We start from the raw sequence: 70,542 nt of genomic DNA, 5'->3' as shown, positions 1-70,542 counted from the left end.
TAAACCACAAAGGCAGACCCGAGTGGTCAGCAATCAACAGGAGGACGATGGGAGGGCAAGGAATTTGACCAGATACCATCAAGGGTGATCAGATATCCAGGGTACAGGATTCTGTCTACACTGCCTTAACAAGATTCTTCCTAAAACTGGGTGATGCAGGATGGGACAAGGATGGGCGACAAGGATGGGGTCTAGCTGAGAAAAGGATTCAGAGGAGCCTGAGTCAAGTCTGCTCAAGGAGGCTTTTGTCAGGGTTTCTTTGTAACCTGGCTGAGCATGTCTTCAGACAAGGAGGCCCACACATGACAAGTTCTGCTCATCACCCTCCACCTCCCGTGCCGTGTTTCAACATGTGTGTGAGCCTCTCAGATAGGACTGGTGATTATCAGACATTAGAGGGAAGCTGGACGCATGACAGAGTTGTATATCTTTCAATTAAAAAAACAAAACAGGGAGAAAGGAACTCAAGGAGCAGAGCAGTGCATGAAACTGGGAAAAAAAAAAAAAAAAAAACCCTTTTAGAAACAACTATAATTATAAAACTCTAAAGATTCCACAAAAAAACCTTGGGATAAACAAATTCAGCAAAATAATCAGGTATAAAATCAACATACAAAAATCTGTTACATTCCTGGCCAAGAACAATTTCTAAAAAGAAAATTAATAAAAAATTCCATGTACAAGAATAAACTGCTTAGGAATAAACTTCACCAAGGAAGTAAAAACTACAAAATATTTCTAAAAAAAATTAAAGACAACACAAATACATGGCAGTGAAGACACCCGTCTTCATGGATTGGAAGTTAAGCTGCCAATGCTACCCAAAGCGATTTATAGATTTAATGCAAACCCTATCAGAATCTCAATGGCATTTTTCTTCCAGAAAAAGGAAAATCCATTCTAAAATTCACATAGAATCTAAAGGGACCCTGAAAAAGAGCAAAGTTGGAGGTCTCATACTTCCTTATTTCAAAACTTATTACAAAGCTATAGTAACCCAAACAATGTGGTACTGGCATAAAGACAGACAGACAGACCAAGAATAGAATAGAGATGGAAACAAATGCTTGCACGGACGGTCAAATGATTTTCAATAAGGGTGCCAAAGCCAATCAATGGGAAAAGGATGGTCTTTTCCACAAACGGATTTGGGAAAACTAGATATCAACATGTAAAGGAATGATGTTGGATCCTTACCTTATACCATATACCAAAACTGACACAAAAATGGATCGAAGACTTAAAAACAAGACCCCAAACTATAAACTCAAAGGGGTTAATATCCAAAATCTATAAAGAACTCCTATGATTCAACAACAATAACAAAAGAATAATCCAATTTTTAAACGGGCAAAAGATTTGAACAGCCATCTCTCTAAAGAAAATATACAAATGGCTAATGAGTACATGAAAAGTGCTCATCATCACTAATTAGGGCACTGCAAATCAAAACCACGATGAGATGCCACCTCATAGCCATCAGGATGGCTCCTATAAAAAAGAGACAGAAAGAGCGAGTTGAGAGAGGAAGGAAGAAAACAACAACTGTTGGTTAGGCTATGGGAAATTAGAGCCCTTGTGCAATGTAAATTGGCACAGCCATTATGGAAAACAGTATGGTAATTCTTCAAAATATTAAAAATAGAATTATCATATGATCCAGCAATTTCACGTCCCATTATACATCCCAAAGAGTTGAAAGCATGGTCTCTAAGAGATATTTATACACCCATGTTCATGGCAACATTATTCACACTAGGCAAAAGGTGGAAGCAACCCAAGTCTCCATCAGTGGATGAATGGATACACAAAATGCATGTGTACAATGGACACTGTTCAGCCTTAAAAAGGATGTAAATACTGACACATGCCACATCGTGGATGAGCATTAAGGACATCATACTAAGTGAAATAAACTACTCACAAAAAGACAAATGCTCTATGATTCCACTTATATGAGGTATCTAGAGCAGTCAGATTCATAGAGACAGAGGGTTAAATGATGCTTGCCAGGGGCTGGGGATGGGGGGATTGGGGAAGAAATGGAGTATAGGGTTTTGATTTTACAAGATGAAAAAGTTCTGAAGATCAATTGCATGACAATGTGAATATACTTAACAATACTGAACTGTACACTAAAGAATGGTTAAGATGGTAAATGTTATCTTATGTGTCTTTTATCACAGTTAAAAGTTTTAAAGCAATTATAATTCATATTTTGAGAGACACGAGACAATATTACATCCATGAATAAGAATAGGCTGTTATTTAAAATAAAAAGAATAAGAAATTGCTCTTAAAATGAAAAATTATGAGAAGAGACATAAAAATCCAACTACAAAATTTGGAAAATAAAGTTGAGGCAATGTGCCCGAAAACAGGACATTTTTCAAAATGGAAAATTGAAAGAATATTTTGAAAAAACAGAGGATCAACCCAAGAGGTCCAACATCCAACCAAAACAGAAAAAACAAAAAACAGAAATGGAATGGAGGAGATTAGCACACAGAAATGTCCCCCAAATTGATTTTTAGATTAAGAGATTGATTTCCACATTGACAGGTTCACCCAGTGCCCGTGACAAATGCACATTTGAAACTTTAGAGCTCTGAGAGATCTAAAAACTCCCAGAGAGAAAAATCAAGTCACACACACACACACACACACACAGGATCAGATGTCAGAATGTCATCTGACTTTTCAACAGCAACAATGGATCATCTACCCCAAATTCTGGGGGCAATGTATTTCTAGCCTAGCAAAAATATCAGTCAAAGCTATTGGAACACATGTTCTGCCAAAAAAAAGGAAATAAATTCTGGCTGGGGGGAAGCAAAATTTATTCTTCACTGTGGCATGCTGGGTCTTTAGTTGGAGCATACAAACTGTTTATTGCAGCACGTGGGATCTAGTTCCTTGGCCAGGGATGGAGCCTGGGCCCCCTGCATGGGGAGCTTGGAGTCTTGGCCACTGAACCACCAGGGAAATCCCTGTTTGTCTGTTTGTTTTTAATGAGGTGATTAAATGCCTCCAGAAAAGCAAAAATGTTGTCCAATAAGAGAAAATGAAATCATAACACACTTCAAGGCTCAGCTAGGAACAATAGTTCCATAGTTATTAATATTATACTTAAACACTGAATGCTGATGCAACAGCAATAAAATGCTACAACTAAACGGAGAGGCAGGGAGGGAAAATACTGTGCGGGATGAGATGGATGAAGGGAATTACATCTTCATCTTCCATAGGAGGAAGGCAATAGACACAGCGTCAAAAAGTGGAAAATCTGGATTAGGTGTGTTATTTAAAAATAAGAAGGCATATGACGGAAGTGCCATCTAAAATGTGTAAAACAGGGGCTGTCTTTGGAAGTGAGAACTGAGACTGGGGAAAGGATGGGGCAAACGACTGATTCTTTAATTATACGCCTACAATAAGTCAGTTACCTGACTTCTTCAACTAATAAAAGTGTAAATATAATAGATGGGCTTTCCTGGTAGCTCAGGGATAAAGAATCCACCTGCCAGTGCAGGAGACATAGAATGGTTCTTCTGATTTGGAAAGATCCCCCATGCGGCTGAGCAACCAAGCCTGTGGACCACAACACCTGAGCCTGTGCCCTGGAGCCCTGGGGTGGCAACAACTGAGGTTGGGCGCCCAGAGAAGCCACCGCTATGAGCAGCCCATGCAAGCAACTAGAGAGGAGCCCCCACTGGCCACAGGTAGACAAAAAGCCCATGCAGCAGTGAAGACCCAGCACAGCCCCAAATAAATCAGTTATAGAAATAAATTGAAGATAGAGATTGCTTTGTAAAAAGTTTAAATGCTCAAGCAGCAGACGGCTGTAAAAACAATTACTTTTCCTATAAACAATTAGATTATCACTGTTATCTGTAAATCCATTTACAAAAAAAAGCACACATTACTTTTTTATTGCTTAGAAAATAAAATTATGCTCTATTAAGTACAAAAAATTAAACTGAAAAAAGAAAAAAAAATTCCAACTACATGCAAGTCTATGAAGCAGTGATGATACTGCTTTGAAACCTGTATGCAGGACAAGAAGCAACAGTTAGAACCAGACAAGGACAATAGACTGGTTCCAAATCAGGAAAGGAATATGTCAAGGCTCTACATTGTCACCCTGCTTACTTAACTTCTATGCAGAGTACATCAAGAGAAATGCCGGGCTGGATATAGCACAAGCTGGAATCAAGAAATATCAAAGACCTCAGATATGCAGATGACACCACCCTAATGGCACAAAGCAAAGAGGAACTAAAGAGCCTCTTGATGAAGGCGAAAGAGGAAAGTAATAAAAATTGGCTTAAAACTCAACATTCAAAAAACTAAGATTATGGCATCCAGTCGCATCACTTCAAGGCAAATAGATGGGGAAATAATGGAAACAGTGACAGGCTTTATTTTCTTGGGCTCCAAAATCACTTTGGACTGTGACTGCAGCCACAAAATTAAAAGATGCTTGCTCCTTGGGAGAAAAGCTATGACAAACCTAGACAACATATTAAAAGCAGAGACATAACTTTGATGACAAAGATCCATAATTGAAGCCATGGTTTTTCCAGTGGTCATGTATGGATGTGAGAGTTGGACCATAAAGAAGGCTGTTGTTCTTCAGTCCCTTAGTCATGTCCAACTTTTTGCAACCCCATGGACTGCAGCACATCAGGCTTCCCTGTCCTTCACTATCTTCTGGAGTTTGCTCAAACTCATGTCCATTGAGTTGGTGATGCCACCCAACCATCTCATCCTCTGTCGTCTCCTTCTCCTCCTGCCTTCAATCTTTCCCATCATCAGGATCTTTTCAGATGAGTCAGCTCTTTGCATCAGGTGGCCAAAGTGTTGGAGTTTCAGCTTCAACATCAGTCCTTCCAATGAACACTCAGGATTGATCTCCCTTAGGATGGACTGGTTGGATCTCCTTGCAGACCAAGGGACTCTCAAGAGTCTTCTCCAGCTCCACAGTTCAAAAACACCACTGGAAGGGTAACAGGAGGGAAAGGGGCAGGGCACAACTTTTGGAAGAATGACATAGCCCAAGGATACAACATAAACTACTGCTAAGTCACTTCAGTTGTGTTCGACTCTGTGCGACCCCATAGATGGCAGCCCACCAGGCCCCTCTGTCCCTGGGATTCTCCAGGCAAGAGTACTGGAGTGGGTTGCCACTGCCTTCTCCAATGCATGAAAGTGAAAGTGAAGTCGCTCAGTCATGCCCAACTCTTAGCGACCCCATGGACTGCAGCCCACCAGGCTCCTCTATCCATTGGATTTTCCAGGCAAGAGTACTGGAGTGGGGTGCCATTGCCTTCTCCGACACACCTGATGCTAAAGAAATGGTTGGTTAGCAGAGATCTAAACTGAACTGGGCTTCCTGTGTCACAATAGGGGAACTCCAGCCACCCCAGGAGGCTCTGCCTTCCCCAAAGCCTGTGGAGACACAACATAAACTGAGTAGGGTCAAATGGGACCAAGATGGCAGATAAGACTAGACCTTGATCCTCAATCAGCAAGTGAAATGACACACCCAGAGGTGCCCTGACAGTTCCAAGGCACTGTCAAAAGACCAAGGAGTGGGCGGTGGCCCAAATCCTGGAAATCTCCACCCCTTCCCCAGAATAGTTGGACTAATCCTTCCACTCACTTGCATATGAAATTACCCAGCCTATTAGAAAAAAAAAAAACTGTGGTGTTGGAGAAGATTCTTGAGAGTCCCTTGGACTGCAAGGAAATCCAACCAGTCCATCTTAAAGGCAATCAGTCCTGAATATTCATTGGAAGGACTGATGTTGAAGCTGAAACTCCAATACTTTGGCCACCTGATGCAAAGAACCGACTCATTCAAAAAGACTCTGATGATGGGAATGATTGGAGGCAGGAGGAGAAGGGGACCACAGAGGATGAGATGGTTAGATGGCATCACCAACTCTATGGACATGAGTTTGAGTAAGCTCCAGGAGTTGGTGATGGACAGGGAGGCCTGGTGTGCTGCAGTCCATGGGGTCGCAAAGAATTGGACACGACTGAGCGACTGAACTGAACTGAACTGAACTGATAAAAACTAACCACACTGTGTCTGTGGAGTGTACTTCTCTCTGAATCTGAATAAATCCGCATCTTACCTATCACTTTGTCTCTCACTGAATTCTTTCTGTGATGAGATATAGAACCTGAGCTTCATTAAGACCTGAAACCAGGTACTGTGGCTTTTGGCTGGGTTCGAGTCCCAGCCAGGTGGGTTCAAGTCCCAAACTGGGTTTTGGCTGGGTTCGAGTCCCAGCCAGGTGGGCTCAAGTCCCAAACTGGGTTTTGGCTGGGTTTGAGTCTCAGCCACGTGGGTTCAAGTCTCAAGCAGGGTTTTGTCTTCTGAATCAGTCCTGAATATTCATTGGAAGGACTGATGCTGAAGCTGAAGCTCCAACACTTTGGCCACCCAATGCGAAAAGTCGACTCACTGGAAAAAACTCTGATGCTGAGAAAGACTGAGGGCAGGATCAGAAGAGGACAACAGAGGATGAGATGGCTGGATGGCATCACTGACTCAGTGGACATGAGTTGGAACAAACTCCCGAGAGATGGTGAAGGACAGGGTAGCCTGACATGCTGCAGTCCATGGGGTGGCAAAGAGTCAGACACAACTTAGTGACTAAAGAACAACAGCCAGGGATGGGAGAGAAGGGAGGAAGGAAGACTTAAGGGCAGAGAGACAGCCTTGAACTCTGCCTGGATGAATGGGACCAGGCTGGCCTCTCCAGCCTTCTGAATACAAAGAACAGTGGAAGTTCTTGGGCAACTGGGCCCTTCCAAGGAACAAGTTTAGAGGCGGAAGAGCTGAAGGGGGGAGGCAGCGGGGACACCAAGCCCAAGGGTGTAAGAAGGCCCCTGAAGGGAGGAGAGGTCCCAAGGAGGCTGTGGGAGGAAGGAATCCCAGCCATGGAGGCCAGGGTGAGTGGTCCACAAGGTAACAGAGTGGCTAGCGATGTCAAATGCTGCTTTGTGGCCCGAGGACTTAACACAGAGACACAGCACTGCCTCTGTGATCTCACACCATCCCGGGTGACTCCCCACCACCACCACCCACATAAGGCTGTTCCAAAAGCAACGAGAAGGGACAGAAGCAGAGCTAGGTGAGGGCGTCTACGCTAGGCTCCCCAGTGCAGCACACTCCCACCCGCAGCACCCCGTCCCTTCTCTGGGAGGCAGGGCACTCAGTTACTGGATCAGAGGCAGGCCATGCTTGGGACACACCTGACGCTGAAGAAATGGTTGGTTAGCAGAGATCTAAACTGAACTGGGCTTCCCGTGTCACGACAGGGGAACTCCAGCCACGCCAGGAGGCTCTGCCTTCCCCAAAGCCTGTGGAGACACAAGCCTCCCCGCACAAGTGGAGACTTTGCTGCTGGCTGCTCCCACCTGCCTCATGATGCTCGTGGGGAAGAGGACCCCAGAGGCAGCGAGGTTCACGGGGTGGCTCCTCTTGCCTCCCAGAGCCTGTTCTCTCACGGAGAAAGGACAGAGCGGGACAGTAGGAGGCTTCCATGTCCTTCTTCAGTGATTTTTTTTTTTTAACCACAAGCACATATTACTTTTATAATGAGGAACAAAGAATAAAGATATTTCCAAGTTGAAAATAAAACGAGGCTGCAGGAGACCTGCCCATCTCTGAGGCCCCCTCCAAAGCTAAGATGCTGCAATTCCAAGTAATTTCCTGTTCTTTATTTGCATGTCCTGTGAGGAGCATTTGGTGAAGCAGTCTTGTGTGAGGGGGTGGTGGGTACGCTTGTATTCCCCCTGAGGATGCTGAGCCCAGCCGGCTGGCCCCGGATGTATGTTGCCAGGCTGTTGGACATATCATCTTCCCAATGTCCCCACTCTGGGAGGTCACCTGGTGTGACCGGGCCTAGCCCAAAGCTCTGGGCTCATTCCTGGCCTGGAAGACTCCCCAAATGACCTGTTCTAAAGCCACAGAAAGGGCTTGGGGGTGGGCTCCTTGGGGGTGTGGGAGACTCCTGGACCCCCATCGGAGCAGTCCTGGGGTTCTAGGGAGTTTGTTGTGGTTTAACAAATCTTGGAAAGGGGGAGATGTGGCCCCACGCCCAGGGACCACTGCCTCTTTCCCAGTGCAGGAGAGCCCCCTCCCTAGTAAGAGCCCCCACTGGAGGGTCTCAGGGCAGGATAGAACACCCCCCATCCATACCCAGTATATGATGAACTCAAAGAAGAGTGAGGACCCCCACAAGGGTCAGTCAAGCCTGAGCGGAACTCTAGTTCCACCTCCTATCAACCCTGTGACCTTGGGCAAGTTGCTTAGCTGAGGCTAGGCTATCCTGAGATAAAGAGGTCATGAATGCAACGTCCCCCGCCCCGCCCAGGTGGTGGGAGCAGGAGAGGTGTCACAAACCGCAGTGTAATCTGTTCAATCCTGGGAGGGTCCAGAGGCTGCCCTTTGGCCAAAGGAGCTTTTAATCTGCAATTCCCCCACAGATCCCGGTCGGCTCTGGAAGGTTCCCCACCCGCAAAGCGTACCCTCCGGCGTTAGTCCGGGCGAGGGCCACTACCAGCCGCTGCAGCGGGGGGGGACTGGTCTCCCAGCTCCGGCGCGCCGGGCTGGCCCACGACCTTGGAGGAACCCGGGAGAGAAAGCTTCACCGAGAGACAGTACTTTTCCACTGCACTGCTCGGCCACCTCGGCTGGCTTTCTGCTGTGCAGATAGAAGATGAAGGGAGCCAGGCCGGCCCCGGGAGGAACCCCCCCAACTCACGGTCAGAGATGCAGGGAGGCAGGAGCTGAGGGTGAGGGGCAGTGGGCATCCGAGAAAGCGGAGGGGGGTACCGAACCCTCCCGGAGGGGCTGAGAGACCACCAGGGCGACCTGGGAAACTTGCACTGGCAAAGCCCTTGGGTCGATTTCAAGAGCTTCCTGCTCCTTGATCTCCGACAATAATGATTAAACCCGATCCACCGCGCCTGTGCTGGGTCTCGGGCGAAGAGCCCCGCTAGCTGGCGCGGGGGGAGGAGACAGAGGAGGGGACGAGAGATCTAGCGGTCCCGCCCGGTGATGTAGGCAGCCGGGGGAGGTGGAGCCGCGAAGCCTGGAGGAGTCCCCACCGCAGTCGCGGCTCTCGGTCTACCCCTCTGAGCAGCCAGCCTCCAGCCCCGGCTCCGGCGACCTCCCTGCCGCCGCAGGGGTGGCAGGAACCGCGGGGTGCCCCCCTATTCGGATCTGGAGGGGCGCGTCTCCACCCCGCCCAGCCCCTGCCCCTCCTGGCTTCCCGGACGGCTTGGAGCGACTCCCGGGGGAAGCTGTTCCCGGACGCTCGGGGCCGTCGCCCGGGCATCTCGGCTGTCAGCCCGGCTGAGCACCGGGCATCTGCGAAGCCAGCCAGCCCTGCCTGGCACTGGGCATCTGCGGGCACCGATTGTCCCCGGCGCCGCCCTGGGCCGCGGGCTTCTGGGCGCGCTCCCCTCCCCCGGCCGCTGGGCCGGCCGCCCGCGAGCTCCCGGCGCCCCCAGCCCCTCGGGCCGCCGCCGCCGCCGCGATGCTGCCCTGGAGGCGTAACAAATTCGTGCTGGTGGAGGACGACGCCAAGCGCAAGGCCAAGAGCCTGAGTCCGGGCCTCGCCTACACGTCGCTGCTCTCCAGCTTCCTGCGCTCCTGCCCGGATCTGCTGCCCGACTGGCCGCTGGAGCGCCTGGGCCGCGTGTTCCGCAGCCGGCGCCAGAAAGTGGAACTCAACAAGGAGGACCCGACCTACACCGTGTGGTACCTGGGCAACGCCGTCACCCTGCACGCCAAGGGCGACGGCTGCACCGACGACGCCGTGGGCAAGATCTGGGCGCGCTGCGGGCCGGGCGGGGGCACCAAGATGAAGCTGACGCTGGGGCCGCACGGCCTCCGCATGCAGCCGTGCGAGCGCAGCAGCTCAGGGGGCCCCGGGGGCCGCCGGCCGGCGCACGCCTACCTGCTGCCGCGCATCACCTACTGCGCGGCGGACGCGCGCCACCCGCGCGTCTTCGCCTGGGTCTACCGCCACCAGGCGCGCCACAAGGCCGTGGTGCTGCGCTGCCACGCCGTGCTGCTGGCGCGGGCGCACAAGGCGCGCGCCCTGGCCCGCCTGCTCCGCCAGACCGCTCTGGCGGCCTTCACCGACTTCAAGCGCCTGCAGCGCCAGAGCGACGCGCGCCACGTGCGCCAGCAGCACCTCCGCGCCGGGGGCGCCCCCGCCGCCTCGCTGCCCCGCGCCCCGCTGCGCCGGCTCCTCAACGCCAAGTGCGCCTACCGGCCGCCCCCCGCCGCCGAGCGCGGCCGCGGGGCGCCGCGCCTCAGCAGCATCCAGGAGGAGGACGAGGACCAGGACGAGGACGCGGGGACGCGCGAGCGGCCGGAGGTGCTCAGCCTGGCCCGCGAGCTGAGGACGTGCAGCCTGCGGGCCGCCCCGGCGCCTCCGCCGCCCTCGCAGCCCCGCCGGTGGAAGGCCGGCCCCCGGGAGCGAGCGGGCCAGGCGCGCTGAGAGCCGGAGGCGAGGTGGGGGGGGCGCGGGCGGGGGTGATGGACAGGCCTCGCGGCCCCAGACCCGGCCGGCCTGATGTAGAGCCTCCGGCCTCGGCCCTGCCCGCTACGGCTCCCCCGTGGTCCCCCCACCCCGCCCTTGCCTCCCTCGTGGTCTCTGTGGCTGTCCGCCCCGCGCCTCATCCTGGCTCAGGGTGACGCCTGACATGCCCTTGAGTATGCGGGGCGGCGAGCTGGGGGAGCAGCAGTATTCCGTGTTCGCCCCCCACCCCCAGAGCCTGCCGGCGCCCTCCACTGTGGAATTGCCCCCGATGCTTAACACCAAGTTGCTTTGCCCATAGGCCACGCCCTACCTCCCCAAACATCCTCTCTAGAGAAGGGGGCTTGGGGAGGAGACTCTTCCAGAAAACCAGGAGGGTGGCCTTGGATCTTGGCCCCCAGGGGAGACAGTGGGTCTGCCTGTAGCCAAGCTAGCCTTCCTGGGGAGACCAGCCCTAGGCAGGCATTCTTACAGCGGGAAGAATAGTGGCCCCGGAGAGCTGAGGCCAGGCCCCAGGTGGCATCTGAGTCTACTGCCAATCCACACAAGGAAGAGTGCCCAGCCTATACGCCTGGCCTCTCCACCCCTTGGAGGACTTCTGGGACTTTGCTGCTCTGCCTGTGGAGAAAACGGGGATGTTCCTACCACCCCCAACAACAGACGGCCCAGGAACAGCTCTTTGCATCAGGCCGCTGCCCAAGCCTGTGTCCTGGCACCCGCAGGACTCCTTACCCACCCTGTCTTTCTGCATACAAATGTGTGTGGGTCCCCGCTCGGTGCCCCACACTAGGACCAAGACATGGCCTCCAAGGGAGGTAAGAGGGCATCTGGCAGGTGTTTGAGGCACTGACCACCCAGCAAATGGACAGGGGAGAGATGTCCCCAAGCCAAGGCTTGTCAGAGCTGGAGGGTCCTGACAGCACCTGGGTTCTCACAGCAAGATGAGGCCAGAGAGTGCGGTGACCCCACCGGGGGAGCGGGCCCCTGCCCACGTGTCTTTTAACAAGGTCACTAAAAGCCCAAAGATCTATGTGTCACCAAATCATCATTGTAAATAAACCATTCCTGCTTTTTCAGCCTGTCACCACTCGTATTGTGCTTGATGCCAGGGCCTGCTGACGGTGAAAAGATGATCATCAGACCCTTGAAGGGCAGGAGAGGTCCCAGAAAGCATTCCCTGTAGCACTGGAGCCAACTCTCAGGAGTGCGGGGGACAAGGGAGTTGCTGCCAGGACACTGTTCCCTTCATGTCAGGAGAGGAGACAGTAGCAGGTGCCTTGGCCTGCAAATCACATGGGCTAAGCCTGGGAGGGGTGTCAGCTGTCTGTCTCGGCCTCCCAGAATGTCTGTCTGCCTGGGCACCAAACGCAAGTGTCTCTGGAGCATTTGGGCAGGGAGGGGGCAGGGGGCTGGGGCCTTCTCATGAGGCATGTATCTTTGAGAAGATTCGTGTGTGTGTGTGTGTGTGTGTGTGTGTCTAGGCAAATGGTATTTGCTGGGTCTCCTTGGGGATGTAAAAGGGAGGGGTGAGCAATTCCGTTTGCTTTCAGAGGAGCTGGAGAGGTCTAGCCAGACCTCTAGGACAGCCTGAGTCCTGAGCTTGGATATCTTCTTTATTTCTGTGCTGAGCTGGGCACTGATCCCAGGCTTGTCCAGAGCCGAGACAAGCGGCCTCTGCAGTCACCCGCCGTCAGGACAGTACTGTGTCCCGCTGCTGCTGGGACAGAGGGCACCCCTGTCACTTCAGCTTGGCGGGGCGCAGGCAGGGTCAGGGGACTTTGAAGGGGCAAGCTGGGCTTGACTTCATCACACGTTTGGGGAGAGACAGGGGCCCGCTGCCACTCACTGCATGTTCATTGCTTCCCTCTTATCCATACAGCTGAGGATTTGCTGGGGTTTCTCCCCATAAGGAGAAAAAGGAAGATGAGGGAGCGGAGGATGGGCTGCAAGGCAGCCTCTGGTGTTGGAGGCAATCTCACCCAGAAACAAGGTCGTATGCACACCCTCTTTAATCAGATGTGTGCAGCAGAAATTTACTGAACGCCTGCCTTGGGACAGACACTGAGCTAAGTCCTAGCAGTCCCGGAGTCCCTCCCCCGTACATTCTCAAGTGAAATGCACATAATTAAAGGAACAGTTGCAAGGTAATAATTCACAAGCAGGCTCCCAACCTTAGCCTCTGCTCCTCCTTTTGTCTCTGGCAGCCTCCCAAAATATAGACAGACACACACACACACAAACACACACACACACGACTGCCTTCGTTCCCTCGCTCATGCTGTGTTCTCTAGATCTGGAGTTACAGGACCAGACTGAAAGGACCGTCTTTGCCTCCTTCCAGCTGTGTGATGCTGGGTAACTCATTCAGCCTCTCTGGGCCCCGCCTTTATCAATGGTAAAGCAGGAGGGGGCTGATTCCTACTTCACAGTCTGATTGTAAGAATGAAACAGAATCACGTCTGTGGAAAAGCTTTGGCAAATAAGACAATGCCCATGTGAAGAAGCACCATTGTACCTGTTGGCTGCTGTTCAGTCACTAAGTCATGTCTGAGTCTCTGAGACCCCAAGGCCCCCCAGCACGCCAGGCCTCCCTGTCCTTCACCGTCTCCCGGAGTCTGCTCCACCTCACATCTGTTGAGTGGGTGATGCCATCCAACCATCTCATTCCCTGTCTCCCCTTCTCCTCCTGCCCTTAATCTTTCCCAGCATTAGGATCTTTTCCTATTTCCCCCACAGGATTCTTCTGTTTAGGTTAGGATGTTTAGTCCCATCCCCCGACCCCTACTCCACTCATCCCTGGCAATGGTGATTATAAGCTGTTTTTATTTCTCTCTCTCTCTTTGCCACACTGCATGGCTTGTGACGTCTCAGCTCCCCTCAACCAGGGATTGAACCCGGGCCAAGGCAGTGAAAGCACGGAATCCTAACCACTAGACCACCAGGGAGCTCCCACACCTCCATTCTCATTGTGTGTGACGGAGGAAGGCCCTGGTCCACCTTCCCTCTCCCAGCTGAGGATGAGATAAGCTACAAGCTGGCCAGTACAGTGTCAACGGCCACCAGCCCACAGAGGGGGTGTTGGGGGCAGCTCTAGCCCCCCAGGCCCCAGGCCCCATTGCTCCCAAGGGAGGGAGATCCAGCCTGGGAAACACCCCCTCCTTCTCTGCATTGACTTTGCCTTTATCCCCTGAGCTTAGACGCAAGCTCAAGAAGATCCCTGAACCGTTGAGCAAGCCATCCAGCGCCCCTGTGTCTCGTTTCCGGCATCTTTTTCCCCACCTGTAAAATAAAAATGGGAGCATTCTCTGAGTTCTGGGTTTCCCAGGTGTGCCCCAGAAGCTGCTGTGGGGAGTGATGGGGAGATGGAATGAGGAGGGCGCCCCAACCTGCTGTAACTGGAACGTCTTCTCTGTTTTCCCTTTGGGGTTTATGGGGTTCCAGTTGAATAATGGGAGCCTACGTCACCACATCATGTCCGACTCTTTGCTGCCCCGTGGACTGTAGCACGTCAGGTTTCCCTGTCTCTCACCATCTCCCAGAGTTTGCCCAAGTTCATGGAACCCTACAGATTTTTCTTTTTTGGGGGGTGGGGATGGAGGTTGGCCATAGCACACAGCATGTGGGATCTTAGTTCCTCAACCAGGGATGGAACCTGTGTCCGCTGCATTGGAAGCATGGAGTCTTAACCACCTGGGCCTGAGAAGTAATGCTGGGATGTGAACATGGCTATGGAGGGCTTTCCAGAAACAACACACAGCCAGGGACAACTCAGGCAGCATGTCCCAGAGGGCCCAGCCTCTCCCCGGGACCTCTGGGGCCTTACCTCCTGCTCTCCTGACCCCACTCGGGAGGGGCTGGGCCATGACTGGAGTGACTGGGCCCAGCTCAAAGCTCCAGCCACCCATGCTGTCCTGACTCCTGTTCCTCCCCTTCTTACACAGACGTGCTCCCAGGTCCCCAGACCTCGCCGTGTGCACCAACGTCCAGGCCCAGGCCCTGCCATTCTCACCACCTTGAATGTCCTTTCCTTTGGCCGCATGTGTTCAGTCCTACCCTCTCACAGGCCCAATCCCACCTCCTCGGAACTTTTCCTAATGCACAGCCCTGCTCCATTCCTGCCAGATCCAGGGCCACCTCTCCTCTCGGCCTCACGCAAAACAGGGCCTGTGCTGTTCTCATGGTCCTCATCAGGTAACACCTCGGGTTCCTGTTTGTATGGAAGCGTCTCACCTCTCATACTGCTTCCTAGATTTGTATTCGTTTCTCCACCCCCTTCAGTACTCCTTGGCAGGAAAGTTATGATCAACCCAGACAGCATATTGAAAAGCAGAGACATTACTTTGCCAACAAAGATCCATCTAGTCAAGGCTATGGTTTTCCCAGTGGTCATGTATGGATGTGAGAGTTGGACTGTAAAGAAAGTTGAACCCTGAAGAATTGATGCTTTTGAACTGTGGTGTTGGAGAAGACTCTTAAGAGTCCCTTGGACTGCAAGGAGATCCAACCAGTTCATCCTAAAGGAGATCAGTTCTGAATATTCATTGGAAGGACTGGTGTTGAAGCTGAAATTCCAATAGTTTGGCCACCTGATGTGAAGAGCTGACTCATTTGAAAAGACCCTGATGCTGGGAAAGATTGAAGGCAGGAGGAGAAGGGGATGACAGAGGATGAGATGGGTGGATGGCATCACCGACTCAATGGACATGAGTTTGGGTGAACTCCGGGAGTTGGTGATGGACAGGGAGGCCTGCCTTGCTGCAGTCCATGGGGTTGCAAAGAGTCAGACACGACTGAGCGACCGAACTGAACTGAACTTCAGTACCTTGACCACCACAGAGCAGAGAGTGAGGCTCAATATTAACTTGTTGAATGAATACGTGAATGAATAAGCCAGACGGAAGAGCCATCACGGGATAGGAAACCAAGTGGGTGGAGGAGCGTTCCTTCTGCCAGGCTTCTGCCTGGGGAGGCTGAAGGGGAGCTATCCTCAGATGCCCTGCTCAGAGGGATGGCTATTCTTGGGGAGGAAAACCGTGGCCCAAGAGATGAGGCCAGTGGAAGAGACTGCAGCCCCTGTCCCTGGGGTCCGCTCTGAGCTCCAAAGCCCCAAGTTGGGGCCTTCTCGCTCTCGGGTCTAGTCCAGCCCTGGCAGAGGGCTGCCACTCACAATACAGAGCGGCTCCTGGCAGACACCAGCCACCCTCCGGCTTCGCAGTCTGGGCAGCCGGAAGATCATCCAGACAGATGCCGTCTCCAATTTAACACAGGCGGTCGGACCGGGCTTCCGCGTAGGATGGACCCGACTGCCGGTCCAAGAGCTGCCACTTGATGCTGGCTTTATAACCTGGAGCAGGTTTCCGAAAGCTTTCGGCGCCTTGATTTTCCATCTGCAAAAACAGGGGTGGGTGAGTTCTAGATTTTATACAGTTGTTGGGAGAATGAAAGCTTTGCACGTTTGAATAATTTAGCACAGTGCCCAATGCACACAAAAGGTTGTAACTACTGCTCTTGTGTTGACTATTATCATTTTCACCTGACGCTGTCCTTACTGACAACCCTGGGATGAGGAGATCAGGTCCCTGAAGCCCTAAATATGCCGCTTGTTCGTGCCCTGGGGTGGCATCATCTCTAAATCAAGGTAGAAGATTCAGCTTCAGCTTGTCTTATTTTCATCTCCAGTTGTTCAGCCACATGAGCGTGACTGCCTTAATGCTAGATTAGATCTAATATCTTATGCTTTTGCATCTCCTTCTTGCCTGAGCGCCCGGCACAATGCCAGGTGCAAGTGAGCACGTCAGAGGTCAAAGAATGAATGAATGAATGATTAGCTGCTGCCAGGGGCAGTGTTTGCACATAGTCTTCCCAGTTAAGGTCTTCAGAAAGCTGGGAAGCCAGTCCTTTGTGATGATGGGTCAACTTCCCTCCAGCTCCTATCTGCCCTTAGCTATGGGCTGTGGGGCAGAGGAGGGCTTCCCAGGTGGCAGCTAGTGGTAAAGAGCCCACCTACCAATGCAGGAGGCATTGAGACATGGGTTCGAGCCCTGGGTCAGAAAGATCCCCTGGAGGAAGGCACAGCAACCCGCTCCAGTATTCTTGCCTGGAGAACCCCATGGCGGGTTATACAGCCCACGGGGTCACAAAGAGTCGGACATGACTGAAGTGAGTTCGCACACCTGCAATCATGGAGCAGAGGATGGTGCTGCTGGCTTAGGGGACCAGTAAAGGTAGCTGAAAAGGATTGAAGGGGCCGACATGTGGATCTGAGGAGTCTCTAAATCAAAACCGTTCTCTCTGTCCCTTTGTTCTACTGCCCGCCTGTCCGCAGAGAATCTATGGGTTTGGCAGCTGATCCAGGATAAAAAAGCCTCCTCACCACGCAATTTAAGAGCGCAAAGGAGGTTGGATAGGCGAGGGATGAAGGGGGCAGGTGGATCCAGCCTTCATAAAGGAGACCTCAGCCGGGAAGATTGGGCCGGTCCTGCTGCATGCTGGGGACAAAGGCTGAAGGACTTGGACTGTGCCAGAAAGCACAGGTGGGTCTTGTTTTTGCCTGCCCGGGATTCACTCACGCCTCTGAAAAGTTGTTGTTGAATCACGCGAATACACCGGGATTCTTGGCCCCCGGAGGAGAAGAATTTAATCCGGGGCCAGAGACGAGGCTTGATCGCTCAGAGCTTTTGTGTAATAAAGTTTTATTAAAGTGTAAAGGAGATAGAGAAAGCTTCTGACATAGGCATCAGAAGGGGGCAGAAAGAGTACCCCCCTGCTAGTCTTCAGCTGGATGTTATATAGTCACTAGCAGTCTGTTAATGAAAGAAAGGAATGTCTTAAAATTCAGAATGGCACCAGGCCCCTCGCCCATAAGATGCATTTTGGGATAATCTTGGCACCAAATGGTTTATCCTGGGCCATAAAATGATTAACTTGAATCTTAAAGAAGGGCAGACCACTATACAAATAGTTTCATTTACATAGATTAGGGGAACAATATCTGAGTATAACATACTGGTTTGTCAAGTAGGTTCTGGGCCAAGAGGTGGAACCGACTTGGAGACAGAGTTTGGGGTAAAGGCATAGTACATTAGCATAGCTTAAGACAAACGTTTCCATAAGAAAAAGGCATTGGTTATCTCTAGGCTCAAGAATAGCTAACATCAGGTGAAACCAGGTGTCATTATGGCAACACAGTATTTTAAGAGAAATCTCCCTTTAAATTTGTATAGAGAAGGAAAAAAATATTGCTAGTTTGTTTCCTCCTGCCGCTTAAGAGAGATAAAAATGTCTGACACTTGCAGGCTATTTTCTCCATTTGGAGACCCCTCTCTCCTTGGGGACGCCTAGATTTCCTATCAACCTGTCTAGGAAATGACTCTCTCACCTCTTTTAAGGTACAGACTGCTCCCCTTTCTCCCCGGCGCTGAGATGTGGTTATGTGACTAAGCTGTGGCCAGTACAATAGATGAGCACCTCTCCTGGGGCCTGGACCAAACAAAATGCTTTATTCTCCGGCCAACCTGTTGGATATCATCAACCCAGGCTGTCCTTGGAAGCTAAGTGTTGAAGATGACAGAGCCTCCACCAGCCTGGGTCCCTGGATGAGCATAAAAAGCAGAGCCCCAGCCCTGACACCAATGGGAGCAAGAAATGAAATTGTATTGTGTTAGCTGCCGGCATGTTGGAGTGTTTATTGCAGCACATGGCTTACCTGGACTAACGTGCTCTTGAGACCCACTGCCCTGATGCTTCTGGTAAAACCATCATTCTCTGCTTCTGGTCCCTGGGATTCAGGTGGAGTTTGACTTCACACACGTGGGCTCCAGAGAAGGATGTGTGATCCAGGCCTGACCCATCAGAATGTCCCGTATCCTTAGCCCCAGAGATTGGTCCTGGGATGAGCATATGACATGGTCAGAGCCACCAGAACTTCGTCCTGGGACTTCCGTTGGAAACTCGTGGGAAGAGAAATGCTCACTTTCTGCTGGAGCTGCTGAGAGGTAGGGAGAATGTCTGGTGGTCCTGGCAGCTATCTTGCCACCATGAGGAGAGAGAGAGAGGCAGAGAGGCCAGCAGGGAAAAGCAGAGTGGGCCACAAGCCCCTCGGCATTTGTTTGAGGCCCTGGATCTCACCAGACCCGCCCAGGTCTGCCCCTGGAGTTTCAGTGCCTTGAGCCAATTGTTGTCGATGTTATTCAGTCGCCAAGTCATGTCTGAGTCTCTGCGACGCCGTGGACTACAGCACTCACGGTTCCTGCCTTTCCCTGTCTCCGGGAGTGTGCTCAGACTCAAGTCCATTGAGTCAGTGATGCCATCAAGCCACCTCGTCCTCTGTCGCCCTCTTCTGCTTTTGCCTTCAGTCTTCCCCATCATCAGGGTCTTTCCCAACAAGCCTGGAGCCACTGAGGTTTACTTTTCGCCTAAGCCAGCGTGAGCTGGGCCTTCGGCTGTTGCATCTGAGATGGCTCTGGCCCTGACAGCTGTTCTCAGTTCTCATCAGGTCAGCAGCTCTGGAAACGGGATTGTTGAAGAGCTGCAGGGTCCGCCATGATGCCCGACTGAGAGACATCCAGCCGGCTCACAGGATCCAAATGGTCCCGGCTCTTTCCCTCTCAGGTCACCGGGTCGTCCATCCGGACTGCCCCGCGCGCACCTTCCCAGGCCCCTCTCCCTGGAGCAGCCGCCTTCCCTGCTCACAGCACCTGTCCCTCCACACCTCCAATCAGCACGTGTCTGACCCTGACTCCACGTGCCGCTGCTCTCAGTCTCACCAGTCTCTGGCTTTCATTCAAACACTGGAGCTCAAGGCTAATCAGTACAGCCCAGGATGGTCACCCCAGATCACGAACAAACCCTGGGCTGCTCTCTTGAAACTGGGGAGTTGGCTCATCAGACTGGCTGATTAACCCAGTCTCCCAGGGGACTTTCAATGGTGGAAGTTCCTTTCCTATTTTTTTTGGCCACACTGTGCGGTTTGTGAGATTGTGAGATCTTAGTCGCCCTATGAGGGATCGAACCTGCATTCCCTGCAGTGGAAGCTTGGAGCCTTAACCACTGGACCACCGGGGAGGGGGCATCTCTGACGATAGCGTGAGGTCTCAGCAGGTTGATCTTTGGAGTCAAAGGCCTGGAAATGCCTGTTACTCATTGTGGGACACAGACAAGTCACTTGACTGCACCCCCATTTTCTCTGTAACACAGAGGCAACACTCCCAGCCGTTCCTGCCGCAGAGGACTATTGTAAGGGGCCATTCAAGTGGGATATGGCATGAGAGGGCTTTGAAAAGCATCAAGCGCCCCACAAGCGGCAGGGTGCTTCCTTCCTGACGCCAGGACGAGCAAGTTGGAGGGAGGCCACTCCGCAACATCCAGGCTGAAGGGCTCCTATGTGGGGAGAGAAGCCCACAGCCAAGGAGATGGACACAGACCACAGCAAAGGAGGTTTAAAGTAGACATCTGCAGGGATTCCCTGAAGGGGAGAGTGACGTGACACGGAAGCAGCTTCTAGAGCCCAGAAAATAAGCTACACACGCACCTCCCCCCAGAGAAACCTTGAGGGATGGCTGGTTTCAATCAGTCTGCAACTAGAGGGGTGGCCGGGGAGGCCCCGGAAGACCCTTACAGCCCAAGCTGCCTCTGAAGCCCTAAAGCAGGGGCAGGAAGGAGCAGGAAAGAGCGGGCTGGAGGCATCCGCTTCTCGTGGTATTATCACACCTGTGCTCTCAGATCCCACAGGCCCTGGGCAGCTCCCGTGCATCTCTGGGCACCAAAACCAGCCTCAGATTGTGAGTGATCAGCAGCCTTTGAAATAGAGGCCCAGGTGCCAGGAGGGGAGAGGGACATTCCAAGGTCCAAGTGGATACAGCCCACACCTGTCCCTCCCTACCTGCCTCAGTCTCCAAAGGACATAAGCTCAGAGACTGGCATCACAGCACCCCTCGGGCAGAATCACAGTGATACACAGGCTCAGATGATGGGCTGGGTCCTGGGAGGTGTGCTGCGGTCTTTAGGGAAAGTGTGATCACACACACACACTAGATAACTGATGTTACAGACTGCAGCTTATTCTCTCCCACCTCTCTCCTGACTTGTGAGCACAAACAAACCCACATATGTACATACAGAGATCTTTGTTGTTTGGTTTTCACAAAAACAGAGTCTTTCTCTAACACGTCCTGCTTTATCACTTACATCACGCGCCTCCCTCCAGCTCAGTGGCTCTCGGCTTAACTCATTCGTCTTTTAATAGCTGCACGATGTATCTGACCATCCCCTGCTAATGTCTGCGCAAGTTGTCTCCTGTTTTCAGAAAACATCTAATATATGTCTGCCGTGTGCAGATCCTGGATGAAGGAGCAGATGTGTGCTGAGAAGATCCATAAGTGAGCTGAAAACAGGATCAAGGAGAGTTAACATGAATTCCCAGAGCTGGGCTCTCTAAGCCAGAAAGGCCTTTAGAGCTTGTGGTCCAATCTCCTGGTTTAAAGATGAGAAAGGGGATTTGTCCAAAGTCACACCGCTCACTACTGAAAAATCTGGGGCCACAATTTAGGTCTTCTGGCTTCCAGACTAATAATATCCTGTCTTCTGTACAAAAGCCATTAAAATAAAAATTTGACATAGGGCCAAGAAAGGTTTGTTTAAGCTTCTTGGTGGACACTCTAAGTCGTGTCCTACTCTTTGTGACCCCCATGGACTATAGCCCACCAGGCCATCTCTCCATGGGATTTCCCAGGCAAGAATACTGAAGTGGGTTCCATTTCCTTCTCCAGGGGATCTTCCAATCCCAGGGATCGAACCTGCATCTCCTGAGTTGGCAGGCGGATTCTTTACCACTGAACCACAAAGTTACAGATGCCTAAAATTTAAAGTTTGAATAAGGACATAAGATGTTCTCAAATCCCTTAGAGATAATGACAAAGTGCCAGAGCCTCTTTTTATACTCTTCCTCTTGCCCTTCTCTCCAGGCAAATTTCCCCAAACACAAGCTCATTTCTGCCTCAGGGCCTTTGCACTTGCCACTGCCCAGGGAGGGACCACACTTCCCTCAGATTTTTGCTTGGCTGCCGCCTTCTCACACACAGATCTCAGCTCCACCGTCTTCTCTTCAGGGAGGCCCTCCTTGTTTCCATCCTCCCCACAACTAACCAACCTGTTCAGCCATCGTGTATCCCATTATCCTGCTTGTTGTCATCATCTGTAAAGACCTCGGGCATGCGTGTACTTGTCTGCTCATTAACAGTCTCCTATTAGAAGAGAAGCCCCATTAGGCAGAGAACTTGCCTGCAGAGGACAATGCCTGGCACGTGGCTGTTGATTCGTAACGATTTGAATTAATGGAGCCCAAGTCTCCTGGTTGCTTGTGCACGGATGCTCCCACTGCACCCAGAGGTGTCTGGGCTACACTGTGGCTGCAGAGGCTACTGGCCCTGGCTCCTGGAGAGAGTGCTGGCTACCAGCTTCCATGAGGAAGGGCACAGTGATCCTATAAGGATTCAGTTCAGTTCAGTTCAGTCACTAAGTTATATCCGACTCTTTGCGACCCCAGGGACTGTAGCATGCCAGGCCTCCCTGTCCATCACCAACTCCTGGAGCTTGCTCAAACTTATGTCCATAGAGTCGGTGATGCCATCCAACCACTACATCCTCTATCGCCCCCTTCTCCTCCTGCCTTCAATCTTTCCCAGCATCAGGATCTTTTCAAATGAGTCAGCTCTTCGCATGAGGTGGCCAAAGGATTGGAGTTTCAGCTTCAACATCAGTCCTTCAAATGAACACCCAGGACTGATGTCCTTTAGGATGGACTGGTTGGCTCTCCTTGCAGTCCAGGGACTCTCAAGAGTCTTCTCCAATACCACAGTTCAAAAGCATCAATTCTTCAGTGCTCAACTTTCTTTACAGTCCAACTCTCACATCCATACATGACCACTGGAAAAACCATAGCCTTGACTAGATGGACTTTTGTTGGCAAAGTAATGTCTCTGCTTTTGAATATGCTGTCTACTTTGGTCATAACTTTTCTTCCAAGGAGTAAGCTTCTTTCAACCTCATGGCTGCAGTCACCATCTGCAGTGATTTTGGAGCCCCCAAAAATAAAGCCTGTCACTGTTTCCACTGTTTCCCCATCTATTTGCCAGGAAGTGATGGGACCAGATGCCATGATCTTTGTTTGCTGAATGTTGAGTTTAAGCCAACTTTTTCACTCTCCTCTTTCACTTTCATTAAGAGGCTCTTTAGTTCTTCTTTGCTTTCTGCCATAGGGTCATGTCATCTGTATATTTGAGGTTATTGATATTTCTCCCAGCAATCTTGATTCCAGCTTGTGCTTCATCCAGCCCAGAGTTTCTCATGATGTACTCTGCATATAAGTTAAATAAGCAGGGTGACAACATACAGCCTTGACATACTCCTTTCCCTATTTGGAACCAGTCTGTTGTTCCATGTCCAGTTCTAACAGTTGCTTCTTGACCTGCATACAGATTTCCCAAGAGGCAGGTCAGGTGGTCTGGTATTCCCATCTCTTTCAGAATTTTCCACAGTTTGTGGTGATCCACACAGTCAAAGGCTTTGGCAGAGTCGATAAAGCAGAAGTAGATGTTTTTCTGGAACTCTTTTGCTTTTTCAATGATCCAGCGGATGTTGGCAATTTGATCTCTGGTTCCTCTGCCTTTTCTAAAACCAGCTTGAACATCTGAATATGGTTCACATATTGTTGAAGCCTGGCTTGGAGAATTTTGAGCATTACTTTACTAGCGTGTGAGATGAGTGCAACTGTGCAGTAGTTTGAGCATTCTTTGGCATTGCCTTTCTTCAATCCTGCAAGGATTAAAAGGTGACAGATCTGGATGACTTCTCCACTTCCAAAGCCAAGACCAGAGCCCCTCTCTGCTTCCTCCACCCTCCTCTCTGCTTGGTCGCTGACCCCACCACATGCTTCCAACTAGAGCTCAGAGTGGCCCCTTCCCAAGCCACCTCTTTTTGTCTCCTGTGCCCTGGCTCCCCATTCTCCTGCTCACGGATATTCCTGGTGTTGTCCCCAGGGAAAGGGGAAGGTCAGAAGAGGGACCTGGACACCTTGGCCTCTGGGAGTCCTCAGTCCCCAGAACACTAGGCAACCTTGGCCAGGTCTCTTCACCTCTCTGGGCTTTGTGTCCTCCTCTCAAAAATGAGGCATAGGAAGGCTCCCAAAGCTGGACGGCTCTATCGCCCGGGTGCTCTGAAGTTACCACCCGAGGGACATGTTTGTCCCTCATAATTGGAGAAGAAGAACCAGGCTCCCTTTTGTGGTTTACATTTTTAAAATTCAGGCTCTAGAGAATTCCCTGGCTGTCCAGTGGTGAAGACACTGCAATTTCACTGCAGAGGGTGCAGGCTCAACCCCTGGTCGGGGATTTAACATCCCACAAGCCGTGCGGCATGGTCAAAAAAATTCAGAATTTAAAGTAAAATACATTTTTTTTAATTAAAAAAAAAATCAAACCTTCCCTGGTGGCTCAGTGCTAAAGAATCCACCTGCAAATACAGGAGACAGGGGTCCGATCTCTGGTCTGGGAAGATCCCATGTGCCAAGGGGGAATCTCAGCTAAGCCCTGAGCCCACGTCCCTGGAGCCTGTGCTCCACAGCAAAGGCAGCCCCCACAATGAGAAGCCCACGCATGGAAACTCGAGAGCTACCCCACTCACAGCGACCAGAGAAAAGCCAAAGATAAATAAATAGGGAAATTTGATTTTCTAAAAATCAGGTTCTGGCTGGGGCAACGGACAGGTACAGACCGCCCTGTGCATGAGGACTGCATGACAAGTGACTCAGCCCCACGGCCTCTTCTTCAGAGAAGTAAGCCTCTTGACCTGAATGGACTCAAAGGTCCGGCATCCTGGGCGTGGACCGTGTCAGGGAACAGGGCCGCTGGCCTGCACAGGCCACCTGCCATGACCCTGGCAAAGTTCAAGCACAGCGCCCTTTCCCAGCCAGGCCTGGCCACTCCCCACCCCCCAGCACAGGCTTCCCAGTAGGCAGAGGAGAAACTGACCATCGGTCTAGGGCTGACCATGCGCTCACCACCAGGCTGCAAGCCAAGGACCCACATCATTCAATGTTCTTCTGATAAATGTCAAGTGCCTTCTGCAGGCCAGGCCCCGTCCAGGATCCCAAGGAGAGAGTGGTGAACAGAACACCAAAGCTCTGTGCCAGTGAGGAGAGGCCAACAAGAAATAAGAAACAGGAAATGAATAAATCTCTGTTAGAAGGAGATATTTGTATGGACAAAAAAAAAGTAGAGTGGTATAAGGAAAGTGGGTGCCATGAAATGGAAAATTCCAAGGTTATAAAATCTCTGGGCTGGACATGGTCCTGGCAGATTGGCAAGATGCTCCCCAAAGCCGTCCCCTCTCCCTGCAGGGAAGGGGCTGCACCTTTCCCAGCTCCCCTTGCTGCTGGGTGCAGCCATGTGACTGTGTTCTAGCCAGTGGCACGAGAGCCTCTTTACCATTCCTGCCCTGAGCAAGCCCTGTTTCTGCTTTCCCCATCTGCCAGCTGAATGCAGAGGCCACTGAGCACTGCAGAGGGCAGAGCCACAAACCTGGGCATTCCGGAAGAGAGGCAAGCTCCTGCCTCACCTGCTTAGCCTTTCCATGAGGGGCTTCTCCGCAGGGCTTAAAGACCAAGGAGGTGGTTTGCAAAAGCTTCCAAGCAGAGAAGCGAATACAGTGGCTTTTCGGTCTTACTTTTTCAAGCTTTCTTAAAGCCATGGTTCTATTCTTTCCTCATATTCTCCTACCTATCCTTCTTTGAATCCCCCATTCATCCATCCATCCACTTATTCGCTCAACAAAGATTTATTGGGAAGCTACTATATTCCAGGGCTTCCTGGGTGGCGGCAGTGGTAAAGAACCCACCCGCCAATGTAGGAAACATAAGAGATGCCAGTTCGATCCCCAGGCCAGGAAGATCCCCTGGAAGAGGCCATGGCAACTCACTCCAGTATTCTTGCTTAAAGAATCCCCATGGACAGAAGAGCCTGGTGGGCTACAGTACATGGGGTCAAAAAGAGTCAGACATGACTGAAGCAACTTTCAGTTCAGTTCAGTTCAGTCACTCAGTCGTGTCCGACTCTTTGCGACCCCATGAATCGCAGCACCCCAGGCCTCCCTGTCCATCACCAACTCCCAGAGTTCACTCAGACTCACGTCCATCGAGTCAGTGATGCCATCCAGCCATCTCATCCTCTGTCGTCCCCTTCTCCTCCTGCCCCCAATCCCTCCCAGCATCAGAGTCTTTTCCAATGAGTCAACTCTTCGCATGAGGTGGCCAAAGTACTGGAGTTTCAGCTTTAGCATCAGTCCTTCCAAAGAAATCCCAGGGCTAATCTCCTTCAGAATGGACTGGTTGCATCTCCTTGCAGTTCAAGGGACTCTCAAGAGTCTTCTCCAACACCACAGTTCAAAAGCATCAATTCTTCAGCGCTTAGCCTTCTTCACAGTCCAACTCTCACATCCATACATGACCATAGGAAAAACCATAGCCTTGACTAGACGGACCTTTGTTGGAAAAGTAATGTCTCTGCTTTTGAATATGCTATCTAGGTTGGTCATAACTTTCCTTCCAAGGAGTAAGCGTCTTTTAATTTCATGGCTGCAGTCACCATCTCCAGTGATTTTGGAGCCCAAAAAAATAAAGTCTGACACTGTTTCCACTGTTTCTCCGTCTATTTCCCATGAAGTGATGGGACCAGATGCCATGATCTTAGTTTTCTGAATGTTGAGCTTTAAGCCAACTTTTTCACTCTCCACTTTCACTTTCATCAAGAGGCTTTTTAGTTCCTCTTCACTTTCTGCCATAAGGGTGGTTTCATCTGTATATCTGAGGTTATTGATATTTCTCCCGGCAATCTTGATTCCAGCCTGTGCTTCTTCCAGCCCAGCATTTCTCATGATGTACTCTGCATATAAGTTAAATAAGCAGGGTGACAATATACAGCCTTGACGTACTCCTTTTCCTATTTGGAACCAGTCTGTTGTTCCATGTCCAGTTCTAACTGTTGCTTCCTGACCTTCATACAGATTTCTCAAGAAACAGGTCAGGTGGTCTGGTATTCCCATCTCTTTCAGAATTTTCCACAGTTGATTGTGATCCACACAGTCAAAGGCTTTGGCATAGTCAATAAAGCAGAAATAGATGTTTTTCTGGAACGCTCTTGCTTTTCCCATGATCCAGCGGATGTTGGTAATTTGATCTCTGGTTCCTCTGCCTTTTCTAAAACCAGCTTGAACATCAGGAAGTTCACGGTTCACGTACTGCTGAAGCCTGGCTTGGAGAATTTTGAGCATTACTTTACTAGCGTGTGAGATGGGAATATTGAGTGCAGCACTTTCACAGCATCATCTTTCAGGATTTGAAATAGCTCAACTGGAATTCCATCACCTCCACTAGCTTTGTTTGTAGTGATGCTTCCTAAAGTATTGCCAGCAAATTTGGGAAATTCAGCAGTGGCCACAGGACTGGAAAAGGTCAGTTTTCATTCCAATCCCAAAGAAAGGCAATGCCAAAGAATGTTCAAACTACCACACAACTGCACTCATCTCACACACTAGCAAAGTAATACTCAAAATTCTCCAAGCCAGGCTTCACAATACATGAACCACGAACTTCCAGATGTTCAAGCTGGTTTTAGAAAAGGCAGAGGAACCAGAGATCAAATTGCCTACATCCATTGGATTATCAAAAAAGCAAGAGATTTCCAGAAAAACATCTATTTCTGCTTTATTGACTATGCCAAAGCCTTTGACTGCATGGATCTCCACAAACTGTGGAAAATTCTGAAAGAGATGGGAATACCAGACCACCTGACCTCCCTCTTGAGAAACCTGTGTGCAGGTCAGGAAGTGACAGTTAGAACTGGACATGGAACAACAGACTGGTTCCAAATAGGAAAAGGAGTATGTCAAGGCTGTATATTGTCACCCTGCTTATTTAACTTATATGCAGAGTACATCATGAGAAATGCTGGGCTGGAAGAAGCACAAGCTGAAATCAAGATTGCTGGTAGAAATATCAACAACTTCAGACATGCAGATGACACCACTCTTATGGCAGAAAGCGAAGAAGAACTAAAGAGCCTCTTGATGAAAGTGAAAGAGGAGAGTGAAAAAGTTGGCTTAAACTCAACATTCAGAAAACTAAGATCATGGCATCTGGTCCCATCACTTCCTGGCAAATAGATGGGGAAACAGTGGAATCAGTGGCTGACTTTACGTTTTTGGGCTCCAAGATCACTGCAGATGATGACTGCAGTCGTGAAATTAAAAGACACTTGCTCCTTAGAAGAAAAGGTATGATCAACCTAGACAGCATATTCAAAAGCAGAGACATTACTTTGCCAACAAAAGTCCATCTAGTCAAGGCTATGGTTTTTCCAGTAGTGATGTATGGATGTGAGAGTTGGCCTATAAAAAAAGCTGAGTGCCAAAGAATTGATACTTTTGAACTGTGGTATTGGAGAAGACTCTTGAGAGTCCCTTGGACTGCAAGGAGATCCATCCAGTCCATTCTAAAGGAAATCAGTCCTGAATACTCATTGGAAGGACTGATGTTGAAGCTGAAACTCCAATACTTTGGCCACCTGATTCAAAGAGCTGACTCAATGGAAAAGACCCTGATGGTGGGAGGGATTGAAGGCAGGAGAAAAAGGGGACAACAAAGGATGAGATGGTTGGATGGCATCCCCAACTCAATGGACAATGAGTTTGGGTAAACTCCAGGAGTTGGTGATGGACAGGGAGGCCTGGCATGCTGTAGTCCATGGCAGTCACAAAAAGTCAGACACAACTGAGCGACTGAACTGAATATTCCAGGCACTATTCTAGGTGCTGGGGTTAGAACAGTGAAGAGCACAGACAAAGATCCCACCCCTCTGGCCTCTCTCGCTTTCTGAGATGGCCAAACTCTATCTGTGAAGTGTATTTCTTTCTAAATAAATCTGCTTCTTAGCTATCAAACAACAACAACAACCCCACCTCTCAAGGGGCTTACATTCTAGCAAGGCAAGAACAGAAAATAAAACAGAAAGAAAAGGGAGTTGTGTTACTAGACCCATTTTACAGCTGAGTAGCCTGAGGATCAGAGGCTAAATAACTTAAGCTGGCTTGATTCTGACTGATGATATTAAAAGGAGTATATCTGAGAGCCTGGTGAAGATGAACTTGACATCATTTTCCTTGGTGGGAACTTGGATCCTCACAGTGGGAACTTAACTGGCTTTTGCAAAAAGAACTCTGAGGCTTGTGAGCCAAGGATTTATGTTCCACCCTGCCTCTTTGTAGCTGTGTGATCTGGAGCATGTTTCTTACCCTTTCTGAACCTCGGTCTCCTCCCCTGAAAAACATGGGTAAGAACACACTAACCTCTCTGATGGATGGTTCAGTAATGGCCTCTGATGAATTCTCTCTCCTTGGGTAAGTCCCCTCTCACCTTGACTCTGGGCCTGGCTGTGTGACTTCCTCTGGCAATGGCAAATGTGAGTCAAGCAAAGGCTCAAAAAATGCTGCACTCTGCGGCTTGGTGTCCTGGAGCTCTGCCAGCCCCGGAAAGAAGCCCAAGCTGGGCTGCTGGAGACACGTGGCCCGGCCGACTGTTCAGCCTTTAGACATGTGAGCAAGGCTGCTGTAATCCTCTTGAACCCATTTGTTCCCTTGGATGATTGCACGTGAGTGACCCCAGGCAAGACCAGTAAATGAACTGCCTGGCCGAGTCCAGTTCAAATTGCTGGCCTGCAGAATTGTGAGCAAATAAAATGGTTGTTCCCTTAAAGCACTCCGTGTTAAGGTGGATGGTTACACGCCAATAGGGAACTACTCATGCAACGGCCTCAAACTGTGTCTCTGAGGACTGAATGAGAAAATGTCTGGAAAGCATGTGAAAGTGTGTTTGGCACAAAATGATAGCTCAGTCAAATGCAGTCCTTGTTATTATCAAACGATGGAGCCATGTTTCTTGGTTCGTGGAACCCTCTCTGTTGGCCTTTCTAGTTACCTAAGCGTAGAGTGCGTGGACACTGGACGACTCTGTGAGGTCACCTTGAACCTGCCTGTGGTGGCAGCAGATGGCGAGGTTAAGGGCTACCTTGGGTGGACTTCAGCCTGACCACTCTTGAACGGGGACAGAAAGGGATTTCGGTTGGGTGGCCCCAACCGGCACTTATTTAAGGTTAAGTAACCGAGCCTGACAAATCTATTATGGACTCTGGGGTCCTTCCTGGAGCTTCAGAGTTTGCCCTGACCTGTACTTTGGGCAGGAGCGGGTGGTGATGCCCAGGTGGCTCAGTGGTAGAGAATCCACCAGCCAATGCAGGAGCCACAGGAGGTGTGGGTTCGACCCCTGGGTCCAGAAGATCCCCTGGAGGAGGAAAAGGCAATCCACTTGAGTATCTTTACTGGGATAATCCCACGGATAGAGGAGGCTGGCCGGCTACAGTCCATAGGGTTGCAAAGAGTCAGACGCAAATGAGTGACTGAGCATACATGCAGCTGCTTTGGGGGATTCCTCCTCCCTTTCACATATATATATTTAAACCTCTACTGTGTACCAGGCGCTGGGTGCCCAGGAAGCAAGATAGACATTCATCTGTCATTCTAGACAGACGGACAATCAACTCATAACAGATGCTATCAGATAGCGATAGGCTCTATGAAGGGAAGGAGGGTAACAAGAGGGTGAAGGGGAGATGCAGTCAGGACAAGCTGTCAAAGCAGATGCTGTTTGAAGACCCCCAGGAAGAGACATTGAGGAGAGAGGACAACCTGGGCAAAGGTCTTATGATGAGAACATGGCTCTCGTGTTGGATGTGACAAGCCTGTGATAGAGACTTGCTGGGCAGGAGGCCAGAGAGTGGGGCGGACTGCCTAAGTCATGGAGAAGGCTTTGGGTTCCATTCCAAGCAGCGGAAACTAGTGGGTGGTTTGTGTTTTCAAAAGCTCACTCGGACCACTATTTAAAGGATGGAATTGGGAGAGGGAGTGAGAGAGGAAGCAGGAGAACTGATCAGAGGTCTAGCTGTGAACTGGTGATGCCTTAGACCAGGGCTGCAGCGGTGAAGATGGGGAGGCACGGCTGGATTCAAAACAGATTTTGAAGACAGAGCCAGAGCCTGGTGAGTGAATGGGGGATGAAGGAAAGCGAGGCTTCAAGGGTCGCTTCTAGGTTTGTGATCTGAGCCACTGATCAGACCTTTAACTGAGGCACAGACCAGGGCTAAGGCAGGGACAGGTTGGGGGTCGGTTGAGGATAGAGGTTTTATTTCAGATCTCCTCGAATCACGAGGCTAAACTTCCAAGTGGAGAGGCTAAGTGGGCAGCTGGATGTACAAGACTGTTTCCAAGAACAAGGCAGGTAAGTTCGGAAGTGATGACTCTCATGGGAATTTCAAGCCATAATCCTGGGTGCATGATCTGGGAGAGGAAAGGAGTCAATGTAGACAGGCGGAGACCACTGTGCTTGTTAAATGAGCAGGAAAGAAGCCAGGAATGGGGACAGCAAAGTAGGGGGGAAACCAGGAGAATGTGGTCTCCCTGAGCGTGGAGGCTGCAGGCAGTTTGCTTCCTGGGCCCCCTAGCTGGTGTAGCAGGAGGACCCTCTGCACCCCAGAGCCCACCTCAGGGAGAGCAGGAAGCCCCTCCCTTTGAAGAATCAGCCCTGCTATGGAAACGGCCCAAGCTCCACTGAGCTGCCCAGGAGCAGGAGCAAAATGCATCTGCATTTTTGCCAGATGTTTTGTTTTCCTCTCCTGTTCTCCTCTCCCTGGATGTCATTTAGAGTCATAAAAATCTTGGGTCAAATCTTGGTTCTGCCATTGTGTTGCTCACAATGGACCCCGCACCACTGATTTCACCTCTCAGAGCCTCAGTGTCCTCATCTGTACCATGGGCAGCCCTCTTTCCTTGTGGGGTGGCTGTGAAGATGGTCAATTATCACAGCAGGCAGAGCAGGACCTCACACTTGACGGGCACCCGTCAAACTGGGACAGTTTCCTTTCACAGTTGCCTGTTTCAATCAATCATTTGGGGTGTGTTTGATCTTCAGCTGGCCAGGGCTTAGAATACCCTCCCCAGCATCCTCTTCTGCCGTCCCCAGAACAAAGCCACACACGTGACACTTTAGAGATCTTACCATTAAGGAATTCCCTAGCAGTCCAGTGGTTAGGGCTCCAAGCTTCCACTGCAGGAGACATGGTTTCCACCCCTGGTCAAGGAACTAAGATCCCACATGCTCGGCAGCATTGCCAAAAACAGAAACAGAAGATTTTACCATTAATCGCTGTAGGGAAACAGAAGCGGACACCATCTTTGAGCCACTGTTCAAGCTGTTCCCTCTTCTCAGAGACAGAGTTTTGGGTGAAGTAGGAAAAGATAGTTTTATTGCTTTGCCGAGAAGAGGGAGACAGAGCAGGCTAAAACCCTCAAAACCATGGCCCAACTTGGGGAAGATAGTGACAAGTTTTATTATAAAGGAGGGTGTGATCAGCTCGTGGACAGTCTTCTGATGGGGTGGCAGTGAGGTTCGCAGGAGTCAACCTCAGGTTTAACTGGTCTGCGGTCTACGTGCTCGTGGGCAGCAGACCACAACTTCTGCCACGTGGACGGGCTTTCAGTGTCTGAAAAGCAGCTCAAAAATGCTGTTGTGTGTGTCCATTGGCAGGGAAACAGGACCTTGCCCCAAGGCTGCTCTTGACTCTTTCTCCCTGGTCTCGCATCCCCTTCCTTCCCTCAGTAACAGCTGCTTGCATCTGCCCATCGGAACTCAGGGAGGTTCACGGAGGCTGAATGAAAGCTGTTTCCTATAACCAAAGAAATGGGGGCACAGCAGCCTTGAGCTCAGGGCCCTGCACGGTGTCAGCCTCCTACAAGATCCGGCCGCAGTGTTGGGTCCTCTCTGGGGTTTTACCTGGTGGCCCTCCCAGGGAAGATAGACTCCTCCTCCCCTTGGGCTCACGGCTGTGACTGGTGAGGGCAGGCAGATACCGCAGAAGCCATCTGGCACATCTTGGGGGGTCCTGCCCTCCTGCCGCCTCCCCCGCAGGCCAGCCTCGGCCCCTCCCAGAGACCCCTGAAGGGAATGGGATCTCATGATCTCAGGGGCAGGAACTCAGCCCTTTGGACTCCCCTGGGCCATGTTAAAAATTAATCTGCAAGTGCCTGGTGCTACCCAGAGTAGGCCACTGCAGAGCGTTCCAGAGGAGTTGTCCCTCCTGCACCAGCGCCGCCCTCAACCCCCCTGTCCCTGGGCTCCCAATGGGGAAAGGCCTGGCCTGGGAGCTCCCCTGGGATGTTTGGAGCTTGGGGTCTGTTGTCCGGGGGCCCCAGGAAGATAGGATAGGAAGATTAGGAAGGATAGGGACTCAAGAAAGGATCAGATGGGGGCTTCCCTGGTGGCTCAGCGGTAAAGAATCCACTGCCAGTGCAGGAGACACAAGTTCGATCCCTGGTCCTGGAAGATCCCACACGCCAAGCCCACATATGGTAACTACTGAGCATGAGATCTAGAGCCTGGGCTCTGCAACGAGAGAAGCACTGAACTGTGAACTTTCCCACCAACAACCACGCCTTACAAAATGGTCCCAGTGAACGTCCCTGATGGTACAGTGGATAAGAGTCCACCTGCCAGTGCAGGGGACACGGGTTCAATCCCTGGTCCAGGAAGATCCCACATGCCTTGGTGCAACTAAGCCCGTGCACCCCAACTACTGAAGCCTGCATGCCTAGAGCCTGCGCTCCTAAACAAGAGAAGCCACTTCAGTGAGAAGGCTGCACACCGCAGCAGAGAGTAGACCCCTCTCACCACAACCAGAGAAAGCCTGTGCCAATAACAAAGACGCAGGACAGCCAAAAATAAACAAAGTAAACGGTAGAAGGAGAAAGACAGTTCGCACCATCACTAACTATACGCATGGCGTAGCAAGGAAGGAAGAATATGTAGATAAGCGATATCCTTCTCATCTCTGCTATGGGTCATGAGGCATTTATAACATCCTTCCTCTGCTATCCATTCCATTCTTCCTTTGCCTTCAGCAAGTACCTCATGTGGTCAAAGGTGTTTACCTGGTGGGATCACTTGAGCTTCATTCAGGAGGAAACTGAGCCCACGTTGTCCTACTCATCCTGAGTTGCTGGCATCTCCCGTTACTTTTGACCACTGACCATGGAATTAGAAGGCAGCCCCAGAGGGTTTCACAGAACCCAGGGACACACTTCTCCCTGTTCCTCCTGTGCAACAGCAAATGTATTTCCCCCTTGATAACTAGAATCAATCACTCCAGTCAACACAAATCCTCACCCACCCACCTTTCCCTCCCTGCTCATCCAGGGCATGACGAATCTGAAACTGCCAGATGTCAGTCTCAATTTCTGGGCTTCCCAGGTGTTGCTAGTGGTAAAGAACCTCCCTGCCAATGCAGACGCTGGTTCGATTCCTGGATTGGAAAGATCCCCTGGAGGAGGAGATGGCAACCCACTCCAGTATTCTTGTTTGGAGAATCCCATGGACAGAGGACCCCATGGCAGTCCATGGGGTCACAAACAGTCGGACACAGCTGAAGTGACTTGGCACTCACAGTCTCAATTTCCAAATCAATGGGACTTCGGTGATATCCTGATAGAAACACTCTTCCTTTGCATACCAAGACCTCTAAACTAGCAGAGTCCACACTCTTGGGAAAAGGGAGCGAAAAATTTTTAAGTCATCCAGCCCAAGATTCCCTGACCCATGGATTCTGGGAAAGAAAGAAACATCAGCTTGTATTGACTGCTGAATCAGAGCATATGCCAACTTGGGCCAGCACTTCAGATTCACACAGGTTGCCTTCCGGTCAGTACTAACCACGTCACCCACTCATAAAGCCGGATGATTCTGGTGATAAGGGTGTGTGATAACACCAGTGAATTTCACATTCATTTGCCAATTTCTTTATTTCTCTTGCTGAAAAATGAGGTCTCTAGTCAAAAGCAATGTTATTTGGACTACCGTAGTTATTTTTTAATATTAATTAATTTATTTTAATTGGAGGATAATTACTTTACAATATTGTAGTTATTTTTGCCATACACTGACCTGAATCAGCCATGGGTGTACATGTGTCCCCCATCCTGAACCCCCCTCCCACCTACCTCCCCATCCCATCCCTCAGGGTCATCCCAGTGCACCAGCCCTGAGAACCCTGTCTCATGCATCAAACCTGGACTGGAGATCTATTTCACATATGGTAATATCCATGTTTCAATGCTATTCTCTTAAATCATCCCACCCTCGCCTTCTCCCACAGAGTCCAAAAGTCTGTTCTTTACATCTGTGTCTCTTTTGCTGTCTCACATATAGGATCATCGTTACCATCTTTCTAAATTCCATTATATATGCGTTAATATACTGTACCAGTGTTTTTCTTTTTGACTTACTTCACTCTGTATAATAGTACCATGGTTATTAAAAAGACATTCAGTAAATCTACTAATGAAGTTGCTAGCAGAAGCACGGCCAGCAGAGAATGTAAAACCTTAGCTGGAATAAATGTCTATTGTACTGAGGGCAAGTCTATGCTACTCGTGTGATGAAAGGAATCCAGTGTAACCAACCTGCCACCAGATGGCAGGCCGGGCGTCTATGGGTCAAGGACCATATGTGAAGGTTCACAGCCACTGCTCTTGACAGCTGGACACACCTGTGGTTGGGAGACTAAAGTAGAGACTGCTGATAGCTGCTCAATGTCCACCATCCTCTTCTCCCTTAGTATTAATAAAATAATCCTAATGCCATTCGGATCATCAATGTGCCCAGCCAAATGAAAGCATTTCATAGTTTCCTTTGCTACTAGGTGAGACCAAATAACTAAGTTCTGGCTAACGAAGTAGAAAGTAGAGGTGCACCTCTTTTAAATCTTCCACCATCCTTCTTTCCTGCTGCTTGGAATGAGTTTGTGAAGGCTAAAGATCCAGCGGCAATTTTGAGTCACAAGATAAACTTGAAGATGGAAGTTACAACTAAGAAGGTGGAAACTGAATCCCTGATGACTGTGGAGTCCTAGACTAAAAGAGAGATAAAATTATATCTTAATTCAATCGTGATCATTTGGAGTTTTCTATAGTATAAGTCAAACTTCATTTTAATTGATATTTATAGTAAACAAGATGGCAGGGAAAATAAAAAATATAGCAATAATTACAGTAAGTATAAATGGATTGAAGTGTCTGATCAAGAGACAGAGACTTGTAGAAGCGATATTGATAACAGACACACAACAAAGAACCAAAATATTAAAAGGCCAGGCAAGGGTTCTTACTGTGAGACACAAGGACCTGCCCCGCCCGTCCACTGAGTCACTGGATACAATTCAGGGGGTCCTAAACTAGGAAGGAAAAATCATGCCCTTATTTTCACTCACTTCTAACTATTAATAAAATTTAGCTCTCCCATCATTTATAAAGGTAGACAACAAATCACGGAAGTATTACAGTTCCTGTGACTTTGTCACCAATATCAACCGTGTATGTTTTCACATCATTTTATTACAATATTCCCAAATACATTTTATTCCTATCATAACTTCAAAAATGACAGTAGTTATTAGGTTTACTGTTAGAACTTGCTATTTAATACATTAACTTAAAAGTAAACAAATATTTTAACTATTCTGGTAACTGTATTTCTGGTACCTGTATTTCACAACTAGCTTGCTTTGGGGCTTCCCTGGTGGCTCAGATGGTAAAGAATCTGCCTGCAACACAGGAGACCTGAGTTCGATCCCTGGGTCAGGAAGATCCCCTGGAGAAGGAAATGGCAACCCGCTCCAGTATTCTTGCCTTGGAAATTGCATGGACAGAGGAGCCTGGCGGGAGGGGTTCATGGGGTCGCAAAGAGTCAGATGTGGCTGAGCAACTAACACTTTCACTTTTCAGCTTGCTCATAATTCTGAACATTTAAAACATTTGGAGGGACTTTCCTGGTGGTCCAAGACTCCATGCTCCCAATGCCCTGGTCAGGGAACTAGATCCCACACACCACAACTAAAAGGATCTCACATGCCAAAACTTAAGATCCTGGGCAGCCAAATAAATAAACAAATAAAAATATTTTTTTAAAAAATTTGAAAAGAGATTTATGTGGAGTCCTGCCTTGAAAATCCTGCAAGGCCTTGTACTAAAGCCATGGACACAAAAACCAGAAACAAGGTTGCCTCTGAAGCTGACTGAGCTCCTATGTCACCTCTGCCAAAAGCCTCCCTGATCATCACCCACAGGCTTCCTGACCCCATCGGTTCAGTTCAGTTCAGTTGCTCAGTCATGTCCAACTCTTTGTGACCCCATGGACTGCAGCACTCCTGGAATTTGCTCAAACTCATGTCCATTGAGTTGGTGATGCCATACAACCATCTCATCCTCTGTCGTCCCCTTCTCCTCCTGTCCCCAATCCCTCCCAGCATCAGGGACTTTTCAAACGAGTCAGCTCTTCGCATCAAGTGGCCAAAGTATTGGAGTTTCAGCTTCAACATCAGTCCTTCCAATGAACACCCAGGACTGATCTCCTTTAGGATGAACTGGTTGGATCTCCTTGCAGTCCAAGGGACTCTCAAGAGTCTTCTCCAACACCACAGTTCAAAAGCATCAATTCTTCGGCGCTCAGCTTTCTTTATAGTCCAACTCTCACATCAATACGTGACTACTGGAAAAACCATAACCTTGACTAGATGGACCTTTGTTGGCAAAGTAACATCTCTGCTTTTTAATATGCTATCTAGGTTGGTCATAATTTTCCTTCCAAGGAGTAGGCGTCTTTTAATTTCATGGCTGCAATCACCATCTGCAGTGATTTTGGAGCCCCAAAAAACAAAGTCTGTCACTGTTTCCACTGTTTCCCCATTTATTTCCCATGAAGTGATGGGACCGGATGCCATGATCTTAGTTTTCTGAATGTTGAGCTTTAAGCCAACTTTTTCACTTTCCTCTTTCACTTTGATCAAGAGGCTCTAGTTATTCTTTGCTTTCTGCCATAAGGGTGGTGTCATCTGCATGTCTGAGGTTATTGATATTTCTCCTGGCAATCTTGATTCCAGCTTGTGCTTCTTCCAGCCCAGCGTTTCTCATGATGCACTTTGCATATAAGTTAAATAAGCAGGGTGACAATATACAGCCTTGACGTACTCCTTTTCCTATTTGGAACCAGTCTGTTGTTCCATGTCCAGTTCTAACTGTTGCTTCCTGACCTACATACAGATTTCTCAAGAGGGAGGTCAGGTGGTCTGGTCCCATCTCTTTCAGAACTTGAGCATTACTTTGCTAGCATGTGAGATGAGTGCAATTGTGTGGTAGTTTGAGCATTCTTTGACATTGCCTTTCTTTGGGATTGGAATGAAAACCGACTTTTCCAGTCCTGTGGCCACTGCTGAGTTTTTCAAATTTGCTGGCATATCGAGTGCAGCACTTTCACAGCATCTTTTAGGATTTGAAATAGCTCAACTGGAATTCCATCACCTCCACTAGCTTTGTTTGTAGTGATGCTTCCTAAGGCCCACTTGACTTCACATTCCAGGATGTCTGGCTCTAGGTGAGTGATCACACCATCGTGATTATCTGGGTTGTGCTTCTGTGTGTTCTTGCCACCTCTTCTTAATATCTTCTGCTTCTATTAGGTCCCTACCATTTCTCTCCTTTATCGAGCCCATCTTTGCATGAAATGTTCCCTTGGTATCTCTAATTTTCTTGAAGAGCTCTCTAGTCTTTCTCATTCTATTCTTTTCCTCTATTTCTTTGTACTGATCACTGAGGAAGACTTTCTTGTCTCTCCTGATCTCATACTAGGCAAAAATGCCCACCCCAGTACTCACCCTATAGCTCCCTAACCAATCACCTAATGCCAGCCTTCCAGCAAGAATTTTCTTGGTCTTGAGGCTATAAACATTGGCTACTAATCCATGAAAACTGTTCTCTCTCCCTGGTCCATCAGGAGGTTGGGCTGCTGCATTTGCAGGGCCTTCATTGTCTTTGCTCCTTGCTCTTAATAAGCTCGCTCCTTTCTGAAATAGTCTGTGTCAGGAAATTCTTTGCCAACTTGGGTTTGGATTGCCACAACAGTTTGTAGGGGAGTTCCCTGGATGACTTGTGGTTAGAATACTAGGCTTTCACTGCCATGGCCCGGGGTCAGTCTCTGGTCAGGGAACTGAGATCCCATAAGCTGTGCAACATGACCAAAGGAGAGGGAAAAAAAGAGGTTTATAGACTCACCAGGCTGCCAAAGGCGTCTATGACACAGTAAACTCCTAAAATAAAGAGGATTTCTAGAATGTTAACATTAATATCAGGAGAAATGATATAGGGTGTTTTTTTTAATCATGAGAAACAAAAAGGGACGTTATACATAAATATACAATAAATCAAAAAGATATAATGATCACAAATATATATCACCAAAAGATGATATAAGATGCTTCAAAAATAAAGCAAAATCTGATAGGATATATGAAAAGTATATATAGTGAACACATATATAATGAATAGTTGTAGTTAGAACTCTCCCCCAAACTGACAAACCAATTAAACACAAATAAGAAAGGTATAATTTTTTTAAGAGCATGATTAATAAGTCCCAAACATCACATAGAAATTTATGTCCAACAAACCTAAAATACACAAGCTTTCCTGTACCTATGGGACATTCACAAAGATCAGCTATGCGCTAAATCACAGACAAAGACTGACAATATCAAAAATTTCAACAATAATAAGAGAATACCATGTTTAACTTTATGTCAGCACTTTTGAAAATTTAGATGAAATTGACAAAAGCTTTAAAAACACACACACACACAGTTTACTAAAACTGACTTAAGAAGCAATAGAAAACCCAGATAGCTCTATAATATGTAAAGAAATTCAGTTGATGGTTTACTTTTTTTTCTTAAAAGAAAACATGAGGCTCAGTATGGTTTTACAGGAAAATTCTTCCCAAAAGTCAAAGAATACATTACTCCAACTTTTTAGAAATTCCTTCAGAGGCTAGAGTTTTTAGCAGATAATGAAAAATTAATTATAAAACATATGGAGAAGAGCAAAGGCCCAAGTGGCAGGGGTGTGGAGGAAGGTGAGGGTATTTGGACTCCAGAAATCTGCTGCTGCTGCTGCTGCTGCTAAGTCACTTCAGTCGTGTCCAACTCTGTGTGACCCCATAGACAGCAGCCCACCAGGCTCCTCCATCCTTGGGATTCTCCAGGCAAGAATACTGGAGTGGGTTGCCATTTCCTTCTCCAGAAATCAATCTTTATTATAAAGTTATAGTAAAGACAGTATGATGGAACTTGCCTGGTGGTCCAGTGGATAAGACTCCACACTCTCAATGCAGGGGGCCAGGGTTCGAGCCCTGATTGAGGAACTAGATCCCACACGCTAGAACTAAGAGCTCAACTGCCTCAGCTAAATGATCCTGTATGCCACATGGAGACGGAAGATCCTGCGACTAAGACCCAGTGCAGACAAACAAATACACACAAAGACAGGTATGGTATGGGAGCCGGAGTGGAAAAATTCGCCAGTGGAACGTACTAGAGAGTCCAAAACCTTTCCTACTCACATATAGAATTGAAATTTGACATGGCTGTCCTTGTGGCACTTTGGAGAAAGGATGTGCTTCGTCGCTCAGTTGTGTCTGACTCTGAGCCACTCTGTGGCTCCTCTGTCCATGGGATTCTCCAGGCAAGAATCTGGGGTGGGCTGCCATGTCCTCCTCCAGGGGATCTGCCCAACCCAGGGATCAAACCCAGGTCTCCCACACTGCAGGTGGATTCTTTACTATCTGAGCCACCAGGGAAGCCCAAGAATACTGGAGTAGGTAGCCCATCCCTTCTCCAAGGGAACTCTGCGACCCAGGAATTGAACCTGGAGTATTCAATTAGTGGTACTGGCATCACTGGGTATCCATATGGCAAAAAAGTTAAAATGGACCTCTACCTCAAACAGAACTAATAACAATTTTAATTCCAGCTGAATGAAAGACTTGAAAGTGAAAACTAACACTTTATAACTTTTCAGAAAATATCCTAATACATATTCCTTTACGGGTACATGTGAGAGTGTCTCAGTTTACCTAGGGGTGAGATCAATGAATCTCAAGGTTAAACTCACACATAATTTCATTAAGTCCTGCTAGATTGCTCTCCAGAAGTATCAATAGTTTGAAATTCCAGCAGCAGTACCAGAGAGGGCCAGTCTCACCTTCTCTTTTCCTGTACTTCTCCTTCTACTACTTTATTTTTTCTTTTTGCCATTTTGATGGATGTAAAGTAACATCTCGTTATGTCAATTTCATTTTTGTGACTCTAAGAAGGTTGAGCAAACACTTCCTGGCCATGTGCATTTCCTTTTCTGTAAATTGCCTAGTCATCATCTTTGTCCATCTTTCCACAGAATTTCCTGTCTTTTTCTTGTTAATTTGCCATGATTTTGTCACACAGTCACTGTGTTATTCATTTGTTACCATCTAGCCATGGAAATGGAGAAGGCAATGGCACCCCACTCCAGTACTCTTGCCTGGAAAATCCCATGGGCGGAGGAGCCTGGTAGGCTGAAGTCCATGGGGTCGCTAGGAGTCAGACACGACTGAGTGACTTCACTGTCACTTTTCACTTTCATGCATTGGAGGAGGAAATGGCAACCCACTCCAGTGTTCTTGCCTGGAGAATCCCAGGGACGGGGCAGCCTGGTGGGCTCCCGTCTATGGGGTCGCACAGAGTCAGACACGACTGAAGTGACTTAACAACTTAGTAGCAGCCGTGGAAAAGAGTTCTTTCCCACCTTTTTTCTCTTTCCCAGTTTTTTAACCTTCTGATAGCCTTGTCTATGAAATTAATTGAACAAAACTCCTCAATTTCTTAAAAAAGATTTAATTATTTTTGGCTGTGCTAAAAAAAAACTTAAATAAATCTTTTTTTTTTTTTAATTAAGGAGTTTTGTTCAATTAACTTCATAGACAAGACTATCAGAAGGCTTTTGGCTGTGCCGGGCTTCCCTGGTGGCTCAGATGGTAAAGCGTCTGCCCGCAATGCAGGAGACCCTGGTTCGATCTCTTCATCGTGAAGATCCCCTGGAGAAGGAAATGGCAACCTACTCCAGTATTCTTGCCTGGAGAATCCCACGAATGGAGGAGCTGGGTCTTTGCCGTTGCTCACAGGCCTTCTCTAATCGCAGTGAGCAGGGACTTCCCGTTGCCATGGCTTCTCCTGTTGTGGAGCACAGGCTCTAGGCGCGCAGGCGCAGTAGCTACGGTGTGCTGGCTTTGTTGCCCTGCCTCATGTGGAATCTTCCCGGACCAGGGATCGACCTGCACCTCCTGCACCGGCAGGCAGATCCTTAACCTCTGGACCACGGGGAAGCCCCCAGTTAATTTGTACAATGATGAAACTGAAGCTCCAATATGTTGGCCACCTGATGAGAAGAGCCGACTCATTAGAAAAGACCCTGATGCTGGGAAAGATTGAAGGCAGGAGGAGAAGGGGATGACAGAGGATGAGATGGTTGGATGGCATCACCGACTCGATGATGGACATGAGTTTGAGTAAGCTCCTGGAGTTGGTGATAGACAGGGAAGCCTGGTGTGCTGCAGTCCATTGGGTTGCAAAGAGCTGGACATGACTGAGCGACTGAACTAAACTGAACTGAAATCTTAGAAACTTACAGACTTCTTTTCACCCCCATTTCTTCTGTAAAATTGTTCAAGTCTTCTGCATACTATCTTACTATCCTGAAACATTCATCTTTTTCTTACTGATTTTGGGGATCCTTGATAAATGATGGATCCTAATCCCTCTAAGGGTGCTAATTCCCTAACATTTCTTAAGGTATTAAGTATAGGCTGAGCCCAGGGTATGCTTAAGCTTGGCAGCCAGGATCTCTCCATGAAAGCTGGAGGTGACCTCTGGGGTGGCTAAGGGTACAGGGGAAGCACTGGCAGCATTTGCTATACCCACTTATTAGTTTCCTAGGGCCACCATAACAAAGTACCAGAAACTGAGCAGCTTAAAACAATGGAAATGCAACCCTTCACACTTCTGGAGGCTAGAAGTCCAGACTCAAGGTGTCAGCAGTGTTGGTTCCTTTGAGGGCTAGGAGGAAGAATCTGTTCCATGCCTCTCTCCCACCTTCTGGTGATGCCCAGCAATCCCTGGCTTGTAGGAGCATTACTCCAATCTCTGTCTCCATCTATACGTAGTATTCTCCATGTGTCTCTGTATCTTCACATGATCAGCTTCTTATAAGAAGATCGGTCATTTTAGGACTTCCCTAAAATGGTCCAGTGATTTAAGAATACACCTATGTCAATGCAGGGGCACAGGTTCGATTCCTGGTCCAGGAAGATTCCACCTGCCACAGAGCAACTAAGCCCCTGCATTGCAACTACTGAGCCTGCGCTCTGGAGCCCGTGATCTGCAGTAAGAGAAGCCACCACAGTGAGACGCCCTCACACCACAACTAGAGGAGTAGCCCCCGTATCCACAGCTAGAGAGAGCTTGGTCGCAGCAACAAAGACCCAGTGCAGCCAAAAATAAATAAATAAATACAATTTGAAAAGAAGAATGCCAGTCATTTTGGATTAGGAGCCCACCCTACTCCGGTACGGCCTTGTTGTTGTTTAGTCACTCAGTCGTGTCCAACTCTTTAAGACCCCATGGACTGCAGCCCGCCAGGCCTCCCTGTCCATCACCAACTCCCAGAGTTTATCCAAACTCATGTCCATTGAGTCGTGATGCCATCCAGACATCTCATCTTCTGTCGTCCCCTTCTCCTCCCACCTTCAGTCTTTCCCAGCATCAGGGTCTTTTCAAATGAGTCAGTTCTTCGCATCAGGTGGCCAAAGCATTGGAGTTTCAGTTTCAGCATCAGTCCTGCCAATGAATATTCAGGACTGATTTCCTTTAGGATGGACTGGTTGGATCTCCTTGCAGTCCAAGGGACTCTCAAGAGTCTTCTCCAACACCGCAGTTCAAAAGCATCAATTCTTTGGTGCTCAGCTTTCTTTACAGTCCAACTCTCACATCCATACATGACTACTGGAAAAACCATAGCTTTGACTAGATGGACCTTTGTTGGCAAAGTAATATCTTTACTTTTTAATATGCTGTCTGGGTTGTTCATAGCTTTTCTTCCAAGTACAGTGGCTAGGACTCAGCATTTTCACTGCCAGGGCCCTGGGTTCAATCTCTGGTTGGGGAGCAAAGATCCTGCAACCCACGTGGCACAGTCAAAAATATATATTGTTGATTTAGAACTTAACTCTAAGCAAATTTCCAGTCCTACTCTCCCCTTCTATCTAGTTGATCATCCCAAACCCCTTCTATAAGGAATTCTAGAACCGCTGTTGACTCTCAAGCTCCACACAGCTGGGTATGCAATGGTCACTGTCTCCGTTTATGACCATGGGTAGGTAATGAGCTTGGAAGGCTCCAAGAGCCATAAGTAGCCTGGAGGTCATCCATGTTCTCTTGGAACTGTGGAGCCTAGGAGTCCAGTCCCTGGCCTGGGTAGGGCCACAAAGCTGAGCTGGGGTGAGTTAAGACAGGGCAGGGGACAGGAACAGGACTGCTCAGTGAGGTCTCTGACAGACCTGGCAGGCCAGCAGGGCACATAACTCTTTTTCCCAATTGGGATTCTACTTGGCCACGAAAAGCTTTAGAATTATTCCCGTGTCAAGTGGGCACACATGGTCCCAGAACAACCTTTGCTTTCTCCCCTCAAGCCTTGAGGGCAGGGCCTTGGGGTGCCTGGGCTGCACAGGAATAGGAAGGCACAGGAGCCCACCTGCTCTTTTCTCTGAGCCAGCCCTGCCTCAGATCTAGAAGCCACTCTAGATGCAAAGGTGGATGTGTGGAAAGGGGGTGGGGGATCAGAAGAAGGGGAGGGAGGGTGGGGGAGAGGAATCTCTGTGGCCGGAGGTCTTGTGATTTCATGAGGCTGAGCACCCCAGGCCCAGGACACAGAGATGCTGGGCCACAGAACCAGAGATGTCAGCAGGCAGAGCGTGAAGCTGCTGCCTCATTTCCCCCCTCCCTTCCCCTTTCCTTTTCCTCTTCCCCACACCACCCATCTAAGCTGAGAGAAGACGCAGATTCTTCTGCAGACGTGTCTGGGGACACGTGGATGCCTCTGGATGCCCCAGCTGTATTCTGCCCCTCCTGTGTCATCCTGATCAAATCACTTAAGGATAGAATCCCAGTTTGCATGGGTGTTCACATCATGACCTCATGGGATCCTCCAGCCATGTTCACCATAACACTTCATATCTCATTCAATCCTCATTACAACTCTACAAGATTCTGTTAGTGCACCCACTTTACAGAAGAGAAAACTGAGACTTAGAGAGGTGGCGTTAACTTCTCAAGGTCATACAGCTAATTAATGGCAGAACTGGAATTCAACTCAACTCCAAAGTGTGAGCTCTCCTATAATCCCAGAATGGAGGAAAGAGATGATCACTAGCCTCACCGTACAGATGAGGAAACCGATTCAGAGAGGTCAAGTCACTGCCAATGGTGGTACAAATGGGAAGTAGTGGAGCCAGGATGCAAACTCACTTCTTTTACCAGCAGCCCAATGTCTATTCTGCCAACAACAACAAAGTGAGGCATCCTAAGTAGATGAGCTCAGAGATTCTCGCCAGCTGAGATCTTTTTACTTTCTGGGTTGGGACAAAGAGGAATTGGAAGGAGGATGAGTGTAAATAAAGAAGCAACTTGGTCTTCTGGCTGCACCTCACACTCCCTGACTCAGGAAGCCAGTGGGCTGCCCCAGCCCTGCCCTTTCAGTCTCACCACACCCCTCACTGAAGGAGTCACTCAACAAACAGGGTGGTCAACACTTGGAGCTTGGATTTCCCAGACCACAAACTGACCACTCCACGGCCTCTTCCCTGAAGCCAGAGTGTCCACAGTCACATCCGACACAGTGGCACCCGTCCCCTGACCCTCTGACTAATCAGAGCGTGCCAGCAGTGGGAGTGGTCCCCAAGGGAGCGTATAAGGCACCCGTAGACCCTGGGCATCCACGCTGGGACGAGCACAGACACACACACACCTTCTGTCCCCAGCCCTCTCCCTCACCCGCCCTGCCCAGCACCCCCAGGGGCGCGCACCTGGCGGCCTCCCGGCAAGGACACACCCCGGGGGGAGGAGCTGCAGTCGCGGTGGGGCCCAGCCCACACCGGCTGCGAGCTCGCTTTCCGCTTCTCCGCCGGCCCCGGTGGATCGACATGGCCCAGGAGTGTCCCAGCCTCGCCCTGGAGCCCCAGCACGTCCAGCGGTTGCTGCTGTCCTGCCAAGAGGCCAAGAAGTCCGCCTACTGCCCCTACAGCCGCTTCCCCGTGGGGGCCGCTCTCCTCACCGGGGACGGCAGGATCTTCTCGGGTAAGGGCGGCGCCTGGGGGGTCCCCTCCGCGGCAGCCTGGGCGGGAGGTCAGAGGAGGACGCAGACGGGCGACAGGGGTGCTCCGTCTCCCCTCTCCGCTGGGCAAGGCCGCCACACCCCCCGGCCCTGCCTGCTGTTCCAGACGGCCGGGATGAATATACTGCTCAAGCCCCATGGCTTTCCATTCCTGGGGGGCCTGGGAAGCGGAGGCGAGATGGGGAAGGAAGGGGCGAAGGGGAGGCCACAAATGCAGAGCCTCGGGCAGCTCCCGCTGGAGCCGGGAGGGAGAGGGTTAACACTTCCTGAGCCCCGCCTCTGTGTCTGGCACCCCGCAAAGACTTCAAGGCTACATGTGCAAGTCCTCACCGCCCCCAACCCCCACCCATCAACTTAGGAGTTATACCCATTTTTTGTAGTGAAGAAGGTCCAGAGAGGTGACATGGCTTGCTCGAGGTCTCACAGGTTTCAGTGACCAGGGCAAGGGCGCCCCAAACCCTGCTTTCTTCCTGTCACCCACCACCAGGGGGCTGGCTGGGCGTGAGATCGAGTAATCCAGGGCTGACTCCTTAGTCGAGTGCCGGGCTTGCAGAAAAGGAGCCAAGTGGGGTTCAGGTGGCCAGTATTGAGTGCCCACCTGGGGAGAGAGAGACAGGAATCTGAGCCGGCACTAATCTGTTCCTAAGAGACTTTTCTTTGGTTTGCTGGCTTCATAGAAAAGCTCACTTGAACAATAATTCAGACTTGTTTTTGCTAAGCTTACGGACATCCCCTTTAATGACAGCGGGGAACAGGGCGTGGAGGTGGCGGGTAAGCGGAAATGCCAATTGCCCCTCCCCCCGCATTCCCACTGCTGCCCCACGCAGATGAGAACTGGTCCAGACAATAGATGCGAATCCCTAGTCCAGCCCAGTCCTGCCGCCCAGAATCCCCCTTCCACCTGGCGGCAGCCATCTGAAGGACCAGAGGCTTACATGTGTAATCTCATTGGTAGCCCACACCTACTCCAAGCACCCCCGGCTCAAATGTGAGCCCCTTGCCCCCACCACTGTTCAGCTGGGAGCCTGGCTGGAGTCCCACACCTCCCCCTCTATGGTGGCCCTTCTGGGCTGTCCTTGATGTTCATCTCATCCCTTGCCTTTTGAGATTGGAACTTAGAGTTTCCCTGACTCCCAAGTTAGCCTTCCTGTGGGGGATACAAAAATCTCTGAGTATCATGTGGAAATTCAGGCCTGGCCCAGTGGCTCAAATGAGCATTAAACATTAACCGCTACCTCAAACAACACTGCAACCCACAGGCTCAGGGCCTTGAACATGCAATCCGCTATTGATTCCTCCAGCACCTCCATATCTCCTATGGATGGTGTACAGAGAGGGGCCCTCCCCATCCTTGCATTGATCTATTCATTCAACACATGTTTGCCAAGCACCAATTATGTGCTAGATAATGTATCAAGTGCTGGAGATGCCGCTGGGAGCAGAAATGACGGTCCCTGCCCCCATGGAGGTCTCCACTCCTCTTGTACAGGCCATGGCTCCAAGTGGGAGCCTCAGCCAACGACTGTAGGAGAGAACAGCTGAAGTGAGCAGAGGTGGGACCTGTTTAAATGGCAGGGAAGGACCTGACGTCACCAGGAAAAGGGTCGAGCGGTGGGCATTTGTGGAGGCATTATGGGATGGGGTACAGGCCCTGGAGGAGTTAGAGTCTCCTGAGTTTGCATCGGCACTGCTATTTCTTGACTGTGTGTGACCCCAGGCTAACCCTCCTCAGTCTCAGCTTACACATCTGTAAACGGAGGCTCACAGGGCCCGCCTTTCAGGATGGCTGTGAGCAGAGCTGGTGTTCCTGGCCCAGCGGTCCTCCCTGGTGGGTGGTGCCCCTGCCGCCTCAGTCATGAAAGATGTCAGATTTCACCCCTGGGTGTGAAGCTTTCCATGAGCTCATGCCTTTAAAGGGGCGACGGTGCTTAGCACACAGTTTCTGGCCCACGATAGGACTGTCACCGCTAGTGACTGCTTCTATCACTCCCATTAATGGCATGATGGTGATGGCTTAGAGGCAGATTGTGGAGGACTTTTGAAGGCCAAGTGCAGACACTGAGATTTGATGAGGTAGAAAGTAGGGAGCCAAGAAAAGTGACATGAAAGGGGGTTTGAGGACAGTGCATCTGACAGGTGCTCAGGGAGGACGGGGGCAGAGGGAAGAGCGTCAAGGGGGTGATGCGTGTCTTGCTCGATGACTGCATGTTGCCTGGCCTATAGTTCAGGCTCGTTGAATGTACGAGAGAGTGGCTTGGCCTAGGTCACCGGCAAGTGGGGTGAAGAGGAAGGAATTATCTGGGAGGGTTGTACAGGACACATGGACTGGACCTAGGGTGGGCGATATGAGAATAAAAGGAAAGAATATCATTCTAGGGTTTCCAGCCAGGGAGACCAGGGGAAGGATGAGACAGAGTTGGATGGTGCTGGGGACATCGTGGGCAGGGACCAACAGTCATATTAATAACTACAATGGACTAAGCCTTCTCTAAGCACTTCTATCGGAGAAGGCAATGGCACCCCACTCCAGTACTCTTGCCTGGAAAATCCCATGGGCGGAGGAGCCTGGTAGGCTGAAGTCCATGGGGTCCCTAGGAGTCGGACATGACTGAGTGACTTCACTGTCACTTTTCACTTTCATGCATTGGAGGAGGAAATAGCAACCCACTCCAGTGTTCTTGCCAGGAGAATCCCAGGGATGGGGGAGCCTAGTGGGCTGCCGTCTATGGGGTCGCACAGAGTCAGACATGACTGAAGCGACTTAGCAGTAGCAGCAGCAAACACTTCTATGGGGCTTCCCAGGTGGTTTAGGGGTAAAGAATCTGCTTGCCAGTGCAGGAGATGAAGGAGAGGTGGGTTCTATCCCTGCGTCAGGAAGATCCCTAGAGGAGGAAATGGCAATCTACTCCAGTATTCTTGCCTGGAAAATCCCATGGACAGAGGAGCCTGGTGGGCTACAGTCCATGGGGTCGCAAAGAGTCAGACCCAACTGAGTGACTGAGCACACACACACACTCACACACAAACACTTCTATGAAAGATCTTTTGCAATTTCATAGCCACCAATGAGAGGAGACAATGGGTGTCACATGCATTAGAGCACTTCGAGTTGCAAATACATGAAACCAACCAGAACCATAATGGGCAAAAGTAGATCCTGCCTCAGGGACAGCTGGATCCAGGAACTCAAAGGCCACCATGCTCTTCCTTATCCTGGATGCTGGTTCCTTTCTCTTATCTAAAGGTGGGCTTTCTCCAGGCAAAAGGAGCATGAGCTCAGGCATCCCTAGTTTACATTCTTCCAGCCTTAAAAGCAGAGAAGGAAGAATTCTTTCCCACTAGCTCAAGGTGGAAAAATTCCAAGGAAGGGCTCTGATTGGTCCCTCTCCAGTCACGTGCACATCCCTGGGCCAATCACTGCTGTCACAGTGGAATAGAATGATGGAGCCGGCGGATTCATACACAGGCTCCGCCTCCTGCAGACACTCCTCCTGCAGGGAGTGATCTGTTACTTCCAGGAGGAGTGTGGAGGTAACAAGCAGACCTAACCAAGAGCCAAATGCGCATTTACAAATGGGTAACTGAGGATCAGTTTTATCTGTTTCCAAATTCCTTGCTCCTTCTGCTGCCCCTCACTGCAGCATGGATGTGCAGAAGGGGGCAGAGAGAATTGTGCTGAGGAGAGGGGACCGATGGAGGGTATTCACCAGAACACCTGGGTCTCCTTACTTAGAAGGAAAGGGAGAGCAGATGGCAGGAAGGCCGGGCTTGGAGAGGAGGGGACCTTGAACAACCAGAGCAAACCTGGTAGGGCATCAGGGGGTGAATCAGAGATGATTAGGACACAGACGCTAAGCTCCAATACTTTGGCCACCTGATGTGAGGAGCTGACTCTTTGGAAAAGACCCTGATGCTGGGAAAGACTGAAGGCAGGAGGAGAAGGGGACAACAGAGGACGAGATGGTTGGATGGCATCAGCGACTCAGTGGACATGGGTTTGAGCAAGCTCTGGGAGTTGGTGGTGGACAGGGAGGCCCGGTGTGCTGCCGTCCATGGGGTCACGGAGAGTCAGACAGGACTGAGCGACTGAACTGAGAAGACAGGGCACAGCTGAACTCAGACGCTGTGAGTTTATAGCTCATAGCGGGATGCATCAGCCCAGTTCTGTGACTTTCTCCAGCCTCACAAAAGACTAGCCCTCCGTGGAGTTACCACCCTCAGGGGCAGCTGGTGTCTTGGCCAACTCAAAAGCAAGTCTGATAGCCTTGCCGTCATGATCTCTTCATAATGGCTTTATTTCCCCTGTTACCCCTGACCCTGGCCAGGGCCTTGTGCCCCTTGCAGCTGGGCCACCAGGATGGTAATTAATAACTCCAACAATTACCTTCTGTCGTTGCTGTGGGGAGAGGAGAGGAGGTGCTTGTGGGGAGAGAGAGCTGCTGGGGGACTGGGGCAGCAAGGACCCAGAGAAGAGTTAGGATGGGACCCAAGGGGGTGGGGGTGGGGCCAGCCAGGGCCGCCCAGGTGGGAGGGGCTGGGGGAGACTCACGGAGGACCACCCTGTGGGCACCACCCAACAGATGGGGGACTTCCTCTTCTTCAGCTCAAGCTCTTGGAATGATGGTCTGCCCCTCCCTTTCCTCCTCTCTTAGAACGATTGTAGCACTCTATATGTTTCGTTGCCATGGATGGAGGGGGGGAGGTCATGGAGTCATCTTACTGGATCAGCTGTAATTAATTTGGGAGGGAAAAACCATATTTAAAAAAAAAACAACAAAACTTAAGGACATTCTGGTTAACTGCTGAATGCAGCTTGTCTTGACTTAACCTTTAAACATCCTTCATCTGTCTTCCCCCATCCAGTCCCTGCCCTCCAGATTCCCTCCCGGGGCTCCCTTTATCCCGGGGCTCCCTTTCTCCCTCAGGACCACTCTTTATGCTTTATACCGCAGGCCTCCGGGTTCCCTAACCAGCTTTCTCTCCATATAGCCCTGCCCACCCGTTCCCATCCCAGCCTCATCCACTGGTCCTCTCCACTGTCACTCAAAAGCAGCTTATCACAAAGACGGGCTTCGCTAACACCCCTCAGCTCTCTGGTTGAGTTAGGATAGAATTCATTAGTGAAACTGCCGCGTTGCATTTGCAGCGGGCAGGGAGGCGAGAACACGGAGAGAGAAGGGGTGGGGCTCAGAAATCTTGTTGTTTTTTTAATTAAAAAAATAATGTTTATTTGTTTGGCTGTGCAGGGTCTTAGTTGCAGCTCGTGGAATCTTTGCTCTTCCTCCCGACATGTGGGATCTAGTTCCCTGACCAGGGATTGAACCCGGGTCCCTGCATTGGGAGCACAGAGTCTTAGCCTCCAGACCGCCAGGGAAGTCCCCCAGAAATCTTTTAAGAAGCCCTCCAGGAGATGCCCACTTGCTTGAATGTGGGAAGCCCTGCTCTAATCTGAAGATCCCTCAGAAGGCAGAGCAGATGCAGACAGGGGGCACAGTGCTCGCTTCTCTGGGGTACTGGTCCCAGTCACCTCCTTGTGAATTCCTTTCCCTGCTGTGGTCTTGATGATATCCAACCCCAGCTCTACCTTAAGTACCAAAACACCTCAGAACACAGCCTCACTGAGATGCCACAAGGAAAAAGAACACTCTGTGTGTCTGTCAGGCCAGGACATGAGTTGCCTTCCTGCCCCTAGTCTCAGCTTTTACCTTCTGTAAAATGGGGTTATAATAGCATTTGCCCTACAGAACTGTTAAAAATTCCATGGAGTGCCTGGCAGATAAAGTGAAAGTGAAAGTCGCTCAGTCATGTCCGACTCTTTGCAACCCCATGCAGTACACAGTCTGTGGCTTTCTCCAGGCCAAATACTGGAGTGGGTAGCCTTTCCCTTCTCCAGGGCATCTTCCCAACCCAGGGATCGAACCCAGGTCCCCCTCATTGCAAGCGGATTCTTCACCAGCTGAGCCACCAGGGAAGCCCAAAGGAAAGCAATAAAAGAAAAGATTAAAAGAAAGCAATTAGTAGTAATAGCACTATCTTTATAGTATTATTTTTGGTACAATCTTTTCTAATTATGGATCCCTAACTTGGCACCATCCCAGGCCGTCTCTCCTGTATGTTTGAGTCAGTGAGGCGAACGCCAGAAATGGAGTTGGTTTGCCTGGATAGATGATGTTTTTGTTCTTTGGGCTCAGGGAAGCAAAACAATATTGTCTGGCCTTTCAGGATTACAGTTCACGGCCAAGGATTTCCTTCCTCCCTTCCTCCTCTTTCTGTTTTTTAAAGCAAGACTGGGAAATTACACTTGAACTTGCTAGAGGCCTCAAATACACTTATTCCTTCACACCTCAGAGACTTAGCATCAAAGTGCAAAAATCCAGTCCTTTGATAATAAGTAACTGAGCATCACTGTTTTAGGCTCTGGGCCCAGTGACTGTTCCAGGCCCTGATCATACGATAATGCACTATACAGACCAAGTCCCTGCCCTCAAGAACTTATACTTGGGGAGTAATGGGGAAATTAGATAATAGAGACATTCCAGGAAAGTGTTAAGTGTTAAAGCAGGAGAAATGGATTGAGAGGGTTGGAGGTGATAGAGGGGGAAGCAATTTTAGATACAGTAATCAGGGAAGGCTTCTCTGAGGAGGTGACATTTAAGCAGAGACCTAGGTAGAGCGAGCCATGTGCTTAGAGCGGGGAAGAGAGTCCCGGGCAGTTAGAACAGCCAGTGCAAAGGCCCTGTAGCAGGTGTATACTTGGAAGCAAAAGGAGATGAAGTCCAAGAGGTAGGCAGGTTGGCACCAGATGACGAGGGACTTTTTGTAATCACGGAAAGGATTTCAAAGTGGCCTGAAGGGCAGAGACAGGGTAACTGTCACAGCTTGAGTAGAAGCAGCAGAAACTCAGTCCCACCACCACCAAAGCCTTGACATTCCTGCGATTAGGAATAGCAGCTCCAGCTGCTGGACATTCAGTCTGTGCCAAAGCTTGTGCTCATTGCTTTCCTTGCATGAACTCAACTCATTCCCACTAGAGGCCTGAGAGGAAGGTGCTGTCATTTTCCTTTTACAAACTGAAAATGAGACATTCAAGGAGGTTCAGTCCCTTTCCCAACTTCTCAGAGCCAGAGGGCAAAGGGTCCCAAGGCGGAACAGAACCCACGGACTCTTTCTGCAAAATTCTATTTGAACAGTAGGGTATGTGAGCGTGCTCTCTTCTAAAACACTCTCTCCATCTCCTTAACTGGATTGTTGACTTTTTCACACAGAGCAAAGGAAGAGTTCTCTATAAGAGGTCATTCTGAACTTCAAAAGCACACACAGGCAACTGTCTTCAGAGTCCGGACCTCCGGCAGTCTGACAATTTGCTTTAAGAGCACCTCAGCAAAACCCAAGATTTATGTGAATCACGTCTAATGGGAAGAGTGTTCCTGAGTCAGGGACAAGGCAGGGGCTGGGAGGGTTGCTAGACTGAAGTGGAGTGGGGAGCAGTTCTGCTCCTGGGAGCAGCAAAAGTCAAACGCAAGGGAGCCAACTCTTGTCCCGCCCTGACAGACACAAGGAGTGGTTCTTTTTCTTTGTGGCATTTCAGTGAGGCTGTTTTAAGGTGAGTTGGTGCTTAAACAAGGTCACAGGTCAGCAAAGGTGGGAGGGACAGGCAGGTGCAAGCAGGCAAGGATATGTTTAAAGGAAGTCATTTCCAGCAGGGATCAGAAACCTGGCTGGGGAGACTAGGTAGGAGGCAAGAAAGACTCGTTCATTTATTCACTGACCTAGCACAGCGGCTGAGCATTCAGGCGCCCGCTTTCCAGGCTGCAGTAACTCACATGTGAATATGAACACGTGCTTTGCCAAAGCAGGCAGTCCATAAATATCAACCACTCCTTTCAGGGTTACACCTCCCTGACTGCTCGCTGTCATGTATCCGAACTGTATTAATTGATTTCTGTGGGGTTGCAAATGATACAAAGGCATGTAAACTCTTTTAGGCAAGGGAGGGTACGTCGGTTCCTATAACCAAATGGTGGCAGAGCTGGAGTGTTTCTGTACTTCAGGGGCAACCGGTAGCAGAAGGCCAGACTCTTTTGCCACCATGTCTCATCTGAGTTGATTCTCCTTTCACTGTCTCCTATTGGTCTCCATAAAGAACAGAAACTAGCCCGCCAGCAGGACCCAGGCCCAACTCACAATGTTAGAGTACAGCTGAAATTCCCTCACAGAGGGATAGTCTGATTGGCCCAGGGTAGGTCGGGTGCTCAGCTCTGATTGGCCCAGGGTAGGTCGGGTGCTCAGCTCTGATTGGCCCAGTGTGGGTCAATTGCTCTGCTTTGATTGATCCAATGTGGGTCAGGTTTCATCCAACACTTGCGTTCACATCCCATTGGCTAAACCTATAAGACTCTACAAGCTTCCAGGGAGGCTGGGAAAGCAGTTTCTAGCTAGGTAGGGATGTGCCCAACTAAACTCCAGTGGATTTTTTTTTTTTTTTTTGGCCGCACCTCCTGGCCTGTGGGATCTTAGTTTCCCAGCCAGGGATCGAACCCATCCCCCGTGCATTGGAAGTGCCTAATCTTAACCACTGCACTGCCAGAGAGAAATCCCTAAATTTCAGTGGGTTCTACTGGGAGTGTGAACACTGAGAACAATTAAGTCTTTGCCATAAAACCCTCTGTGGCCTGTAAGTATCTGTGTACTTCTTTCTTCACACATATTGGACCCACTTACAACTTCCTGCGGGTGACAACCCAAAGTCCACCCAGCCGCTGCATCCAGCCCTAGCAGCAGGATCCCTTGGTGGTGCACAGTCTCCCTTCTCAGGTTGAGATGGGGCCCTGATCATCCAGGGGCCTGAAAACTAAAAAAAAAAGTCATCTGCCCCTCACTTCATACCCGCTCAGGCACCACACAATGTGGAGTAAGAAAGACTAAGCGTCATCAAATCTCCCATTAGGCAAACGGAACACCCGTGGACCACCAGTCCATGCAGTTACCAAGTCTGTGGGGCAAGAAGTGTGAAGACTCTGGTGCACTGGAGTACACTTTGCCTCCCTTTTCTGCCCTGGGGGTAACCCCCTTGTCCACTGAGGCTGCTGGCTTTGCCCTCTGGGAGCTTCTTCCTTGACCATTTATCATCCTTGGCCGTACAGCCAAAGTGAGTGTCCAAGAGAATACCCTCCTGGAGGGCACACAGCTCTCTGAGCTTACTTCTGATGGTAGGGTCTGGGGGGCCCTGGATTTTCTAGGGATTGAACAATCCCAGGCTTTTATAGGCCAGACCTTTGGCTTCATTGGCTACCCAATTCTGTCACACCCAAAGAATCCTTTCTGTGCAATAGTTCTTCAGCCTGCCAACTCCCCTGTTTTACTGACTGGTTTCCCTGCCCAGCCCTACCCTGCTGCCTCATTTGAACAGTGGCTACCTTGAAGCACCCGAAACAATGGCAGGGTGGGAATGACAGCCTTAATCAGATCTTTGCCACAGGGCTGTCTCACGTTGCCAGGTAGAAAAATCCTCTGAGTCAGTAATATAGTTTGCCTTCCAGTTTATTACATCTTGGGGCTTTATCAAATAATCTGCCAGGAATATCAAGGGCCGTCAGCTTTCCTTCTTGCCATATCTTTGTTTTCTTTCACATTGGTTTAGTTGCTAAGTCATGTCCGACTCTTGTGATCCCATGGACTGTAGCCTGGCAGGCTCCTCTGTCCATGGGATGCTCCAGAGAAGAATACTGGAGTGGGTCGCCATTTCCTTCTCCAGGGGATCTTCCCAACCTGGGATCGAACCCAGGCTTTCTGCATTACAGGCAGATTCTTTACCAACTGAGCTACAAGGGAAGTCCCATTCCCAACTGCTAAGCCAAGGCCACTTAGTTTTCGTTTTGTTCTTTTTGTCAAAGCTACATCTTATTTTTACTGCAAATCTCTGTTTTAGTTGGATATAGGTTAAGTTACTATAACCAAAAGATCCCAAAATGCAGAGCTTCGAATTCTTTTTCTCTCCCATAATGATTCAGAGTAGGCAGCTGGTCCAGGGCAAGTTAGGGCTTCCCAGGTGGCACTAGTAGTAAAGAACCCACCAACTAATGCAGGAGACAGAAGAGATGTGGGTTCAATCCCTAGGTCCGGACGATCCCCCTGGAAGAAGGCATGGCAACCCACTCCTGTATTCTTGCCTGGAGAATCCCCATGGACAGAGGAGCCTGGCGGGCTACAGTCCGTGGGTCAAAAAGAGTCGGACACGACTGAAGCAACTGGGCACACACACACCAGGGCAAGCAGGCAACTTGACCCTGCTCCAGGAGTTGACCAGGTTTCCAAGTTCCTTCTGTTTTGTTGCCGTTCCATCCTTATGAGCATAAAGCACATGGTCAAAGCTGGCCCATCCCACCCCAGTCTCTGCAGGAGAGAAGACAGGACGAGGCAAGCAGTCTCTTTACAAAAGATGAGATCCGGAGTTTCCCACCTCACTTTGTGCCACATCCTATTAGGTGAAATGCTGCAAGGGAGGCTGGGAAATGTAGTCTCTGAGCGGCCATGGGGTCAGCCATATTGGATTGGGAATGACCTGTATTACTTAAAGGAAGAAGGAGAAAATGAATACTGGGGAGCAATGAATATCCTGCCTCAGGGAGAAGGGCAAGCTGAGAAGAGTGACATACTGTCTATCACACCCTGATGGTCCGGGGAGAGTCCAGCTCCTGTGGCCATCAGTTCATGGCCTCACCTGCCTGCAAAGGGGGAGTCTGCTGGTCAGCCACTCTGGCTATGCCAGTGTTTTGTCTCCTGGGAAGAGCCCTTGCCCATTTGTCCCCAGGGACACTCCACAGAGGGCCACCGGGGAAGACTCCCTAACTCCGAACTGTGCCACCTTGGCAGCCCACCTTTCACTGGAGGAAATCGATGGCCTTAAGGCTTGTATAATCACAGACACCCTTTGCAAAGCCTGGGAACTTTTTGTTTCTTATTTTGTTGCTTTTGACACTTCTGTTTTGCAAATCAACTCACAGAGAACCCTGACAGCTGGTATCCACATCAAAAATTTGACCCAGGCCCGATCTTTGAATCAGCATCGCCACCATGTCCCAGGCTGTGGTTTCCGTCTCTGAGACCCAGGCGGGGGCTCTGCTCACCTTCTTAAGCTTCAGCATCTCCCTTGGCCCTGACCTCTGCTGGGAAAATGAGGGTGGGGTCATCAGCCCTGTGAGGCTGCGCCTGCTCCCAGGTTCTGCTTCAAGATGCCAGCACTGGGGAAGTGATGAGAGTGGGAATTCCCTGGGCAAAGCCACCACACCAGTGAGTCACAAGCCTCCCAGTGCTTCTGGTCAAATTGCCCTCTCCTTCCCCTACCTTGTTCCGAGTAGCGGGTCCCTCCCAGCTCTGGAATGGGGCAAGCTTCTTACTCAACACATGCAACAGGAAGTGGTTTTGCTGGTAACACAACTGGACTCTCCTCTCTTCTCAGGGTGCAACATAGAGAATGCCTGCTACCCGCTGAGCGTCTGTGCTGAACGAACTGCCATCCAGAAGGCCATCTCGGAAGGGTACAAAGAGTTCAGGGCAATCGCTATTGCCAGGTGAGTGAGAAAGGCCAGTCGTAGCAATACTCGTTCATCTATCCAGCCAGCGTCCACCACACATCTGTTACTCACTCATTCATTCATTCACCTGTGGTGTTTATTCTGAACTTCCTATGTGCCAGGCACTCTAGGCGCTGGGCTGAGGGCTAAAAGTAGAAGATAAATAAGAAACAGACTCTGACCTTGGTAAGCCTAAAGAGCAGATAAATAGTCAGGACAACTCTAAGACAAAGGGAGGTGTGTTCTTGTTCTGATAGTAGTGCCAAGTATAATAGCATCCCTACAAGATACAATAGAAAGGCCACTAAGAAACCTAAAGCGAGAGGGACCTAAAAGTCACCTGATTAGACTTCCTGGCCACTGTACCCATTTTACAGTTGAAGAAACTGAGACCCGGAGAGGATGAGCAGCTTTCCTACGAATTAGTGGCAAAGCTGGGACAGATAGATCTCTAGAGTCTGACTCCAGAGCTCATTCCACTTTGCTGTGCTGTGACGGGAAATGAAACCCTCTTCCCTGCTCTCCTTGAGCCGATCCGGGGATCCTGTCTTCACTGTCCAAGCTGGCACCTTTGCTTGGCATCAGTCACCCCTAGGTGCAAGAACCCGGATAAAAGGACAGGCTGGTGGGGTGACAGCCAGGCAACCCAGGTTATGGTTTAAACTGATCAGATTCCAGCCCGAGTTCTGGCTGAACAAGAGCACTTATCAGCTCTCTCTACATGCCCCAAACATAAATATCCAAGTTCCCACGTGTGCCCTCAAAGGGAATTCTTTGAGTTCTGGCCATGGACCCAGACTCAGTGGCTTCAGGATTCAAGTGATATGAATGGGCTGTTTTATTAATTCAGACCCCATTACACTTCTGATTTAATGATAAATTACTCTTGTGTGTACCGTTGCATTGTCTATGAGAAAGAGTTCTCTTAGCAAGATAACAGCACAGGGAAAATAGGTAGGAAATGTTGAATCTACCCAGAAAGAGACTGCAGGGCTGACCTGGTGTTGGTCTTTAGAGACATCTGGGTGTATGGGTCATGGACTAGGAGTAAATGATCTCTTCATTGTCGGGGAGATGCAGGCCTTTTCTGGCAGAAATATGAAGACCAGGAACAAGGATGATGGGGTCTGCATGACAGAAACCAGCCTCCATTTCTTTGATAACATCCTCAAAGGAGCTTGGTCTCACCCCTGAGGTGATCCACTTTATTGAAGGTTTTTTCCCCTGAGTAACTGGAGCCAAGGATGCGCTTCTGGAGGAGGGCCTCAGCTTCCGAGAGCTCTCCGTGGGACCAAGGTCTGTCCTGGCTTCCCTCCGGCTTTGGGAGGAATAAATGAGGCCGCCCTGGGAACATTCTGTGCAGATGAGCAGAGATCAGGATGTGAATTACACTTCAGGGGAGAAAAAAGAGGTGGATGGGATAACTCAATTTCAAAGCTGATCCAAGAAAATAATGATATTCTGGGGAAAAGGAGGCCAAAGTCAACAAAAGGAGAATGGCTAGGTGGCCCTGCTCTGTTTAGAATGTTCCAGTTGAAAGACTTTTTCTCTTGGTCATTGTCTGCTCTTCAACATGACTGGGTTTTGTTTGTGATGATTAGTAAATGTCCTTGTTTAAACAAAAACTATATTTTTTCCAGCTCCCAACTGCTCCTCTCTGGGTGCTCAGCCTGCACTGGCATCCCCAAGCCAGAAAAGCAGTCATTACTGCTCTAATGATTTGTTAAATTGAGAGTGTGGATTTAGAGAGTGAATGGGACGTGCCAGCTCTCTTGTTAGTGCTGATGGGCGTGCATCATCTCAGAGAGCCCCCTCGAGATCTGTAAAATGCAATGTGCGCAGCTCAGGGGGGATTTGGCTAACGAGGAGATGAGCTTTCCCCCCGGGGTCCCCACTGTCATCATCAAAGTTGATAGGTTTCCAGCCCGTCAGGTCTGATGAGCTGGCCTCAGTGTGTGCCCAAGGTCAGCACAAACCACAGGAAACTGTCAATACGCAGCACGAGGCAGGGGAGGCAGAGGCTAGAGGAAAGGGAGGTGGGGGATGAGAGGAAGGAAGGTCCCTGGGTGCCCAGCACCTTCTGGGATGCTTCTAGTCCCACCTCTGCCCGAGCCTAACCACTATCTGCCTGTGGTGTGACATTTACACACAGCTTTGATCCCCCTTTGGGACTTCAGGGTCCCTGCAGGCCGGGACTCGGACGGCTCTTTGTTGCTCCCTCCCAGGCTTGCCTAGCATAGAGCAAGCTCTCAGCCAACATGCGTGCAATGAAATAAAAAAGAGAGACTTCCCTGGTTGTCTAGTAACTAAGACTCTGTGCTCCCAGTGCAGGGGGCCTGGATTTGATCCCTGGTCAGGGAACTTCCCTGGTGGCTCAGACGTAAAGCGTCTGCCTACAATGCGGGAGACCCGGGTTCAATCCCTGGGTTGGGAAGATCTCCTGGAGAAGGAAATGGCAACCCACTCCAGTGTTCTTGCCTGGAAAATCCCATGGGCGGAGGAGCCTGGTTATAGACTACAGTCCATGGGGTCGCAGAGTCGGATACGACTGAGCGACTTCACTTTCACTCCCTTACAGGGAACTAGATCCCATATGCCACAGCTAAGACCCTGCACAGCCAAATTAATTAACTAAAAAAAAAAACAAAAACTTGGTGGACTTCCCTGTGACTCAGTGGTAAAGAATCTGCTTGCCAATGCAAGAGACACGGGTTTGATCCCTGATCCCAGAGCACATGCGTCACAACTATTGAGTCTGTGTTCTAGAGCCTGGGAGCCGCAGCTACTGAAGCCCAGGCGCCCTAGAGCCTGTGCTCCACAAGAGAAGCCTCGCAGTGAGAACCCCACCCCACAACTAGAGAAAAGCCCGTGCAGCAACAAAGACCCAGCACGGCCAAAAATAAATAAATACAGAATAACAGAGTCCAGGACTTCCCTGGCAGTCCAGTGGTTAACATTCTGTGCTTCTAAGGCAGGGGGCATGGGCTCGATCCCTGGTCGGGGGAATATCCCGAACGCTGTATGGTGCAGCCAAAAAAAGCCAAGCACAGCCTCCAAAGAGCTAACGAGAGGCCCTGGCTGCAACATCAGCCGCTTGGTAACCAGAAGGGTTCATCCGGCTCAGTGTGCATCCTGGGCAGCGGTCCCCACCCTCTCAGGTCCCCAAGGGGTCCCTCTATAGCTAGGAGTGTGAGTGTGCTCAGTGGGGACCCACCTTTCCATGAGCAGACGCTTTCTTTAACTGGACCTCCAAAGGTAAAAGGGAGTTGTCATGAAGGTTAAATAAAGCAGCAGCCCTCCACGCTCTCTCCCCTCAGCTGCTTTATTCAATTCACAGCATCTGTCTCCAGCTGTAATTGATATGTGGTTGGCTGATAGGCTGATGGTTTGCCGATTATCTGGTTCACCTGATTAGTCAAAAACTCCCGAGTGCAGTGAATTTCACGTTTTGCTCACGGCTCTATCCCCGGCACAAACAGTGCCTGACGTATAGTAGGTGCTCAATAAATAACTGTTTGTCAATTAACATGAGAAATACTATAAGATGCTTTGGAGGGTGTCTGGTACATTCTAGGCATCTATTAAATAATATGATAATTATTGTTAATACAAAATAGGTAAATTAATTATATAATATTATACCACATAGATCACATAGTGTATAATAAAACTGTATATGACAAGGTACAAAAATTATGACAGAACTTAACTATCTAAAGGAATAATGCCCAGTGACTAGTATAGGCAGTAATAATGTGTGTATAGCATTCTAAAGTTTAGGAAGTTCTTTGCACGTCTTAGTTCATTTTATCCTAGCATTTCTACAATGTGGATGACATTATTCCCCACATTTTATAGGCAAATAAATGACCCTTGCACAGGTTAAAATGACTTGGTCAAAATCACACGTAATTAACAAAAGGAGGAACTGATGAAGAACTGAATTTTAAAGCCTGTGATCTTCCAGAGACATCAGAGAACTGTGGGTCTTAGAAGCGCAAAGATGATGGTGAGCACTGGCTTAACCTCTGACGCTTCATCAAGCTTGGAGGTTCTTACAGTTTCCTCTTTCTTTAAACACCATCCTTTGTCCTGCTCACAACCGGAGGGCTGCCTGCGGGTGCCTTCATTCTCGGAGACAACCCCTTGGCTGTAAGCTTCTCTTCTCCAACTTTCTCAGATGCAGGGTGCCCAGTTTTCTCAAGGACTCACATGTATCTTATTCTTTTATGCCTCAGGACCTTTGCACATACTATATCCCTTGTCTGCAGCAGAGAAAAACCCGGAGCTTCAGAATAGCTCTGTTACTTCATCTTAGTGAACCTGTGTCCTTGATGATAAAATGGTCCTCTGGATGCTCAGGTTATACTGAGAATTAAATGAGATAATGTCTGTAAGTGCCTGGTCCAGAGACTGGAGCAGATCAGGTGCTCACTATTGATGACTTAGGAACTCGACGCTTCCTCCAAGGACCAGGTCAATGCTACCTCCTCCATGAAATACTCTCTCTCCCTCCCTAGTCAAGGATCATCTCCTGCTTACCGTGTGTTCTTACTGTATGTTGTTTGAAATGATAACTCATCTAGTTTTCTTTGTCACCCACTAGGCTGAAGGCCAGAGACAAATTCGCTTTAACCTTTGTGTCCCTGGGTTGTGGGTGATAGTAAGCGTTCACTAAACATTCATTGAATGCACCAATGAAAAGAATAGTCCTACCCATGGTCTTGCCTCTTGCGAGTGTGGAAAGTTCTGTCCACTTCTTCTCAGCCTCTAGGATACGGCTCATCTGTGAACCAGGAACTGCCTGGAGGGATTTGACTTAATCTGCAGGCAGGCAGGACTCCTGAATTTAAGCAATCATTCTCAAGTTTCCAAAGAGACTGATCCATGTTTTTGTTTCTCTGCTTCCCCAGTGACTTGCAAGAGGATTTTATCTCACCCTGCGGGGCTTGCAGACAGGTCATGAGAGAGGTAAGCAACTTCCCTTTCTGGAATGGATCTCCCCCACTCTTCCCTGCTCTTCCAGGCCCTGGGAGCCAAGCCAGGCCAAGTGAAGAGACACAGTGACTGTCCTGTTAGCTGGGTTGGCTGACTCCTAAGGCCTTCCCAAGCTTGCATGAATCACTGGAAATTATTCTTTCATTCAGCAAATACTTCGTGAGTAAGTGTCTGTTCTGGGCTAGCCATTGACCTTGCTCTGGCGAGACAGCGGTGAAAAGACAGGCCAAGCCCTACACTCACAGGCATTATGGTCTAGTGAAGAAGGCAGACAAATAAGGAGCAAAATAAATCAGCAGTTAGAGGTGCTGAGAGTGAAGAGGGCTACAGAGAAAAAAAAACGCAGAAGAAAGGAGTTGAGAGCAACAGAAGGTGGAGCTGACTTTAGGTCAGAGTCAAAGGTCAGCAAACAACAGCCTGCAGGCAAATCCAGACTTCTGCTTGTTGTTGTAAACAGTGTTACTGCCGTGCATCCACACACACCAATTCACACGTTCCCTCTGGCTGCTTGGGTCCTACCAGGGGAGAGAGGAGTTACAACATGGACCTAATGGCCCGCAAGGCATAAAATATTTACTATCTGGCCCTTTATGGGAAAAAGTTTGTCAACGCCTGCTTTTAGATGGCCGCGAAGGGCCTCTCTTTGAAGATAACATTTGATCAGAGATATAAATAAGGAAAAAAGATGAGACAGACCAAGATCTCGAGATTTGCAGGTGGAGGAAGCAGCAAGTTTAATGCCCACACGCTTGGTGAGTTGCATGAGCAGTATGAAAGCCAGAGAGGCTAGAACACAGGGCAGGGTTTGGGGAGTGGTGACGGGTGAAGATAGAAAGGTGGTCAGGGGCGCATCACACAGGGTCTAGTAGTCCATGGATAGAGGGTATATTTCACTCCAGGAATAAAGGGAACTGAATCATACACCTAAAAATGGTCAAAATGATAAATCTTATGTATATTTTGTGATATTAAAACACAAGTTGGGGGAAGAAAAGAATAAAGGGAATTCAGTAGCTATTTTTAGAAAGAAGAGACTCAAAGGATCTGTTGTACACTTTACAAAGATCTTGGTTGGAAGCCTTCAGTTTCTTCAATTCTAAAAACCAAGGGGCTGAATTCGATCCTTTCTTCTGAATCTGGGCTCAATGAGGTTTTTGATGTGTATATGTACATTTGAGGAAGAGGGATGTCAATAGCTCTGGTGGACTCTCAAAGGGGCCTGTGCCAGCCAGAGCCCCCAAAGGCTAAAGCCACCAACTTGAAGAGTCCCCAGGCCTTGAGCTCTGATGAGACATCCTCGACCCCTCTAAATACAGCATCTCATTTAATCCCCACGCCCCGCCTGGAGGGAAGTGTGGGTCGTTTGTCAGAGAAGCAAGTGACCTGCAAAAGGACACACAGCCCTCCAGTCAGTGGCAAGCTGGCACTCACCATAGCCATTCCGGCAGACAGCAAAGCCCACACTCCCCTCGTAAAGGCCCCCTCCCTGCCTTCATGGTCCTACAAAAGGGACACGTTATTTTTGGCCACAGTAGAGATAACATGATGCTGTGCAGAATCGGAGTGGCTTGTTCCATGGGGGCTTCTGCTTTGGAGCTGCTGGAATTTGGTGGGAGGTGGGTGGGGGGGGTTCAGTTTTGCTGTTGAGTCTTGGGGGGTTACTAGCATCTCTAGAACACACAGACATCCTCATCCCCCTGCTGCTCGCCAGGCCTGCAAATCAGGCACAGTTAGCAGGACTCATTTCCCAAACCTAGATGAAAAATGCCACTGGGAAGGCTCTGAATTCACATTAGGGACTTCATTCACCCCCGGTAAGAGGGGCGCAAATAGCCTCCCAGTACCACGGCGTGTCCCAGGCCAAGGTAGCAAGCATATCAGGATGCCAGCTCCCTGACTCCCCAGGCCCTGCCTCCATCTAATTGCTTAAGGCTGTTTTCTCCATGCAGATCAGATGTTGGCAAATGAGAGATGGCAAATGGAAAAGCTGAAGGAGAGAGAAGCAAAACGGAAACCAAAATGCAAATAATAAGAGCTGAAGCTTGGGGGCTGGAGGCCTGGCACTTAAACTCGCCTCCACTCAACTTTCACCCACACCCTCAGGCAGAGCCCGCCAAGCAGAAAAATTTCCTTCTTTAAAACATTAGCTTTAAAAAGACGGACTGTGCCCGATAATAACGTGGTGATTCAGGCCAAAGCATCAACAGCAGGCTGCAGACCTGGCGGTCACTAGGAGCCCTAGTTGTCAGTACAGATGGCTTCCACTGGGCATTTACTACGTGCCATGCACTGCGTGCAGGCCCCTCCCACCCACTGCCTCCAGTACTCACGCATCTGGCCAGGTAGAGCCTCAGGCTGTTGACTCCAACTCCCCAGGCTACGCTCCATTACACTGCTGACCTAACTCTCCACCCGGGACGCCTATCTTCCTGCCTGATAAGTCTTTTGTCTCTAAAGCCATTTCACAGATCAAGACAGTGAAACCCAAAGAGTTTCATCATCTGCCCCTTGTTACTCTGCAAAGCCTCAGTTTTCTTATCCGTAAAATGGGAATAATATCCACCTGCCTCAAAGGGCAGATGATGCAATCCTGCTGTTCATTGTACAGTGTGTGACAGACACGCAACCTCTCCAGGTTCTCAGGAGTTATCGAGAGGCCCCAAGGGAGGAAGATATGAGTGGTCCTTTGTCACAACAGGAGGGGATCTGGCCCCAGGGGTTAGATATTGTTCTTATAAAGCCCCATTGTTGTTCAGTTGCTAAGTCGCATCAGACTTTTTGTGAACCCCATGGACTGTAGCACGCCAGGCTTCCCTGTCCTTCACTATCTTCCAGAGTTTGCTCAAACTCATGTCCATTGAGTCAGTGATGCTATCTAGCCATTTCATCCTCTGCCACCCACTTCACCGTTTGCCTTCAGCCTTTCCCAGCTTCAAGGTCTTTTCCAATGAGTCAGTTCTTCATATCAAGTGGCCAAAGGACTGATGAGTCCCCATCACAGAACAGAGCGTTTACTGCCCCTTAGCAATGTGCCAAGCACTGTGCTAATGCTCATGCCATCTTTCACTGGCTCCTCCCTCAGACCCTATCAACCAGGTATGATTATTATCATTCCCATTTTACAGGTGAGAAAACCAAGGCGCAGAGAGGCACATTAGACAGTAAGAGGCACTCAACCCAGGCCAGACTCAAACCAGGGCAGCCCTCACCCCTCAGCCACACTGCCTCCCTCACGCTGGCTTTGCCTCTTTTCCAGTTTGGCACCGACTGGGCTGTCTACATGACCAAGCTGGACGGCACGTATGTTGTCAGGACAGTCCGGGAACTGCTGCCTGAATCTTTTGGGCCCGAGGACCTGCAGAAGATCCAGTGAGGGATGGAGAGCACCCTCTGCCCGGGAGCCCCTGCCTTCCTACACGGGCTAAAGGGAACGACCACCTGGAGGACTTCATGAAGACATTCTCACAGACCTGGGGACATCTGCCAAACAGGCCCCAACCCCCAGGCACTGGGAGGAGACTATTTTTGCAATTACCACTGGGGTACCAGGTTTCTACTGAAGTGATACAGTGTTTCCATTCCAGCCCCTCCTTGCAACCCGACTTGTCCTCCCTGGAACTCAGGGCACCCCGTCCCTCTCTTTCCTTCCCGTGGGCCCTCTTTCAAATTCCAACCTAGTCTGGACTGCTTCGCCATCTGCCTTCCCAAGGTTCTGTCCTGCTCTGGGTGACTTTTCTAATGATAAACATCACAAAACATTCCAGAGAGGCATTTAGCTCCATCTCAATCCTTGCTGTAGCTCTCAGGAGGGGAAGTCTTTATATTAAATAGAAAGACCTGGACTCTTTCTGCCAGGAAAAGAATCAGGCACCTTGGATCTGTGTAGCTGGTGTGGAGAGCTGAGTCTCTAGGTCTCTTGTTCGTGCCTTCTTCCGATGGGGGGCCGCTGGGCTGGGTCTTACTGCGAACGGCCGTTTCTAGAATCTGTTCTGGGCTAAGTCAGGCCTCGGCCCTGCATGCTCTCAGCCCCCAAGCATAAAGGGGGCGGACGGGGCTGTTTGTCTAGATGGCAGAGCAAGCATCTCTATGAGGACCTACTGTGTGTCCAGTGTTTTTACCTGGATTATTTTGTATTTAAAGTACTCAGTAAAGTAACTATCTCCCCCTTCTTACAGTTGGGGGCCCTGGGCCTCAGAGGTTGCATAACTTGCTTTAGGACCACAGCAAAGTTTAAACCAAAATCCAGGTCCCATCACTTCCCCCTTGTAAGGTATAGTTCGGGCCGAGGCAGAAAAGGAAAGATGACCTCAACGGAAGTAGGTTACCTTTATTCAGGCAAGGAGGGGCGACAGTTGACCAGGCTGAGCCCCAAGACGGATCAGGGAGGCTCCATATTTATAGGGAGGTTTGTGGAAGCGATAAGAGAAACGTTCATCAGATGGGATGTTTTGGGTATTCTTTATTTGAGGTGGCATTTGTAGTTGGGCAGGGGGTGATAAGTCTTCTGGGCAGGTGTAGGGGTGGAAGGTTTCTGGACAGGGGGTGATAAGTCCCAGATAGATAAAACTGGCCTGGAGCATCAGGGCGGGACCTAAAGTTCTGTTTTGTTTTCTCCGAAGTTAGATGATTCAGCAAGGGCCTTTGAGACTGTTGTTTTCTTTTCTAGGCCCAAAGACTCCTTCACCCCCAGGATCTAGAAACAGTGCCTGCTCTTTGCCATGTGCTATGATGTAGCAGACCTGGAATCTGAACCAGGTCTGATTCTGAGTGTCTTTTTCTACTTTTCCCGCAGCTGATGTCTGGCTGCTTTTATTTACTGAGTCTTTTCTATATGCCAAATACTGCAGAGAAAGATGTATAAGAAACAGTCTCTACCTTTGAGGAATTTGCAGTCTGATAGGGAGAGAGGTGTAAACAGGACTCACGCTCAGAAATACACACTATGATCCAGGCTGGTAGCAAGTGCAGGGGGCAGCACGCTGCCTTCTGGGGAGTGAAGAGGGTCGGAGAGGGAGTCTGTTTCGTTGGTGCACTTAGGAAGGTGAGGCCTGAAAAGGGAAGGAGCTGGGCTGGCTCTGTAAAGGGGGCTGGCAGCTCTGGGTGTCCTCCCTGGAGGAACTGGCCTTGGGGCCAGCCTTTGTGGCTGGGGTAAGAATACAGCATGGGTTTCCTGTTTCACCCCTTCCCTGGGAGTCCTTTCTTTTGAGATCAGAGTGTCTGCAGGGATTACTGGTGCATGCGTGCTAAGTCATTTCCATCGTGTCTGACTCTTTGTGACCCCATGGACTGTAGCCCACCAGGCTCCTCTGTCCATGGGATTCTCCAGGCAAGAGTACTGGAGTGGGTTGCCATGCCCACCTCCAGGGGATCTTCCCAATCCAGGGATCGAACCCGTGTCTCTTACACCTGCCTATGTTGGCAAGCTAGTTCTTTACCACTAGCGCCACCTAGGAAGCCCTACTGTCTGGTAAGACTGGCTTTTCCATTACCCACCCAGACTTACCCGCTGCCATCGTGAGAGACAGAAAAGTAATATTTCCAACATTCTGCATGATGCAAGACTGCACCCTGCCTTTCTCTAGAAATGGTTGCCGAGAACTTCAGCACACTCTTCTGAATGTTCTCAACCGGGAGAAGTGAAGAAAGAAAAGAGAGGAAGCAGGAAGAAAACGGGCCAAGACATTAACATCAGTTAAAATTCTGATCAATGGAAATTTAGAGTAGTGGGTTATTTTCCTTACTACATATCTAGATTTTTAAAATTCCCAACATATTTCTTTTTCATTTAACAACAACAACAAAAAGATGGTATGGCATAATGGAGTTAAAGAGCATCCAAACTGTGTGATTTCATTACTCTGAGTCTCAATTTCCTCATCTGTAAATCAGCGGTGACGGCTCCCAGGGAACAGCATTGTCTACGGATCAAAGGAAAGAATGCCTTATTGAGAGCCCAGTGCTGGGCCCTAAGTAAGCTCTTGATACATGCCAGCTGTTCCTCTTATGAAGGGTGACAAATCTGGGTCCTTTGCAGGTGGACGTGATTTTTGCAAACAGGCTTTTACACTCTTTTAATAATTTTTTAATTGAGTTCCTACTGGGTTGGAGGGCTGGGGCCACACCCTGGGGTTGCAGCAGTAAAGACAGATAAAATCGCTGTCCTCGTGGGGCTCTGACTACCTGTGGGAAAGACATCTAAGTCAGCGGTTCCCAACCTTTCAGGCACCAGGGACCGGTTTCGTGGGAGACAGTTCTTCCCTGGACCAGGGGGTAGGAGTGGTTTGGGGGCGGGCCAAGCCCACCACATTCACTGTGTACTGTATTTCTATCGGGAGTTCCCAGATGGCGCCGTGGTCAAGAAACTGCCTGCCATTGCCAGGAGACGCAAGAGATTCGGTTCAATCCCTGGGTCGAGAAGATCCCCTGGAGTAGAAAGTGGCAACCCACTCCAGTATTCTTGCCTGGAAAATCTCATGGACAGAGGAGCTTGGTGGGCTACAGTTCATGGGGTCAGATACAACTGAGCACGCACGCACTGCACTTATTTCTGTTATTATTACATCAGTTTCACCTCAGATCATTAGGCGTTAGATCCCTGATCTAAAGGATTCTAGGGACTTTCCTGGTGATTCAGTGGTTAAGACTTTACCTTCCAATGTAAGGGGTGCAAGTTCAGTCCTTGGTCGGGGAGCTGAGATTCCCACATGCCTTGCAGCCAAAAAAACCAAACCATAAAAAAGATACAATATTGTAACAAATTCAAAAAATACTTGAAAAAACGGTCCACATTTTAAAAAAATCTTTAAAAAATAAATGATTCTGTCCATCATGACAAGGGCCACCCAAGGGGAAGTAAGTGCTCTGGGGGCAAGTCGCAGGGGAAATGGAGCTAGCCTGAGAATGGGCAGGGCAACCCAACCCTAAGGAGGAGATATTTCAGCCCGGGCACAAGAAAGGTCAGCTAGTTAAGGAGTGGGATAGGAGGAGGGGCAAAGAATGAAGACTGGAGGACTAAGCCTAGTGTTCTTCTGTGCGTGCGTGCATGCTAAGTCGCTTCAGTCGTGTCTGACTCTTTGCAACCCCATGGACTGTAGCCCATCAGGCTCCTCTGTCCGTGGGATTCTCCAGGCAAGAATACTGGGGTGGGTTGCCATGCCCTCCTTCAGCAGATCTTCCTGACCCAGGGAGCAAACCCACATCTCTTACATCTGCATCGGCAGGCAGGTTCTTTACCACTTCATGGGAACAGACTGGGGAAGGCACTTTGCAAAGAAGGATTCCAGAAATTGTTCGAACAATGTTCCCTTGGAAGAACGACACTCATTTGGCTGCAGAGAGGCTGGGATGTTTGTTTTAAATAAAAGCACTTTCATTTTGCAGTCCTGCTGTTCTGAGGGCTGTGATTTCCGAGCAGCACGTGTTCTATTGTTTAAGGCTGTCTGTGTGTTTTAGGACCCTAAAGCTAAGTCCCAGATTCCCGTGGACATAAATAGAAGCATGTATGTCTCTGCTGTTCTTGCCAGCTGCTGCTAACTGCTTATGTAAACTACAAGATTCTTTAGGATTTCCTTTTGGCAGGGAGGAGGGAACAAATATGATTCACAGGTGCCAGGGGTACTTTGGGTGCCTGTGTCTGAAATGAAGCCAGAAAATGCTGTTCAAGAATAAATAATGGAATGGCCTAATAAGTCTCACATACGTGAGTGCATGCTAACTGCACCCCGCCAGGCTCCACTGTGCATGGGATTCTCCAGGCAAGAAGGGAGGTTGCTGTGCCCTCCTCCAGAGGAACTTCCTGACCCAGGGATCAAACCCACATCTCTTACATCTACCCTGCATTGGCAGGTGGGTTCTTTACCACTAACACTACCTGGGAAGTCCAGTAAGTCTCACACATATATAATATTTTTTATTGAATTATATGAACACAGAAAATACTTGGAAGGAAT

The 70,542-nt window shown here is 49.5% G+C and overlaps 2 protein-coding genes and 3 long non-coding RNA genes across 5 annotated transcripts; 2 read left to right on the top strand and 3 right to left on the bottom strand.

The window, feature by feature from the left end:
- Window positions 1-8,333: 8,333 nt before the first annotated feature.
- Window positions 8,334-11,655, top strand: FAM43B (family with sequence similarity 43 member B). The gene has a single exon (XM_025278812.3). It carries the CDS (start codon window positions 9,561-9,563, stop codon window positions 10,530-10,532), a length of 972 nt encoding a protein of 323 aa, XP_025134597.2. The 5' UTR covers window positions 8,334-9,560; the 3' UTR covers window positions 10,533-11,655.
- A 23,355-nt stretch (window positions 11,656-35,010) lies between these two features.
- Window positions 35,011-46,528, bottom strand: LOC123332247. Its single transcript, XR_006549062.1, has 2 exons — window positions 46,390-46,528; window positions 35,011-35,630 (listed from the first exon to the last, which is right to left on the bottom strand). It is a non-coding gene; the product is annotated as an uncharacterized LOC123332247 (long non-coding RNA).
- CDA (cytidine deaminase) lies at window positions 45,606-70,006 on the top strand. The gene is made up of 4 exons (XM_006042262.4): window positions 45,606-45,985; window positions 57,481-57,592; window positions 62,509-62,566; window positions 65,850-70,006. Exons 1-4 carry the CDS (start codon window positions 45,832-45,834, stop codon window positions 65,964-65,966), a joined length of 441 nt encoding a protein of 146 aa, XP_006042324.1. The 5' UTR covers window positions 45,606-45,831; the 3' UTR covers window positions 65,967-70,006.
- On the bottom strand, window positions 56,377-57,502 carry LOC123332246. The gene is made up of 2 exons (XR_006549061.1): window positions 57,366-57,502; window positions 56,377-56,591 (listed from the first exon to the last, which is right to left on the bottom strand). It is a non-coding gene; the product is annotated as an uncharacterized LOC123332246 (long non-coding RNA).
- Window positions 57,600-60,916, bottom strand: LOC123332245. Its single transcript, XR_006549060.1, has 3 exons — window positions 60,810-60,916; window positions 58,594-58,950; window positions 57,600-57,741 (listed from the first exon to the last, which is right to left on the bottom strand). It is a non-coding gene; the product is annotated as an uncharacterized LOC123332245 (long non-coding RNA).
- Window positions 70,007-70,542: the final 536 nt, after the last annotated feature.

This window comes from Bubalus bubalis, chromosome 2, assembly GCF_019923935.1.
Source record: "Bubalus bubalis isolate 160015118507 breed Murrah chromosome 2, NDDB_SH_1, whole genome shotgun sequence".
Classification (NCBI taxonomy): domain Eukaryota; kingdom Metazoa; phylum Chordata; class Mammalia; order Artiodactyla; family Bovidae; genus Bubalus; species Bubalus bubalis.
This window is presented reverse-complemented; position numbering and strand designations above follow the sequence as displayed.

What these genes read in the sequence shown, in the direction of transcription:
- FAM43B (XM_025278812.3), top strand. Translation starts at nt 9,561, where the DNA reads ATGCTGCCCTGGAGGCGTAACAAATTCGTGCTGGTGGAGGACGACGCC.
- CDA (XM_006042262.4), top strand. Translation starts at nt 45,832, where the DNA reads ATGGCCCAGGAGTGTCCCAGCCTCGCCCTGGAGCCCCAGCACGTCCAG. An exon ending in GGACGGCAGGATCTTCTCGG is followed by an intron (nt 45,986 to 57,480) that starts GTAAGGGCGGCG and finishes CTCTCTTCTCAG; the next exon opens with GGTGCAACATAGAGAATGCC. An exon ending in AGGGCAATCGCTATTGCCAG is followed by an intron (nt 57,593 to 62,508) that starts GTGAGTGAGAAA and finishes CTGCTTCCCCAG; the next exon opens with TGACTTGCAAGAGGATTTTA.